This window comes from Sander vitreus, chromosome 15 (genome assembly GCF_031162955.1).
Source record: "Sander vitreus isolate 19-12246 chromosome 15, sanVit1, whole genome shotgun sequence".
Taxonomy (NCBI): domain Eukaryota; kingdom Metazoa; phylum Chordata; class Actinopteri; order Perciformes; family Percidae; genus Sander; species Sander vitreus.
In genome coordinates this window covers 4,259,181-4,321,048 of record NC_135869.1, presented here as the reverse complement: position 1 = coordinate 4,321,048, position 61,868 = coordinate 4,259,181, and the positions used below count along the sequence as shown (strand labels likewise).

Here is a 61,868-nt window from a genome sequence, read left to right as displayed (position 1 = left end):
TCTAGGAGGAGTTAGAAAAAGTAGGTCTACGATAAATTGCGATTTTTCGCACATAAAAGTCTAGGCGGAAATGGGCCTGGCCTATATCAGGAGATTCAGGGAACGCGCGGATATGTGTATTTTTAATGTTTAATGTAATGTAAACCATTTTTTTCTGCTATAGCGCCACCTAGTGGTGGAAGTGTCTGCATTTTTGTGTCCGAGGTCTGTGCAGGGTTCTGGACCAGGCCTGAAAACGGTACCCCCCCACCATGTACGGTTAAGGCTGTAGTATGAGTTTTACGCAGAGAAAAATAATAATCCTTAGGAAAGCAATAGGGTTCCACAGCCCTGCTGTGCGAACGTCGTAGCTTTGCTACCGGCAAAGCGAGACTAACCTGGGTATAACCCTGGTTGAGCCATCGGTGTGAAAGGGGTATTTGATATGATGTTACTTTGAGATGGGTTTTTTTGGCAGCATGATAATGACCTGTAGCCATGAATAGCTTAGTTTGTTCTTCCCTATAAAATGGGTACAGCCACAATTCTTTACATATTTTACTTTTTTTCTCTGGATCGCAGCCTTGCACAGCACCTTTCCTCCGATGCATGTTTTATGACCTTACCACCACCCCAATCGTTCCAACAGGACTACATCTGTATTATCTAGACTGCTGATTGCTTTGCCAAACTCTCCTCTGCAGTATCCTATCCAGGGTTTTACAGTATGGCCTTTGACCTATGAACTATAAACTATATATAAACTATAAACTATATATAGTAGGGGTGCACGATTCAAAATCGATTCTCGATTAAAAAACGATTCACAGTATGTAAATGTAGTTACTTTTCCCTTGTGATTGCATTAGACGTACAATAAAAATAAATAAAAGTAATAATAATTCTATGAATCGATTTTGAATCGGTAGAGCTTGAATCGCGATTCAAATGAGAATCACACCCCTAATATATAGGAATTCCTTTTTTATGAATTAGAGCAATAGCAATATAATATAATATAATAATAGTTGGATAAGTTGGGTTGGTATTGGTGAGTCATGGAAACAATACAGTGAAAAATAATGCTGTATCACTCGGGGCTAAACCAGTTGGGACCAGAAATGTGTCTACGTGTCAGGGGATTTAGTCGCGCCCTGAATGAAACATGGCTAGAATATCTGGTGAAAAGTTGTAAAACTGTAGTGTATCTTAAAACTTAAAGTAAAACCCAATCACACTCCAAAAAGCATGGGTGCATGGGTGTAAGCCAATACAAAACATATGGTAACTGAGAGTAGTAATAACCAACAAACAATGCCACAGCAAACGAGTTGACTTAGCAATATGAAAGGTGTGTTCCTGATCCTGACACACTGTGTGTTTATTTCCAGGGCAGAGTTACCATAGTACAGCTCAAACAGCTGCTTGGGGATTTTTTTAGCAGTTTAACAGGAGGACGTTCCAAAGCCAGAGATGTGTCCTGTTAAAGTATGAAAGCATGAGGTGATTTTGATTTCAGGTTTAGCACTGCATGCGGGACAAAGAAGCAGCTACAAGGTTGGTGTGATCCCATCCCTAATGATAACACATTTAACATGAAACATACAGAAAGTAATACTGTATAGTAACAAAGGCAACATTGTGTCATATTAAAGTCACATTTAAATAACTTTAAATACAATCTGTTTTTATAGAAATAATTCTTGGCTTGGTGCTATATAATATTCTTGGCTTGGTGCTGAGATATATATATATGAGTAGTTAAAATGTGCCTGCGCATATACTGTGATATATACGGTAGCACCCAAAACGTGTGTCACTGCTCACTTGTTACTTGCATCGGGAGTTCAGAGTCAAGAAGACTAAATGATAAACTGCCTCCTTTGTTATCATTTTACAGTGTCCATACTTGCATACCATTAGAGAAAGCTCATTCTATCCGCCCATTCTATCCGCACTATCAGCCATGCTGTGGTTTAATGCTCATTGTTCGATTGGTGTATCATTGCGCCACCATAAGGTCCTGCGACGTTAGATCAGAAGCAGCTAAAGTAGGCCTATCTGTCTTCTTGTCAGAGCAGCATGCGTTCATTTTTCACAAAAGACAGTAAAGCGAGTAACAAACTCATTTCAATTTCAGTAATTGTAATTGCGTTATAGTAAAATATTTCGTTACATACTCGTTACCGCTAAAAGTAGTGGAATTACAGTAACGCGTTACTGCCAACACTGGTCCCGACCCACAGCTTTAAAAAGTGACGCCAAGAGTCCCATCCACGTCTTAATATGACGCCAAAGGGCTAGACGCCAGTCCCGAGAGCATCAAAAAGTGACGCCAAGAGTCGCAACCAAGCACGTCTAAATATGACGCCAAAGGCACCTGACCAAGGGTCACGTTTTGACGCGATGGGAGTGAGACTGTGCTGCAATGTCAGTAAAACCGGCATTGAAAACCTCGTGATGATTCTGTAAAGTTCAGATGACTCCACAACATGATAAATCTGAATAACCATAACAGAAGTGGTTTCGGAAGAAATCTATGGATCAACTGCAAACAGCGAGAGGATCACAACGGGTGAATGTCTAAAGCAGGCTGGGCTTGTTCATGGGATTTTGACCTAAGTGGAGTGCAATGAGACATGTCCACTTTGTTTACTGCCCTGAGAAGTCAGGAAGGAATGAAACGGACGTTTACTTTAGTGTTTGCAAGACTGACCCACTTGAACTTGAGAACAATTTTTAATCTAAATTTCAAAAAGCATGGCTGCTATCAGCCAGTCAGCATGGCCATCTATCATAATGTATCGTTAGATATCCCCCCAATCCAGATACAAATATAGATTAAAGAGGATCAAACTGTTTTTTTATTGTTTAAAATAAATGTAGAAGATAATAGATTTACTCTGGTGTGTCTACTCTAGGTGTCCTTGAATGTGTCCAAAGGGGTCCTGACTACGGAGAATCTAGGTGAAGGTGAGATTTCGATATCAGAACTAACTTCACATTACGTTGTTGTAGTTCTCGAATTGATATGACTAAGTCTGATTTGTTTAAGCAAATGAGCTAATAATATCTGACAATAGTTTTACATTGTGCTGTATTTCTTTGTGGTCATATCAGCCAGGTTAAAAAATGAGAACAAATGCATCATTCCCTAACTGTGCATTGACTGGGGCACCTGGGTAACTCACCTGGTAGAGTATGTGCTTCATGTACAGAGGCTCAGTCCTCGCCGCAGCGGCCGTGTGTTCAGTTCCAACCTGCGGCCCTTTGCTGCATGTCATTTCCCCCCCCCCCTCCCGTTTCATGACTAAGCTGTCCTATCAAAGGCCTAAAATGCCCCAAACCCCCCCAACAACTGTGCATTGACTGTCAGTAATTAAGCCATACCAGTGTGGAGCAGTTTGCCTGTTTTCAGTCCATTTATTACTAGGGGTGGGACAAAAATGGATACAAATGTGAATACGAAAACCTTTATTGTCCACAGATGATTGTTTTAATGTAAGTCATCAACTGGGGAAGTTTCATGGAGATATGTTTGTTAATATTTCCCCTATTCACCTGCAGTGTCTCCCCTTAACATGGGCTGCAATGGGAAATTGGCATCACCAATTTTCATCATTTCATTTTTCATTACTTTCCACCACTTGGATTTCTTAGGACTTTTATGTTCTAGAGGAGACTTTTATGAGACTAGATCAGTTGAAAGAGTTTCTGTTGCAATTTGGGTGGGGTCATGTTGCATAATGCCTGTACTATTAGCCCAGTGTCACATATTGTAGTTGAAAACAGAAACAGGCTCAACGCTGATAATGCTGAAGCTTTTTTTCTGCCTGCCTACCTGCCTCTCACTCAGTCCTCACCGACAGCACTCACATATGATAACATATCATTTCAGTTACAGTTGTATGTTGTGTGGCATTGAAATCCACTGAATGTGTCAGAAAGTGAGAACCATCTGATTAAAATATAACACGTTTTCAAAGTTATTGTTAGAACTGTAATGGTATTAAATCTGTATGTAGTACCTGTACTTACATCTGGGTATCGGTGCATCCCTTTTAAAGTATAAAGCTACTTGATGATTTCAACAAACTGAATTGAATTAATATAGCAGTTATCAACCAATCAAAGTACCACAGTAATTATTATACAGTTGCACACTTAGTTACAGTTACAAAATCCTATACAGTTAACTTTTTCTTCATTTTTTTGGGGCTTTTCCCTTTATTTGAAAATGACAGTGGATAGACAGGAAAGGTGGGAGAGAGATGGGGTACGACACGCAGCAAAGGGCCGTAGGTTGGACTCGAACCCGGGCCGCTGGAGAGGACTCAGCCTACATCGGGCACACGCTCTTACTGGGTGAGCTAGAGGTCGCCCCACAGTTAACTTTTTTTTACAGGTGGTGGTGGGACCAGACTTATTATGGAGTCTAGCAGCCTGGTGATCCTCAACGACGCGCTGGCTAAAGTGATCTACACCAGCACTGTCTACCATATACACACTGGAGACCTCGGTATGCATCTAAGAAATAGGAACTGAGCTAGAAAACCGAATCTTGATGTGAAATGGCTGTCGTTGCAGAAATGAAATGCACAAAATACACAAGATACAGTACATGTAATCAAAAAGAATTAGTGCAGTTGCCAATGTGTTGTACAGGCATTTATGTGCATACATGTGTGTTTCTGTGTGTGTTTAGTAGATTTCGTGAAATAAGTTACTGTGGTTCACTGGCAGCATAGTTTAAACCCACTGTGTTTCCTAAATGTCATAAATAACTAGTACGTTAGGAGTAAGACACTGCTTAGCTGTCCTTTTCTGTACCTAGCATGCTTCCAGTTTGAAAACCACGAAGCTGTGTTTCCCATTACCATCAAACAGCCTCAGCTGCCAGTGCTGCACGACATGGGGACAGGTAGGAGTGCACTCAACATGGAGTCTGGTGGATAAAAATTAAGTTAACATTTAATTATTATCAATAGCAGGAAAGTGCTGCTTCTATGCTCTGTGGGTTGAGCCAATGAAGCATTAATCATTATGATGTCACAGCATTATTTTCATGAGATAAACGACTAGTCAAATTTAAAATCACTCCTGCAACCTGCATTCTATCTAATTTCCAGCAGGGGGCGACTGCTCTGTTAGCATAAGGAAGTCTGTTTCCATAGAAGTCTATGAGAAAATGACCCTACTTATCACTTGACTTATTACCTCAGTAAACATTCTCGTAATGGTTCATGGCCTCATTCGCTACTTTCAAGTCTTCTTCGATAAAGCATGGAGTTCATTTAGTAAATGACGGTTCCATTTGTTTTAAAATTGACGATAAAGCAGGGGATGCTTTAGGGGCGGGGCTACCAGCTGACCTGTCAATCAGGACAGAGACTTAGCTATGCTAACCATGGCACTGTGTACATTAAAATAGACCTGAACTTGTTTTTGCGTGTTGCCCGTGTTTTCGTCTTAAACTATGACCCTCCTACTGTGTGTTTTCACTTAATCATAGTTAATTGGAACATCTTGGTCGCCTAAAAATGCCTGGTTCTGCCAACCAACCAAGCTAGCTAGCTAGTGCTAACATTAGCTGGTGACCTAAGGGAAAGTTTGCTGTTTTTCTGTGTACTGCCGTACATGCAGATGAATGGCTCCAATACCCGGAGGTCCACTGGATGACTTCATAAGGGTTGAAAATCTACAACTTACCCTCTTTAGCATTTAGCTTAGCGCAGCACTATTGCAACCATAAACAACACTGGCCATCACTAAAATATCCCCAGTTCCACCCGGTCGTCAAAAAATCGTCATGTCTGTTTTAAAAACAAAATAAGAAGGCGACAGTGGCCAAATTGCCAAACTTGAGGCTTCAAAATGAACGCCACGGTGCTACTTCCACTATTTTTACAGTCTGTGGTAAACAGCTTTGGACTTTTTTTTTATAGTGTATCTGCACATGAATATTTGATTTGTGAATCGAGGATTTTTTTTTCTTCATAATTATCAAACAACACTGATCTAGTGCTAGCTTTTTGACTAGCTTTTTTTTTTGCTAATCTCATGTTAAAAAGACGATGCCCTACTATCAAATGAATTACTTTTTGCAAGTTAGACAGTGTGCGGGAGTTTCTTTGCAACTTTTGACCTGCTTGTCCCCCTCCGACGCACCTCTCTCACGTTGTAGTATTCTTCTGTAAAAAGAGTTATAAAACGCTGATAGAAGGCAGCTAGCAAGTTCATGTACTCTAATCATAATGTCTTTGTGTCTTTTCTTGAACTAACTCTTTGCCTACTTCTGTCTGTCAGATATCAGCTCTCATGTCACCATCGCCACAAAGACATTTCTGCGCTACCCACAACTCAAGGTGTTGTTGAGTAGCATCCGACGTTTCTATAGCAACATAGAAGTCATCATTGCAGATGACAGCTTTGAACCAGAGCACATTACTGGAGAACACATCCGGCAGTACTTAATGCCTCCGGCACAGGTACACACACACACACACACACACACACACACACACACACACACACACACACACACACACACACACACACACACACACACACACTGCCTTGCTTCTTATTTTAAATGACCAGATCAGCTTTTCATAATGTACACAGACAGTTGCAGAGCATCTCGTGTTGTAAAGTTTTATGATGAAACTGCCCTCCTGACTCTTCCTGAAGGCTCATACTCTGACCATGTTAATGCCTTACCTGCTTTTATTGAATGGTGTGATGAGATCTTAATGTGTTAAAAAACCGTGGAGGTAGTCAGTGATTTTCGGCGGATTAAGGACACACCAAAAGCGAGCATTAAAAATAATGAAAATGTTGAATTTGTTGACTACTACCAGTACCTTGACTCTTAGCTGAAGTTTTTTATGTAAACAAGTCATCTGATTGTCAAGCGGGGGTCAACAAAGAAGAATTCATTTAATGCGGAAGCCTGACTCTTTGATACTCTGTGATACTATTTTATTTTATCAATCTTTTTTTTGAAAGGCTTCTAATATTTTCTTTCATTTGCTGGTTTAGTGGGTTGTCTGTGAAGGACAAGAACGGCCTCAACAGCATAGTAAAGGTTTGCTCCAAGATTATCCCCACTCCTGTTTGCATTAGAAGTAGAGCCGCTTGCAGAACTAACAGTTTCTGAGAAACTCTAACCACAATTAGAGCTGCTGTTGTTATTTTATTGAAAGTTTCAGTTTTTTACGATTGCTATGACAATTCTTTCAGTACTTTTAACAACTTTCCTAAACTCTTAACACAGTTAGTACAACATCCGTCTGTGTAGGCTATACATTTAACACATTTCTTGTTGCTTTGACACAAAATGCATACAGTTAACACAAATTTAAAATGCTTGAACTTCTTTTACACACAAGCTCCACCGAGACCAAAACAATGGATCTTTACCGACCAATTTGCAAATGCTTTCACACTGTATGTCAGAACAGATAACACCACCACATTCTTAACCTAACTTATAGGCTAAAGTCACAGTGAACAGCTGATCATATTGTAAATTGAAACACAAATATATCCCCTGGATTTTATTCCATTGGTACTGAGAAACAGCTGATTAAAGCTATGCAAATAGATCAATCACAGCTGATTGACATCTAGGAAACACACTCAGGTGTTGAGGTTCTTTCAATCGCATGATCATATGGTAGTACAGTAAAAGAGGGCCTTTTTGAACAATATACTGTAGATGAACACAGAAAATTAGAAAAATGCCTTCACGAGGGAGAGGAAGAGGAGTACCAGGACAATTCTGTCTCTGTCTCCTTTTTTTCCGAAACCGTACGTTCTATAAAGCTACTCTGAGATGGGTCATTACTGTAATTTTTTTTTGTATTGAATTTATGCAGCAAAAGAAACAAAATGGTAGAGCAGGCGCGCATATACTTGGAGGTTTATGCCTCGACGCAGAGGTCAAGGGTTCGAATCCGACCTGTGACAATTTCTTCCCCCTTTCTCAACTAGCTGTCTTGTCAAATAAAGGTGGAAAAGCCCAAATAAAAAATATATGCATGCATATGCAGGCTTTAAGAGAAACTGCAGTGCAAAACACAATCTATGATCAATACAATCACTGTTGTCTATTGCATAAGGGCAGACCTGACACATTAATGCAGTTTCTGTAATTCCATGGGATGTTAGTGTTTTGTATGACATTGTTCCATGATTGACTAAATGTTCCTGTTGGGAGAGAACATGTGTTAGTGTTTTGGAAGAATTATTTGATTTTTGAGACATGATCGCATTGTTTTGGTAGACACAATGTATTGTATTAGTGTATTATTGTATTTTGAAAATTTGTGTTGGATTTCAGTTTACAATGCGTGATTTTTGAGCATGAAATTTTGCCAATTGTGTGTTGTGGGTGTGTTGGTGCGTTAAGAGTTTAGGAAAGTTGTTAAAAGTATTGAAAGAATTGTCATAGCCATCGTGAAAAAATGTATTTCATAGTATCTGTTAATGCTCTGCATTGTATTGTACTTGTCACCTGAAATGAACATTACATTTAAAGATTTTAAAAGATTCCAAAGATGAACGTTGTTTGTTCTTCCTCAGGGCTGGTTTGCTGGCAGGAATCTGGCCGTCTCCCAGGTAACCACCAAGTACTTCCTGTGGGTGGACGATGACTTTTTGTCCACGGGGAACACAAAGGTAGAGAAGCTGGTGGAGGTGATGGAGGCGGTCCCAGAACTGGACGTGGTAAGAATGAGAGTGATGTCTGAGTGGTCAGCTTGTGTTGATGATTTTCATGTAAAAATGTTTTAAGTGCATTGTTATTTCTGTAGTGAGGTGTGCACACAGGGCCAGCCCCGTACTTTCAGGGGCCGTGAGCAAGATTTGGTTTGGCGTGTTGCCACTTCACCTGGCACTGAACTAAATTATGTATTGTCAGTATTAGTTTAAGTACTCAAAATGTACAAATAAGCATGTAAAGACTAAAGTGAGACCTGTTAGCAGCAACATTGTCTTCACTCGGAATCACAAAAGGGTTTATTGGGTCACAAACAAGGAATTTGCCTTGGTGGTTGGTGCATACATAAACAAACAAACAAACAAACAAACATATTGAACATTAGTATGAAATAAACTGAAGGCTTGCGTCATGTGGAGGCATTGACAGTGTTGTTATCATTACTTAGAATTCCTCATGGTGGAGACGGAAACTACACACTATAGCTTTAACATAAGAAAAAAAAGAAGCTAAATGGATTTTTGCTTGTGCCCAGGAGAAGATGATCTCCAAAAGCCACCCCAGCACATTATTCTTTTGAGATGCCGTCCAGAGGGTGGGATTTGACCCTAAGCTCCAAAGGGTAGCGCACTCAGGTAGGTCTAGTCCCAGACAGTTTGGAGTCCAAGTGGCAGTTAGTCCACACACTTTCAGTTTTAGTGGGCATGATACAAGCAGGTGTTAAAGGCCAAATGTCTGTTTCTGACTCTAGAGTTCTTTATGGATGGCCTGGGCTCGTTGCTGGTCGCCACGTGTGACCATGTGTCCATTGACCATCAGCCCAAAACAGGCAACAACAAGGACAATGCTCACTACTCCCGTTTTAGAAACCCTGGAAACAGTGACGTGGAGTTCAAACTGCAGCTTCACGTTTTCAAAAACCACCTAAAGTGTGTCAGATATGGATACATGACTACAAGAGGACATTGGGTTACATATTTCAGACTGATCTCATGAAGTGGCGTATGTTTGACAAGCCAATTTGTGTGCTTATCAAGACGCATACTCGCTTTTTAGCGTGTTTATCAACGCCGTTTGGCCTCCATTGACTTACCTTGCGATTGCATTTGAATTGACGCGGTAGCTAGTAGTATGAAAGGGTGAAAATGGAGCATTGGTAAAACACAGGACTTTTTACCCAGGAGAGCGGGGATCGCGTCCCACGTGTGATGTTTCCTTTCCACATTTGTTGTTTTCCTAATCCCAACCCACCCCCCAACTGTAGCCTCGCGATAACACCTAGCCTCACAATAACACACCATGTTGCTTTAGAAAGTGCCACGTGGCGTGTATGTTTACGCTGTGACGTTGCAGACTGCCGTCCGCTGTATAGAGCGTAGACATACATGTGGATAGGTCAAAATGTGTACAGATAACACGCCACTTGGCTTTAGGAAAGTGGCATGTAAGTCATGATATCACGTTGCATATTTCCCTGCAGTTATGTAAATAAATGCTTTGTTTGATCCGTTCTGATTAAAACCAGATCTTAACTTAGGGCACTATTTTAACAGCGTGAAGCGCCTGGCGCAGGTGCGTGTAGAGCGTGTGTAAATCCACTTTTGTTAGTCAAACGGCGGAAAAAAGGGTCCGTGCACCAGGTGCATGGTTCAAAAGGGTTGTACTTAGTTGTCTTACTTAATCATAGGTGTGTTTTGGCCGTAACAATCAGAGTGCCGTCTCCCATTCCCTTTAAAAGCCAGGCACGTTTGTACCTTGGAGCATTGCTATTGTGATGGAGGATTTGCCAAGCAGGAAGGAGAGATTTTCAGGAGAAGAAACTGACCTGCTCGTGCGTGAAGTGAAAGCGCGCGAGCAGATGATATACTATTTCACATTGTATTATTTTTGTGTGTGTGTGTGTGTGTGTGTGTGTGTGTGTGTGTGTGTGTGTGTGTGTGTGTGGCAGGCATAGTGTGCGCGCTGTGCATAAGTCCGGATTTCCACTGAATGCAGACCGGCTCCGCTGCGGAACGGCTGCGTGCTCTGCCATCCGTCAATACCCACTAGGTCCGGATTTGTTGCGGCCATGACTGACAGCTGAAGTCACGAGGACCTGCTAGATCTCGCAAATTCACGTAGAATAGAACCACAAAACCAACAACAGTTTGTGTCCATCCAGAGGAGTAGAAGGGAACCAACTCTGTGCTGTGTTTTCAAGGTGTAGTGCAGGGAAATATGATCCGCTGTGAGCACAGTGTATTTTATTTTGAAAATTAACCGGATTTTTATTTTGTTTCTGTGCTCGACTTCCTGTCCCGCACTATCTGCCGTGTGCTGAATTGCTACCGGAGCTCTCCGGCGTCAGTCAAAAATAGAAGCTCCGGATCCGGAGGGCTGCGGATCGCCGGAGCTGGGGCGGAGTCGGAACGCAGCCGTTCTGCAGTCAGTGGAAATACACACTCTGACTTTAATGGAAACCTAATGACTCCGCCGCCATTCCGGAGCGGATCTGCAGCCGTTACGCATCCAGTGGAAATTGGATGTTCGCCTAGGCGCATTTTACTAATGTGCTGTTAAAATAACAATGAAATGCTGCGCTATTGACTTCAGACCAGGTTTTTGTTGGTCAATGGCGCGATCACATCCCGCTGCCTCAAGATAGCAATACGCCAAGAATGCACCTGAACACACCTCCCTGTAAGACCAGCACGCCCATGGGCGCACAGATGAGCGCAGGTGCATTTGCTATTTTAACAACGTGGGCGCTGGACGGGAAATTGACAACTGCGTCGGTCTTAAACTGGCAAAGACGTCGGGCTTTGCACTACGCCAGGTGCAAGATAGGGCCTAAAGTCTCCCTCTGTATGAATCTCCTTACAATGTTGCCCCCTCTGGGATAGGGAGAGACTCTTTTAATACCAATAAACCAGAGAAATACTGCTCACAGTTAAATGCAGGGCCTGTATGATATGGAGTTTTATTCCTGTCTTTATTCAAGAGTGCTTTATTTCAATTTGAGAGCATTTCTCATTGATTTTACCTTCAGATTTTGTAATACTTTCCCTCAAAACGTTGCTCTCACACTCAAAAAGTCACTGCTCGCGCTTGGACTTGCTCTGCTTCTGCTCAGACTTTCTGCTTGGACTCAGATATGTGGTTGCTTGGACAGATTTCCTGCTCTCAGCTTTTGCCCTTCTCCTCGCACTCTGGCTGCTTCTGTGCACTTGCAAATCTTCTCCTCTCGGATTTCTCCTGCGCTCTCGGATTAGTTTTTGTTTTGTTCACCAACCAATAGAATGCCAGGTGTAGTGTTGACCAATGAAATGATCCCTGCCCCGTGGAGGGTGCGTTCCCGTTACGTTAAAGAGTCCCCTGTGGGCGGCTACTCTGTAACCGAGTTTATTTACCCCCCGCCGTCCAATCCTTTATGATAAGTAGCTACATATGACAACAGTGTGCACAGAATGGTCAACGCACTTCCACCTGCATCCACCAGGAAACGGGAGAAAGGTTTGACGTGGGACATATCGAGTTACGTCCACAACTACGAGGGTGAGTAACATATAAATTAAGCACATAGCATATGGCGCTAGCATATAGCCTAGCTTAATGTCCGTAAACAAATGTTGGACAGTATGAGTGTATTTAATGACCCCACTTTGTATTTTTTTTTTTCTCGTTTGGTTAACCACGTTCCTGTGGATTTGGCTAATTTCAGACATGCTAGAGCCAATAGTAAAACCTAAACCGTAACATAACTAATAGAACAAAAGAAACTGGATTGTTTGCGTTTTTGCATCACTGTTGTCTGGGGTGAAGTTAGTTTAGTCGGTTTTCGCGGGCGTTACCTTCAACAGAGCTCATTTAGGCAGACGTTTCACATTAAACTAATTTCACCCCGGCTCACTGTTATGTGTTTTTCAGATATTGCTCTAAATACTTATAACATTTAGTATGAAATCGGTCTGTATTAAAAAGTACAATTTCACTAGTATAATACACCACTATTTAAAATGGCAGTTATTTATTTTGTACCGTGATGAAATCAATGCAAAGTAAACTGTACAGAAAATAACTATTTTATTTCTGTTTCTCTTCTTCCATGTGGGACGGCAGTACCCCCTGTTGAGCTAAAACACAGCTGCACTGTGTGCTTGGACCAGTGCTGTACAGCCACTGTGTTGTTCCAGTCAGCACATGACTCCCTCACCTGTGTGCAAAGGGCAGGCAGCAGTGGCACGAACCAAGATCTTTGACAAGTCTGATAATAATGTAATTCTTTATACTACAACTACACACACACTCAAGTTACATACACTTATCATTTCTTTATCTTGCATAAATTCACAGGGTGTACAACCAGGCCCGGGAGAGAGAATCACTGATGTCCACAAAACGAAAGCAGAGAAGGTAAGGTAAGAGATTAGTAATTGGAAGAGCCACATATTGCATGTTGTTTATGGTCTCATTTATGTTATTTATTGATTATTATATTGTGCACTTATATTGTAGGTGGTGGGCGTTTTCATCGCGGTTTGAGCGGAAGTGATAACATTATATGGTGAGCCTGGGAGCGAACACTTTCTGTTGACCGCCGCACGTATTTCGACTCACAAAGTAACTTTACATTTGGTAACTGCAGTACTAGTTGTATTTTACGTGTGGAGGAATAAATCATTGCGATACAATCTCGAGCGTGTCACAGTGTGTCCGTGCATCTCTGTGTTCAGTCCCTCGCGGCAGCACTTTGTTGAACCGCTTACAGCCGCAACAGTTATGATGTTAAAAGAAACTATGTACACCTAATAGCTTATGTGTTGATGTCTATGAATTTGTCTTAAATAGGGAGCACACTATACAAAGACAACAGTGGAGAGTTGCTGGAGATCTGCAAGGACTTCACCCCTGTTTCTGCACCATCACCTGCATAATCCAAGTGACAAAAGAGAGAACAGACCATTGTTTCCTCTGCTTACATGAATAGGTGCCTGTAATGTCTGCCGACATATACAATCATTCAATAAATGTTGATAAGAATCACTGATATTTCTTAAATCATTGTCGTTTTTTCAGAGCAATATGATACATATCATTAAAGCCATGTTCATATTTGTTTTTACAAACTAAATCCCTGATCAAGACAAATAGGTTTTTCATGCCCTGTAACCTTTATAAAAACAAAAGTACAATTAAATTTACCAGAGCTGAGACTTGCAGGTTGTTAAATGGCTTTAATTACCTTGTCAAAACAATGATTAATTCATAACAAACTGCACAATATTTAACACAAAACCTAAAAGGCGTATGGTTCATACTCCTGTGAAGCAGTACACTTTGCCTGTAGGATTTACTGTAGCAGGAACATTGATATTGGCAAACAGATGACCCAGATACAGGTGACCTTCAACTACCCGGATGTCTGTCACAGTAACTTGAAATTGAATTTTGAGAACTAAATATGAATTGTGAGAACTGAATGTGAAGTTATATAGAGAGTTGAATTTTCAGCGAGGATCACATTTTATTGGACTTCAGTTCCAAACGGCTAAATTCAATTTCAAATTATACTATTCAGATTCAGTTTTTCAATGCGGTGATTCAAGTTTAGCAATTCAAATATAAATGATCCAAATTCAGTTTCTGGTGGCACATATTTCAGCCCGTATGCTGCGTCTATCATGGCATACTGTTGTGTAGGGCTGATCGATGTGGGGGGGGGACTAATTGTGATTTTTCTGCCAGATATTGCGGTCACGAATCGAGTTGCGTTTTCGTTTTAGTTACATATTGCACCTTCTACGCTCATGTTAAATAAAGTAAATGAAAAATCCACTGAAAAGAGGACATTTCTGTAAACAATCTGTGATATGTAACATTATTCCAGCATTTATCTTGTGAAAGAACAGTAAATATAATAAAAGAGGAATAAAAAAATGTTAAATCAAATGTTACACCAAACATTCGACTAAATACTACACATTTGATTAATCGCGGTCTTCACGATTAGCTACTCACGTTCTTTCCATTCTTGATATTGATTTGAAAACGATGAATCGTTCAGCCCTACTGTTGTGTACCAGCCTGTAACTCCTACCAAAGACCAGAAAATTGTGGTGGCTCGTCTTTCCATCGGTTTCCGAGAAATGCGGACACTCGCCTCCAGTGGATCGCCGAGATAAAGAGAGACGTTGGACCGTATTCTCAGGTAGACTATTAGCAACGGGCTATCTAAGCTAGCAACTACATTAGCTAACACAACGTAGCTTACTGTGATAATAACATCCGCGCAACTTGTCACTGGAACATACTGTACATTTTTTGTCTGCAAACCAAATGAATAATTTGTTCATACTATAGCCTAGTCCATAAAACATGACATATTTTCTTGTTTGCAAGGGTGGGGAGGGGCCCATAAAGAGTGCCTAAGTAGCCTACAGGTTCTGGAATTTGGTGCTATGCTCCTGCTTGTTTGTATATCAGTGCTTTATGGGGATTTCCATATTGTGTCACCTTTTGATAAATGTTCAAGCACAGTTTGTGTGGTGCAGAGAAAATGTCATCACTTAAATACCATTATAGGCTACATATTGGGTTTTAAGGAAATCAGAGCAGCCAATGTCAACAACACAAGGCTTAACTTGGCCCGAAAATAACTCAATAAATCAATAGTCTCAGCCAGATGTCCCCTCACTTGGCTCTGAGCCAAGAAGCAAAACCATATCTGATATTTCATTTAAATATGACTGTGAATTTGAATTTTTTTATTCAAATGAATCCCAATTGATAGAACAATGACATCCAGTCGCTTCTTGTAAAGTTTAAGACAGCAATTAACAACAAAAAGTATATATTTTTCTTCACAAAAGCCATATCGCTACTGTCAGCCCAGTCCAGGCTACTGAAATATGAATACAATAACAGCTTTCAGTTTTACAGACAACATATGAGTAGGACGATACAATACAGCCACAGGAGACCATGCTGAGCTAAAAATGAGCTAGGAGGAGTAGCCTAGGATATCATTTTTAGAATCATTTGAATAGCCTAACGTTATACAATTAGTATTCACACTCCGATACAGTAGGTGGCGGTATCGGTAGGCTCTTTTCTTCTTTTTTAAGAAGAAGAATCATTCAGGTTCATGCAACTTCAAGCAGCTGATTGATTATCCAAACAAGTCATGGCGGAGCTAGGCGCAGAAGGATCCGCAAAACCTCTGCTGACCGCGGCGGAGAAACAACTCCTCCGCCGACGACGGGAGCTCGACTACTGGAAGCAAAACGCATCGCGGATCCGCAGCCGGAACCTGCTGACCGGCCTGGCTATCGGAACGTTTGTGGTCGGCTTGTGTATCCTTCGCTGCACTTTCTGGTCAGATAGATAGCATATAAGCTAACTAATTGACGTAACACAAAATATATGAACTGTGTCCTTCATTCAGCGGCTCAAATGATATTAGAAAAATGTTAAAATAATTTCTCTTAGCTGTACTTAAACTACGTCATGTTATGTCTAACGTTACTGGATGGTCAAGGGAGTTGAGAAAGCATTGGTATTTCATGCTAACTGTAACTCACTCAAAAGATATAACGTTTGTGACGTACATGTATTATAGTAGTATGTATTAATACTGAAAAGCACCCGTTACTCGCCGAAGCAAAGAAAAGGAAATGGAGAATAAAGTCCTCTCAAAAACAACAAAGTTAAATGAGTTCATTCTATAACAGGGCAGATTTGTGAAGTTTTCATCAAACACCAGGAATGTAACTTTTCTCAGCTTGCCCTGTATATTGGAACAAAATGAAATCTATAATCAATTATTTTTCTGTAGTTATTTTTGGAATTGAGTCAATTAAATGTTTAATGTGGTCCAATCTAAACGTCAAATTCACGTCTTTGCATTATAACTTTTTGTCACCAGAGGGTGCCGGAGTATAGCCCCTGCCCATAATAATATACAGAGAATAATAAACCCTTATGCTGTGTAAAATCTTGTAAAAACCAAGCACCTTGTAGAACTGTGATTTGAATATTGATTCAAAAACAGCATTGCTTTGCTCTTACTTTTTTTTTACTTTAATATGAACAGCTGAAATTGAAAGGGTGACGTGATATCTGCCAAAGCAGTTTGATTTTGAAGGATGGTTTTACTCAATATATTTTTCTTACTGTCAACAAATCCCATGAAATGACCGACACATAAAACAACTGAAAGGAAATAATTTCCAACATTTTTTACCCCGAAGAAATTAAACATTGAATTGAGTATAAAAGGCAGCACTAAAAAAAAAAAAAAAAAAAAAAGAGTGACAGTTACATTTTAAAGTGTAGTTTTGTACTTTCTCTCAACTAACTCAAAAAAATCTCTCGAGTGTCCTTATCGATATGTCGCAGCCTTTCCCGATGTCCTTATCGCGCCAGTAGATATTGCGATGATAAACATACTGTATATTGTGAAGCCCTAGTTGCTATCAGCCAGCTGCATCCTCAGCTACCGAAATATTTTTTGGTGAAATGTCCTCTGCGTATTGCATCTGCGTCCACATGTCCAGCTCAGGCACCGATATCATTCAAGCCCTGTGGCAGTTTGTTTAAGAATATTAATACACATTTTAATTTTTTGGCTCTCCAGAAAAAAAAAATCAAGATACTGTACATGCAACCTGATCTCACAGAATTCCGTGAAATGAACACAGCCCCTTAACTCAAAATCTGTGGCAGTTTCACGGAATTGCAAAAGAATCCGTGATGGGCCCACGGAAGAATTCCGTGAAATGAACACGGATTGCCGAAAATTCCGTGATGGGCCTACGGAAGAATTCCGTGAAATGAACACGGATCGCCGAAAATTCTGTGATGGGCCCACGGAAGAATTCCGTAAAATAAACACGGCCCCTTAAGTTAAGGAAAAAGTCATGGGTGGGCTTACGGTTCCGTGACCTGCGAGAAGAACGGGACGGTTGGGTTTAGGAAAAGAAGAAAGCGACTTTAGGAAATGTGACATGCGGGACACGAACCCCGGTCTCCTGGGTAAAAGTCCTGTGTTTGACCCATCCACCACCCCAACCAACCTCCTTACGCGGAATTTCGGCCTTACATACTACTCGCTACCGAAGTCACTCTTAATGCTACGTCATGTTCTCATTGACTTTACATTGGCTTTGTTTTCCGTGGTGGCCACATGGAATTTTCACACATTCCGTGCCACCACCACGTAATGCGCTGTTAACAGTTCGTGATCATTTCACGGAATTCTGTGAGACCAGGCTGGTACATGGCTGTTTTCAAAGTGTTATCGTGCTTTCCTTTGACCTACACTTGTCCAGTCAGCTACACCATCCTGTCCGTCAAACAGGAGAGAATCATGGACGAGCTGGATGAAGAAGCCAAGGTCCACATCATCAGAGGGCCGCGGACCGGCGCCAACTCCTGATGGCACCGACAATGAACTGTCCTGGACTTACCGTAGAGTAGATGCATAGACTGTATGGTGACATCGCACTGGCATGTGATGAGGCATGTCTGCTGAGCTTCTCACACTAAAGACACATTTCCATTTAATTTCAACTTGATTTTTGTTGTTGTTGGGGGATTTCCATTTGGAGAAAGCTGTGGATAGTGGGGCCGGGACAATATGCGTTTGTCCCGATTCCATTCTTTCACGATACATGGGTGCAGATTTGATTTGTATTGCAATTTTCATGTATTGCGATTTCAATAGTATTGAGTGTTGCGGTTTTCTTTTCCTTCTTTAACAAAAAGAAAAGTTGAATAATACACCTCTAGAGACAACATATCATGACACATAATCGTTTTCTAAGAAGAATGCACGTCACATGTCAGTCAGTTTGACATTTATTTTATTTATAAAGAAAAACATAACATGGATTCTCTGCATTTTCCTCTTTCCGTCAGTTTCGCTGGAAACAGATAAGATGTAGTCGGCGTCAGCGGTACCGTATAAACAGAAAATACTTAGGTGAATCATTAGTAAAAAAAATTAATATTGATTGTGGGGAAAATTAATTTTAAAAATCGTCACAAAAACAATCACGAGATATATGATTTTCTATTCCCCCCGACCACCCCTAGTGGATAGTATCTGGTACCACCTCAGTTGACGTTCCAAGCGAGCAGACAGTGTGAAACACTGCAGAACGTTGATTGGTCAAAGAGACACGGGACATCCTCCACAACCCCGCCATTTTTAAATAGCCAAGCTAACGTCAATAGCGACCACAATTTCTTGAGTAACTCGGCCCAGATTTTTAAATATTTTTAATAAATGGCAGCCTGCAAAACACGCCGGGGTCAATTGACGAAGTGCAGACGTTCCTCTGTTTGGTTTCCGATGAAAGGATCCAGGATCTCAAAGAAAACAAAATTTGAGAAAAACACCTGGTACCAAAAGTGAGTCGGGTCGAGCTGAACCATGCTGTAGAATCGAGGCATTACATACAACCTGCCACTCCAGTGTATATATAAGGAAATTACAAATGTTTTCATTGCTTCTTTTCTGTTTGGAAATACACATACATAAAAAAAATCTATTGTCGAAATTATTGCTCTGAACTATTTTCTGGATTAATATAAACCTAGTTTGAGTAAAGCGTTGCCTCGACATATTGCGGAAGGTCCATCATTTCCTAATAAATTCACTTTAACTTAAAAAATATGTACAATGGCACTAATTATAGCGAAAATAGAGACATTGTTGATTTGGTCCATTTCCAATGAATTCATTCAAATGAACTGCTAGGGTAGCCTTTAAAGTCATTTAGGTAGTGCACAGCAGATCTGCAGAACATGCACACGTGTGAAATGTGTCTACAGGCAAGCATTTCATATATAATGGCAATACAGTTTGTTACTGAAAAGAACTTTGCACCAAACATTTACAATTTACAAATCTTGCAATTCAATGGCATCTCTCATGTCAGCAGTACAGTACAGTATGTACCTGGTACAACAGCCTCTTACAAATATACAGTACATGGCTCAATTCTTGATTGAACAAATTGATACCTAATCCATTAAGCAACTCTTGTGTTGTCTTCCTTTTTGTTTTCCTGAGTCAACATTTTTTTTACCACGTTTTTGAAGCTTTTTTCGACATTTTTGTCACTTTTTCCGACGTTTTGTCACTTTTCAGGAGTTCTTTGTCGATTTTTTTAATTTATTTATTATTTTTTTTCCTGCGCTTTTCAATATTTTGATTGTTTTTTCCGACTTTTTTGTCACTTTTTTTCAACGTTCTTTTATCAATTCTTTTCTTCAAATGAAAATGAAAATTGAATAAAACACCTACATTCAATGAAAGTAGTGAACCATCCATGTTATTTTTTTTTTTTATTTGGTTGAAAGAAACCCACATTTCTGATATAGAAACTTTTTGAAATAAATGTGTCAAATTTGACCCGAGGACAACAGGAGGGTTAAATCATATCTGGTCTTCAGATTAATTCTCACCAATGGTCTCTGTGGTGGAAATAACAGCGAAACCTTTTCAAACATTTGAAGTGTTACTACTTTTTGGCAGAGTATATGTGTGGTGTGATGGAAGGAAGACTAATTGTTAAAATTAGAAATAAATATTATTGTGAGAAAAACAAAAGTATCTACTCGTTCATCTATATGTTCTAATTGACTGGAATTGCGGCACACTGATAATGGAATCGAATGAATCTGCATATTTATGAATGCTGACAGAAGGAATCCCAAATGTATTTAGTAATTTTTTTATGTATGAATGACTAGCCAACAGCTGTGATGCCAGCTTGGTTTGAGCAGATAGTCCCTGTCAAACATTGTATTTTTGTACTTCTGCTGCATTCCAGTCAAAGTTGGAGGTCGGGATTTACCAATTTAAAATGTCCAAAATCCGACCTACAAACATTCCAGGTGTGCAACGCCAAACAAATAAAAAAACATGGCGGACCGCAACAAACTGATGTTTCATTGTCAAGTGCAACGCCACAACATTACACTAATAAACTCTCAGCAGCGCAGCCAACCTTACAGAGGCTTTATAAACCATAGATAGAAATGAAACAGAGGAGGAAAAATGGAAGATAAAAAAAAAAATAAAATATATTACACCAATATACATTTTATTTTACGGCACGTTTACTTGTAAATGTATCCAAATATTCCAAAAATATTATTTTACTTAAATACAGGCAAATATACTTTACATTGGCTTTTGTCATTCTCTTTTAGTTGGAAGTTTAACATTTACAAAATGCACTTTCATGGGTGTGATCAAGCAACTCCTCCTTAATGAAGCTGGGGTTGATGGATTGGATGGATTGGATGGACGTAAAACATTAAACTGCATTTATAGAGTAAGTAGTCTAGTCAAGGTGAGTGTATGATTGAAAAGACATTTGTTAATCAAATACAAGTACACACATTTGAATGTGTGAGTGTGTTAGAACCAACATTCAAACCTGTGTTGTGGGCACGTATATCTGGTACATTTTAGTTTAAAAACTCAATTCCAGTCACTCAATAGTTCGAGAATAATAAAATGGAATACAATTGTTAATATGTTGTAAATAATAACCAGTGCTTATCCGCACACTCCGCTTCAGAGAGCCCATTCCAATAAACATAATTTCACACACCTGTGCCAATTGGTGAACACATTTAATGCAAAATTAGTGAGTACAGAGGATATCATGAACAAAAAAAATGCAAAGCTCAATAAGTTATATTTTTCATTTGTAATAGTGGTGTGAGTTCTTGTTTTTGCCTAGCCTGGTCCTACCAGACTCTGGTACAGTTCATTTGTACAGAGAGTCTGGCCTCTCTCCATTGACAAGTGTTAACTTCCTTGAAGGCGGGTACTCTGTTGAAGTTTAAAACTATTGGATCTGCCATAACCAATCGCTAATGTTTGGTCGTGACGTCGGCTTAGCATCGCTAGCGTTCGCCTTAGCTAACTCCTTCACCGCTAACGGAGCGAGCTGGAAAATCAAACTTTTCCCGAACCCCGTGGGGTGGAGGGCCACCAACAAAACTCAACAAATATTGTCCTTGCTCGGGCTTTAACTTCTGGATATTCGGCAGCGTCGCCAAAACGGACCGAATGGCTTCGCTCGCATCTTTCTCCGCCACCATCACGGAACTCACCTAAGGTTATCGAACCTCAACGTCATCGTTCCTCAACTCCCTCTGTTCGCTGATTGGACCGGTACAGATCTGACCGGAGAAAACCCGCGAATATATCGCAAACCCAGACGGAGTACTGAAGGGAAATGAAAATTGAACGGAAGTACGTAGGAGGGCGGAGCCAGGCTAATTTTTGCCCAGTGCTTGTTCAAAGGCTCAGCCTGGCCTAGCATACTGCAGAATAAAACAATCTGAAAAAAAACTGTTTCATACTGCATACTACTGATGAACACAGTATACAGTAGCTACTGCATACTGCTTACTGTAGTCATCTGCAGTGTGTAGTAGGCGATTTCGAAAATGGACAATGTAATAGGGAATATTTTAAAATGGGTAATTTCTTTCGTTCTGGTGAACTTCATGCACCAATTTCTGCCTTTTTCTGCATCCGTTTATGATGGAAATGTCTTAATTTATGTAAAGGAAAACACAGGTGACAATTAAAAATATACAGTATATATAATGGGATATTAATGCAGTAAGGCTGTCAGGCATTGCGTATACCTTTTTAAGTATTTATTCTCCTGTAGATCAACTTTTCTCATTTAATGCTATACCTGATGAGTCAACCAACATTTAGGCATTATTTACTCTTCCCTTTCTTTTGTCAATTTGTTCTTTAAATGTGCAAACGATATCGATATTGGTTATGGCAGATCCAATAGTTTTAAACCTCAACAGAGTACCCGCCTTCAAGGAACTTAACACTTGTCAATGGAGAGTGGCCAGACTCTCTGTACAAATGAAATGTACCAGAGTCTGGTAGGACCAGGCTAATGCTTTACATCGTTTGGTTGGTAAAATTCTCTGCAATTCAATCATTAAGTTCATTTTATTTAAATCATAAGCACCAACGCATTATTGATGATCTTAGTGCTCATGCTATTGAAAAAAAAAGGACAAAATGATGACGCTTCCCTACCTGTAGGCTGTCCTAAACGCTCAATCCCCGTCCATTCCTGGTTTATTTATATTCCTCTAGTCCGTAAGTGTCCACAGATAAGAGAAAAGGATAACAAGGGTTTTTCAAAAGAATTAATCCAGGTTATGAATATTGTCCTGTAGAGTCCATGCTAATTGTCTGCTAACTGTCCGCTAACTTCAATTGCCGATCTCGTTCCGTCTGAAATAATATATTTCTCCATGCCCTGCACCGTGTTGCTGGGTATGTTTGTTTTCTTCAGGTTGCTGCCTACACAATGAAACTATCCCCACCTTTTTCTGTTTAGTCTTCAAAAATATTAAAATAGAACAAATATTTAAAGAAAAAAATCTACCTTTCCTATAGTCTGCTGTGCATTACGTTGTTGCTCTGCTGACATGGTAGTATCTCGTTTAGACCGTCTGACAATCACAGAGCCCTGTTTCGGATTCTGATCTTTGGATTAGACGAAGTTTAGAGAAGTGGCTGTACGCCGCTCTTCATCAGAATTGGAAAACTACGGCAGAAATACATGGAGCATGGACGCAGCATGACACGTCAAAGCAGAGCGCGTCCAAGCCGCATTACATCAGTGTCATATTTTGTACAGAATAATGCCCACTGGTTGAAGTTAACGTAACGTTAGCCAAGTTAGCTTACCAAGTCATCTGGTATGTCATTAGAACGAAACCACCTCGTGAGCCTCAGACAGGACACGGCCATTGGTTTGTGGTGTTGCTTTATTTCTGTAATTGGTTGAATTTAGTGTCAAATACAGTTGGAGTATTAATAGACCTAGCGTCACTGTAGGAACAAAAGAAAATACACTTTTTCATACTTGTATTTTGTGTTGCTACTAGAACGGACATGTTCAACAGGAATGTAATCCCAAATTGGGGAGAAATTAACATCGGGCTCCTAAAGGGCTTTTCAGACAGGGAGCGACACTTCGCTTGCATAGTCGCATGAATGCACAGGGTCTACTACGCTCTTCACGTGAAGGACAACGCTCCGCGATTAAACTGCAGGCGATCAATGCTCGGTAACCATGGGGATTTCTGTGCAGTACTGTATCCCTGCCGTACAACTGAATGAGATCACCTGACTGTGGTATCATATATCCCTAATCACAGGTCGATTTATAACAAACAATGACAATACTAGTCTTTCCTTACCACGGACTGTTATTGTTAATAGCTAAAGTTAGCTAAATTAGCATAGTCATAATTACTGACGTTACCCGATAAATCCAGTCTTGTGCTGTTGCTCTGACAAGCAAAAGCCCGGCTGTCAATGTCCTGATAACTGTTAAGAAAATTGTTTTATATTTTAGGGAACTCAGAAACAGAAAAATCAGCCTCTTGTTCATTGATTTGCACGGTGCGTCGCTTGCGTAGGGAAAAGTTCAACACAATACAGCTCTTGCGGCAGGCGGGCGTGTGACGAACCTGGGATTCATGGCAGGATCAGGATCAAAAAATAATTTGTCTCTTCCCGTTCACTACCATACTTTTTTTCCCCCGAATTAATGTCGAATGAGGTCCACCGGGAAGGGGAGGGACTTTGCCTCTCTATATAGAAAACCGGCTCGGTATGACATCATACAGAGCCGAGAGTAGTTAAAACTGTTGAAACCGGAGCATTCAGAACAGTGGGAAATCTGAGGTTTTGGCTCACAGGGATTTATATCATATAAAATACATTAACCTCATTATTTGAAGTTTTGTCCATGTTCACTATGAACATCAGACCTGTAAAAATTATAGATATGACAGAAAATACAGAAAAGCATAATAGGTTTCCTTTAATGAAAATGTTACAGTAACATCTAACTACAACAATGACTTCATTATATATTTGAACTTATTTGGAGAATAGGCAACTTTGATGACTGGGGTGGAGAATTAAATCAAATAAGATAAAAAAGATTAGACTAACAAATTATAGTTTCCATGGCCTCTGCTTAACCTTCCCCCCCTCTCTCAGTGTGTGTGTGTGTGTGTGTTGCTGTGATTACTCAAGCAGAGTCAGGTGTGTCGGTACTGAGTGGAGCTTCACCAGCTGACTCCCATTCTACAATCAAGCGTTCCTTTCTCCTTGTTTGCAGATGATGGAACCGTTTGGAGAAAAAAAAGGGCAGAAACACGTAACAGAGAAATTACAAGAGGCGTTAAATAAAATAATGGACTGGGGAAGGTAACTAGCTGGGGGTGAAAAGTGGGGATTTAAAATCTCAGTGGATAAATCAAAACATGTAATATACATACATGCATGCATATATATATATATATCCATCCATCCATCCATCCATCTTCATCCGCTTATCCGGGGTCGGGTCGCGGGGGTAGCAGCTCCAGCAGGGGACCCCAAACTTCCCTTTCCCGGGCCACATTAACCAGCTCCGACTGGGGGATCCCGAGGCGTTCCCAGGCCAGGTTAGAGATATAATCCCTCCACCTAGTCCTGGGTCTCCCCCGAGGCCTCCTCCCAGCTGGACGTGCCTGGAACACCTCCCTAGGGAGGCACCCAGGGGGCATCCTTACCAGATGCCCGAACCACCTCAACTGGCTCCTTTCGACGCAAAGGAGCAGCGGCTCTACTCCGAGCTCCTCACGGATAACTGAGCTTCTCACCCTATCTCTAAGGGAGATGCCAGCTACCCTCCTGAGGAAACCCATTTCGGCCGCTTGTACCCTGGATCTTGTTCTTTCGGTCATGACCCAGCCTTCATGACCATAGGTGAGGGTAGGAACAAAAACTGACCGGTAGATTGAGAGCTTTGCCTTCTGGCTCAGCTCTCTTTTCGTCACAACTAATAAGATATGAAAATTGTTAAAAATGTCCCGTTGTTGGTTGTTGCTCTGTCTGCAAGTTCCGAGTTGGCAGTGGGCGGGACTTATAAGTTCGACCAATCAAGTACACCTAGGAAAAGGGAAAAGACCCTGCTCTGAAGTAGGAGCTAAAAAAGTACACTACTGCGGCCAGAGGAACTTAAAAATCCCCAAATTTTCGGAACGCGACAGTTCTAATAACTGTAAAAATCCCTCCGGTTGGAAAGCCCCTGTTGAGGGAAATTCTTTTGTTTTCCTCTCGATCTGCTCATGTTGTCGGTGGAAATGAATATTAATCAGGGGCGTTTTACTGACTATTTATAAGTAGTCTTGCATTGCCGGACCTTCCTCCACAGCGCTGCACAGGAGGGTCTGGCTAGTCCACAGAGCATTCTGGGATGGGAGAAAAACCAATCACAATCGTCTGGGCGGTGTTAAACACCGAGCGGAGCCACGGTTCCGTTGCTAAATAGCCTCGGGAAGGAACTTGTTTTGGTGGAACGTGTGTACGTTCAAAAGTTGTTTTAGTCGTGCAACAGAAAACTCAGATTGGACAGATAGTCTAGCTAGCTGTCTGGATTTACCCTGCAGAGATCTGAGGAGCAGTTAACCACAGTCCTCAGAAATCCACCGGAGGTTAGAACGCGGACAGGTAACGGACATCCGGCCAAAATGAGGGACATCCGGCGGAATTTCCGGCGGCAACGGAACAATCCCGGAAGAGGAACGTCGTGGATATAGACTAATTTATAGGCAACTATGGGCGTGAGATGAAGCAGCAAAAGCTACGCCACATTTAGAGTCGATTGTGATTTATAAAGGGAAACTGGCGTAGGAGGTGCGTGCACATGGTTTTATAAATATATATAATATTAGCATATAAATCATATAAATTTGCATATAAATCAGCAAATCTGCTGTTGTAGAAATGAGGACCCAGGTATTCCATTGGTTTCCAAGTGTGCTGTATAACAACAAATACCATGATGTAAGGCCTACAAGGACTAAAGACCAAACACCAGGATATGCTAAGCTCTGCTTTGCATGGATGCTGGAACGGGACTCAGCTGGGAGTCAGGAAGAGACCGAGACAGAGAGGATGTCGTGCAACCTTGTGAATGTCATGGGTGGCAGGATTTCTCTTCAAATCAGCTAGGTTTTGCACATCGCTCCGACTGGTCAAGTCAGAATCTATCTGGGCTGTGATTGGTGCAGTCAGTCTGTGAAATGAGTATTTAATGGACTCGACTGTGAAACATCAGTACCCGGAAAACCCAGAGATTCAAAGCTGGCTTCCCTGCTGCCATCGTCTGAGGTGAGTGCTGCTGTAGAAACCGAAAATATACTCAAAAGCAACCCTTTTGAAAGGGAATGTTGTAGTGACTCATTATAATCCAAAGACCTCATTATTAACAGTTTAATAGGGAATATGTCTTTGGTACAAAGTAGTTCAAGTTAAATGAGCTTCTGTCAAGTAAAAAGAATTATAAAAAGTCCATCTTTACAAGCCAGCCCCATCAGTTGATTAACATTTTGTTGTTGCATATTTCATCTAACGAAATGTTAAAAATAAAAATAAATCCGCGTGGTATGTGACTGCAGGTTTATGGAATCCTTCCTGTGGATAACATGATGAGGAAAATCTGCATTCTAGTGGCCCTGTTGCTGCTCTTTCCTGCTCCTGGGGTGTCAAACCTGAGACCTAGCAACTTCATACAAATGAATTACATTTCCTTGTCGCCCTGGAAACAGGCACAGGCCTTCTGCAGAAGTCAGAACTTAGACCTGGTCACCATCAACAGTGAAAAAGAGAATCAGAGCTTTTTATATGGCCAGGGATGGATCGGTCTGAACCGAGAGAATTCAACCTCTAAGTGGAAATGGTCCAGAAGAGGCGAGATAGCCGACTTCACCAACTGGAATATCGGTAAGCAGGGCTAGAACGTAATAGGGGTGGGGAGTACGGTGTTCATTTTAGGACATCCTCAGATCTCAGACTCAGGTGTCAGACTCAAACGAAACGGCCTCAGAGTCGGAAAAACCTCTCTCATCCTCAGAAATAAAGTCGTCAGAAAAACCTCTGTCAGCCTCAGAAAAAACCTTTTCAGAAAGCAAGTTGTCAGAGGTAACGTTGCCCAGATGAGGGAGCTGTTGACTAGCTCTCTGAATTAGCTAAAGTAGCTAGCAGCTTTTACAGTGAATACACGGCAGTGAAGGAAAGAAATCCAAACTTCATATCAATATTTTGTAAAGCTTACTGAGGTCATATGATCCAACAACTTTTTTTTGTTTGTACATTCAGATATGGAAAACATGTATTGTTTAATATTGGAAACCAGCTCCAAAAAGCTTGGCTTCTTTTTCAAAAACGTTGACTTTGAAATTTGGTTCAAATAATTATTAAATGTATCGCATAATACTCTGAATAAAACTTTCTATCATATTGAGTGAATCCAAACAATACATTTTCCCAAAGTAATGTGAATTACTGAGGAGGGTAAATATGAACAGCAATAAAATGTGACAATAAATGTACCAGTGTTTCATTTAGTTCTCCACTAAAAGTACAGCTGATATCAATGTCTTTTTTCATTTTCTGCAGGTAATGGTTAGTTGGGTAAAATCTGTGGAACATTTTGAAAGAGATCTCTTTAACTTTGTTGGTTAAAAAAAAACTTGTGTGGCAACACAAGCCAAACCTTTTCCCAACAAGTCTCTTCAACATATCAAGACCAGGACGATAAAGCAGCGGGTGTACTCTTAACGTCTTGTTGAAAGAAGACGTGACGAGTTGCCTTATTCTTTATTTATTTTTATTTATTTTGGTCTTGCCAATATACCAAGAAACTTTGGAGCAGATTGTCACATTGTATTACTGTTCATATTTACCCTCCTCAGTAATTCACATTACTTTGGGAAAATGTATTGTTTGGATTCACTCAATATGATAGAAAGTTTTATTCAGAGTGTTATGCGATACATTTAATAATTATTTGAACCAAATTTTATTTACACAAGTCAACGTTTTTGAAAAAGAAGCCAAGCTTTTTGGAGCTGGTTTCCAATATTAAACAATACATGTTTTCCATATCTGAACGTACAAACAAAAAAAATTGTTGGATCATATGACCTCAGTAAGCTTTACAAAATTTTTGTTATGTTTTGTTTTTCCTTTAGTAACCCCCTGGCTCGTTTATGAACATAGACTGTTGTTTTCTGCTATATATCCACTCCTTTCAATAAAGCTTGATTAAAAAAAAGAAAGGAAAAAATCACGAACTTCCGTGTATTCACTGTAAAAGCTGCTAGCTACTTTAGCTAATTCAGAGAGCTAGTCAACAGCTCCCTTATCCCTTATAACAGCTAACGTTACCTCTGACAACTTGCTTTCTGAAAAAGGTTTTTTCTGAGGCTGACAGAGGTTTTTCTGACCACTTTATTTCTGAGGATGACAGAGGTTTTTCCGACTCTGAGGCCGTTTCGTTTGAGTCTGACACCTGAGTCTGAGATCTGAGGATGTCCTAAAATGAACACCGTAGGGGAGTAAAATCGAAAATCCTATGTATCGTGATTTTTTTGGGTCATGATTTCAGAACCGATTCTTTTTTTCTTAGAATCGTGATTTTTTTTTCTTCTTCTTTTTCAAACCAATGATTGACCTAAATCTTTCCCGTTTATACGGTACCGCCGTCGGCGACTACATCGTCTCCGTTTCCAGCTAAACGGAGCGAAAGCAGAAAATGCAGAAAATCCATCTGATGTTCTTTGTCACAACTGAAATAAATGTCAGACTGACTGACATGTGATGTGCATCCTTCTTAGAAATGCCTCATGATCTGTTGTCTCTAGAAGTGTATTATACAACTTTTGTTTTTGTTAAAGAAGGAAAAGAAAATCGCAACACTCGATACTATTGAATCGCAATGATTGAAAATCGCGATACAAATCCAAATGGCAGCCATGTATCGTGAAAGAATCGAATCGGGGCAAAAGTAGATCGTCCCAGCCCTTGTTATCAGGCTTTTAGAACAGTAACTAAAAAAATGATTTTAGAAATAATGTCTGATCATTTTCACACAATGGTAATATTTGTGGATTTATATTTATTTATTTGATATACATACCATGATTCAGTACAGGACACATTTTCATGTTGGCACTTGCTTTTGGTACTTGATATCCAAAAACAATGTTCATCACTCGACTCAGCACTATATATGACCACATTAAATCATGTATGCACTTGTGGTGTTTAATGGCTAAATCAATTGTAGCAACTTATATTGAGGGAACGGTTTTGCAATCATTTTCTTAGTCGGGGGGGGGGAAATGTAAAAATGTACATTCTGACTGTTTTTGTTCTGACTAGTACTACTATATTTGTAATGGGAATCCAGTCACTTGCCCCTACTGTACCTACTCTTACTATTCTTGCAGATGAACCAAAAGATGGTAAGAACTGTGCTTTTAAGTACAGGGGTGTACAACAATGGGAGAGCGATCGTTGTGAAAACCTCCACAGTGTGATGTGTGACAACGAGACGCTGGTTCTGGTGAAGGAGAACAAGACGTGGGAGCAGGCATTAAAGCACTGCAGGACTCTGGAGGCGGTGGACTCAAGTAAGCCAGCCACTGTTTACCAGAACTACCGCTATGACCTGGCCACCCTGCTCACTTCAGATGACCACGTCTACGCACGAGAGAAGGCACAAGATGCTACCACTAATGAGGTAGGGCGCTTATCTAGATATGTCCTTCACCGAAAAACGCTCCCAGATGTCGTTTGTACAAGCAAAGAATTTCGACCTATATTTACGTTTCTAGTGACAGCGCCCTCTAGTGGTAATTATGACGGGAGCAAAGCAGGAAGTAATGCGATGAACTAAAGAGCGCCAAAATGTCCACATAATGAGGTAGGTTGGGGTGGCGGATGGTTCAAACAAACACAGGACTGGGTTTGAGTCTTGATTGAAAGTAAAAGTAAAAGGCGATTATTATTTTTTTTTAACTTGGCGAAAGTCATGTTCCGCATCACGTGCATAACAATCAGGAAGTGAAGTAAGGTTTGATTTGAACCCAAACCACAATCTTTTTCTAATCTTAACTAGCAAGTTTTGCTGTCTAAACATAACCAAACGGCAGCCGTGGCAAGTTTTATTTTAACTTTACGAACTTCACGTTCAGCGTCACGTGTAACCCAAAGTGAAGTAACGTCTGATTTAAACCCAAACCCATGGCCGCGGGAACTAGGGGTGCGGAGGGTGCTGCAGCACCCCCTAGCGAAAGGACAAACTACTACAACCATAATAAAAAAAAAAATATATATATATATATATACTTTTAATAAATTGATAATTAATATAAATCTAATTCCTTTCATTACAAATTAAATGTAATACATTTTAAAATCTGGTAAGTAAGAGATAAACACATAATTTGATTAGAATGAGTCTGCTGATTTTGCCAAGAGCAAGGCGTGCTGTGCGCCTCTGACACTCATTCATGAGTGAAGATAGTTGTGGAAACTTTCCCAGCTGGTCAACAGTACAGAAGTTAGCTAACCATGGCACAAAAGCGCATTTTGGATTTCTTTATAAATCAACCACAGGCTAAAAAGCCTAAAAGACTGGAGGCAGAAAACTCAGCAACTGTAACCGAAAGAAGTAGCAGCGGCACCCTCTACACCTGTCACTGCCACAGCGTCCCTGCTAGCAACAGACGACAAGGGAGCTAATCTTGTAAGCCAAGCTAGCAGCAGCAGGGCAGCCGCAGACTGGCTTGCTTCATTTTGATTTGATATAATTCAGTGATGTGTTTTATACCCTTGTGTTTTGTGGCTCCGTTTTTGAGCTTGTAGTAGGCATATTCTGTACCATTGTCGTAGCTGTGTGCCTATATTGTGCGTTAACTGTGCTTATTTTGTTCTGCCTTTGGACTTTATTCTTGTTTGTTTTGTTTTTTTCTCGCTTTTGGAGCGTGTACCTTGTTGTATTACCGAAGCCTTAGTAATGTTTTGACACCACGAAGTGCCTTCGTTTTAATAAATAGAGATATTTTGTCTTCATCTTGACAGTATGGGTATGAAAGAAATTTCGTTTGGTTGAATAGTGATAACGGGATTATTTTCCGGTGTTTCGGGATCAGTAGCCTATGGCTGGCTAATTATTGTCTTAGATAGGCTATTTATAATGAATTGAATATCTATACAGTTCAATAAATGTGATGGATGCAGTTTGGTGTGTGGTGGTTGACTTTGGCTGAAAACTTCACTCTGGAAAATTTGTCAGCACCCCCAATTCAAAATATGTTCCCGCGGCTCTGCCCCAAACCACAACCTTTTCTTAACTAAGTTATTTTGGTGCCTAAACATAACCAAACTGCGACCATTTCACAACGTCAAAGACGTGTTTAAATTTGCGACATTTACGTCTAAGACCGCGCCCAACGTTCTCTGGTTTAAATATACGGTAGTATTCTCGCTACCACTAGGGGCGCTATTATATTAAAACGCTCCTGTGGGTCGCATTAGGGGGTAGGGAACAAACGACCCATATCATTGTATGGTTTGGAGGACCTGTTGTGCATTTGTGTTATTGAGCAACTCCTCCTCTGTGTTTGCATCCCTCTGCTAACTGTTGCTAGGTGTGGACGGGCCTGCGTTACCTGGCTGGCCAGTGGCTGTGGGTGGGAGGAGAACAAGTGCAGTACCAGAATATTAAAAGTTGCCAGACTCCAACAAGCTGTGGCATCCTGGTGGAGAACGGCACCACACAGTTTGAGACAATGGACTGCATGTGGAAAAGGAACTTCATCTGTTACAAGAAGCGTTGAACATAACTTCTCCAATGAATGTTATTCTTTAAGAAAGTCTACTTCTTCCTTCCCAGTTTTAATTCTGTGATTACTGTAAGTTTTCACAACAACATCATCTTTTATTAGGGGCAAAAGGTCAGGGTTAGGGTTTCAGAAATCATGTCATCAGTAAAAAAAATAAAAAATAATAATAATTAAGAATGTATACATTTACATACAGTTAGAATGGGGCATATATTTATATTCTGTTTTATTCTCCCCATGAGTTTGCTGGGTTTACCTTTTGTACTGCACGTGGAACAAAAACATTACAGCTGTAAATTAATAAATAAAATCCAAAATGAAATACATTTGGAAAGTCATGCTGTGACATTATATTTCAATTTATTTTATAATTTGAAATGTAAGTATAGTTTCATAAATATTCCATAAGCACATGTAATCATTTTGTTAGTAAGCATTATGTACCTAAATCATAATTGGTCCAACATGATCAACCTTCCCTTTGTGTCAGAGCTGTGTGACTTTAGGGCATGTGGAACCATATGGTAATGTTCCAACATGGCCGCCAGGGGATGCTATGATGCTTCAGCAAATCATCCATCAGTGGGATGAGACACACTTTACTTGGTTCAGACTGCCAACTCCTCCATGGAGATTTCATCCCCTGCAGTTTAGAGACACTACTTTTCTGTTTGCCTGCAGGGAATAAAATCCTCTCAGATCACTGCAGAACACAATGGACTTAACCTTTAACCACCATGTGTTATTTACTCTGAGGAGAGAACATGTGTGCTTGTATACAATGCAGGGGTGGGTTTCAAAACCTTTGAATGGGGCCAGACTGGGGCTCAGTTTGGAGAAGGGGCCTCATCTGGTAAATGAGTAAAAATGTGTTCAGACTTACATTCAACAAATTATCATTTAACAAAGTTTTAAACTTTCTTTCGTCATTTGTCTTTGCAGTCATTTTGCTTCTTTTTGTAGTCGTTTTACAGTATTTCTCTTTGTAGTAGTTTTGTTTGTCTTTGTAATTGCTTTATTTCTCTCTAATTTTAACGTCTCTTTTAGTCATTTTGCATCTCTTTGTAGTCCTTTTATGTCTCATTGTAGTCGTTTTCTTTCTCTTTGTGATCATTTGTGTCTCCTTATGGTCATTTTTTCGTCTCTTTGTAGTCATTTTGTTATTCTTTGTAGTCGTTTTGCATCCCTCTGTGATATTTTTGTTTCTATTTGTAGTCATTTTGTGTCTCTTGTGGTCGTTTTGTTTCTCTTTTTACTCATTTTGCGTCTCTTTGTAGTCATTTTGTGTCTTTGTGTATAGTCATTTTGTGTCTCTCTGTAGTCATTTTGTTTCTCTTTGTAGTCATTTTGTGTCTCTTTTGTAGTCATTTTGTTTCTCTTCGTAGTCATTTTGTGTCTCTTTGTAGTCATTTTGTGTCTTTTTGTAGTCATTTTGTCTCTTTGTAGTTGTTTGATTGACTTTCCAACAACACATTTTAATACAGAGGTTTTGATACTAATAAGCCAACTACCTATTACCTTCTGACTCTGGTTGGGGCCTGTAGGACTTGTGGCCATCCTTCTGGTCCTGACTCTGCCTGAATCTGGGAATTTTCCACAAATCTCTGGAGATAAGCGTGCTTTTCTACCACATCTGAGCCCTATATCCGCAATAGTATTACCTGGAGACCTCTAAATAAGTCCTAAATATTGCATTGGCTTAACTAAAGATGTTATTTCAGCGTCTTAGATAGCAAGGTCTTATAAATGAAGACATGGGTATAACAATGCCTTCTAGATGCCAACGATGACCATTCAACCTTTTCATACAACTCAGTGGTAAGTGTGATGGCTATCTTGTATAATGACTCGAATGGCACCGTATGGTGGATTGTATAGTATTTTCTGTGTTTTCAAAGGAGAAACAAAGCTCTGTTTCGATTTAAGAATCCATTTTGAATTCTGAGCAAGACATTGAACTTGAGTTTTGTGGGCCAATCTTTTGTCTAACTAAATTCCTAAGTATTTATAATGCTGTACTGTATCACTAAGATCTCCATAGAGCATGGATAGGATTAATGGTCCCACTCTTGTGAAGTGCAAGTGGAGAAAAGAGTAAAATACATGATCCTGAAAAGCAACTAAGAAACTGTGTGTGTGTGTGTGTGTGTGTGTGTGTGTGTGTGTGTGTGTGTGTGTGTGTGTGCGCACGCGCATTTGCCTACTTTGGTTTTGATGTAGAATAAAGCTAGAAAGACATAGTTAAGAGTTAAAACTCAGCCATGTGCGGAAAACCACGATACTGAAAGTAGACTTCCCTGTGGGTGTGATTACTGCAACATAGAATTACATGAGACTGGTCTGGTGTTGGATGGCTTTAGATGGCTGAGGTCAACAACACATCCAGTTAAAACATTGCCGAGCTTCAGCCAAGTGACCTGATTGGTCAGAGTGTGACCCACGCCATGCTGGGAGCTCCCATAATGCAAGGCTAGTTTGCCAACTCTGCTGCTTTCTGCTTCACGGCTGGAGAAAACAGTACACGTGGAAAACCAATGGGTGTATGTATAATGATCCACTAGAGGGAGCTGTACAATGAGAGTGACTGAGAGAGATCCAGCTGCAAGACCCATCTTTAAAGATACACCCACTCAGAGACATGCCCACTTGACATGGAATGTAACTAACTGCATTTACTTAAGTATGGTACTTAAGTACAAATTTGAGGTACTTATACCTGTACTTGTGCCACTTTCTACTTCTACTCTACTTCTACACTGCTACATTTCAGAGGGAATTATTGTATTTTTTACTCCACTGCATTAAAGGTCTAGTGCATAACTTTATGAATGTCCGTTACATTCAAGCCATTGCCAAATGAGTTGCTACAAAGCTAATTAAGACTGTCAGCTCCACACAACTCTCTCTGGATTTTTCAGTATGGCTATGTTCAGAAGACTGTGGCGTCCGGTGACTTTCGCACGCAGAAGCTCGAGTGAAGATAATTACCTCTTCTGAAGAGTCCATGTTTTTCTGTCCTCCTTGGCTAAAACAAACTGCGTGGAGGAGGGTTGGGAAGGAGGGGGGGGAGGCTTGTCATGTGGATGCAACAACAGTTTTGTTGTCATTACTTTTGAATTCCTCATGGGGGAGACAGAAACTACGCACTATAGCTTTAATCTGACAGCTTTAGTTACTTCACAAATTAGGCTTTTGCACACAGTTTATCAAATCTGATGTTTTATTATAAATGAAACTAGCCAACAGTATAACGGCCTACAAGTCCAGCTGAAATGATTAGACCATTAAAACACACAACAGTTTGGATCGTTTCCAGTTTCTAAAATGGGAGGATTTTTCTGCATTGATTACTTTTACTTTTAATACGTAACGTACATTTTCCTGATGATACTTACAGACTTATACTTAAGAAACATCTTCAATGCAGGACTTTAACTTGTGACAGAGTATTTTCTACAGTGTGGTATTAGTACTTTTACTTAAGTAAAGGATCTGAATACTTCTTCCGCCACTGCCAAACACACAATAGAAATCCCAGCCATGAAACATATCACAACACAAATGGCTTGTAATAATTAAAGAATAAAAGAAATTATTTTGTAAGAAACTAACATTCATGCATGTACAAAGCAAGAATAAAAAATAAAGACAAAGAAACTATGCCAATAAAAAGCAAGGAGAACAATTTTCTTTTTAAACCTCCTGTTGAAAAATGTTGCTCTGGTGATTTGCCCCACAAATATGGATGAGTGTAACTTCATGAAGCTCCAAAAAGGAACAGGAAGCAAACCAGTTCCAGATGATCTGGTCTGGGGAATTACATAGCTTACAAACCTCAGACCCATTAATAATGCTAAATTGTTTATCATTCTTGCAAAAAAATACTGTATACTGTATATGTTCATTCATGACCAATGATCAGGCTTCATGTAAGGAAGACATCAATATAGGACTTGGCTAGAATTCATTACGGAGATATCATTTTGACTTCTTTTTTTTATAATGTTGTTAGAGCAAAACATAGAGGCCTTGACATTCATGCTTTTTTAAACAATATGTATGTGAAAAAGTAAATAATACTACAAAAGGGTAAAATATATTTGTCAGGGCAGGGTGTCCTGGTAGCGTAGTCTTTAAGACGTGTTATTCCAGCTGTCTCCCCTTGATGCCTGTCCACATTCACTATCAGTGAAGGCTAAAATGGCTAAAACATGTAGGTCACTAGAGGGGGATGCCCGATCTCCTCTCCTCTATATTTGCTAGTTATGAAAGTCATAACCAGTCAGATAAAGAATGCCGATTTTATGCGGACCTTGTTAAAGGGCAATGTAGCACCGCACTTCCATACAAGGCCAATTACAGCCTTAAAAGTTATCAACAGTGTTGTACTGTAACAAAGTACAAATACTTCGCTACTATACTTAAAGTGATGGTTCGGAGTAATTTCACCCTAGGCTGCTTTGCACCTTGACCTCGAGCCAAACAACCCCCCATAAGCTTTTTTCCCTTGTAACGTTGGTCGAGTTAGCGTTATCAGCTGGTTAGCTTAGTGCAGGCGCTAATGGATCCACGTTTGTATCTCGTAAATTACCCCACTAATAATGCCCGGAATGATACCAAACTTCTACAGTAGTACAAATAGTTTCTGTACTTATAAAACGAGGCATTAGAAAGTTTGTAACTACACCAGAAGTATATTTAAATAACACTTGCCTGATGGAAGCTCCTCTCGGCTGCTACCGTGCGAGATCCCGCAAGATCACACACAGAGCACAACTTCCTTGTGTGCGTTTTTTCCTGTGTTCCTGTTTCCCTTGGATTTTGACTACTGCCTGGTTTTGGATTTCCCTTTGTGTGTCACTTCTGGGACACTGTCACCTGTAAGTTTTATTAGGATTCTAATAAAACCATTCAACTTTACTCACCTGAGTCGTGCATTTGTGGGTCCATCTCCTGGTGTGCTTGTCAGCGTGTACATGTTCCGTAAATTAGTGTCAAATAGAATAACTGGTGTTATTCCCACAACGATTTGTAAAGAACTGAACAAAAACAGGGACCTCAGCTGAGAGACACTGGAGTGAGCCGGCCTTTTCGGGGCGCGGGCAAGAAGTAGCGGGGTGAGTCACAAACGCAGCACAACCACTCTCAGACGTAGGGAAGAGTCACACTCACCCGAATAAAGAGCAGATGAAGCCACCGTGTCTTGAGAAGCTTGCGGTTTATTGTTGACTGTAGGCTTAACGTAGGCTCACTGTATTCCGGACACTTCCGACGCATCACGGTATTCCGCACGCTTGGCTTTTTTCCCCTGCAAATTCAATAAATAAATACTTAATTTTATGGGCAATATATACATACATATGTCATCCTTGTCTCCTCTTCCGACTCTGACCAACCTCCAGTTTCCAGAGCCAACCGTTGAGGAGAAATCAACGTGAGTTTACAAAGTGCGCCCATGAGCGTTCAGAAAATGGCGAGGGGAGGGTTTTCGCCCAGGACGACACGCAGAAGGGAAAGACTCTAAGATCGCAAAGTACTGGTTCAAATGACAGAAGCGTTCTTAAGGCCTCATCGAATATTTATGAGTTAGTTTTTGCAAATATTTAAACTTTTTAAAGGGATACACACATTTACAAAGGCATTTTGTCCGACGTGAAATTCCCGGCCTTCCGGAATACCGTGAGCCCTCTCGGTAATCCGGACACCGTGTCTACGGACAGTTTTTTCAAGATTTCTTCTGAATGATTTGCCCAAAATGTGCGAAGTGTCCGGAATACAGTGAGTCTACGTTACTTTAGTTATTATTCATCACGTAAACGAGTGTTAAAAACCATTATATATATGTTTTTTGTTGCTTTGTATGTAAAAGTTGTGAAATTCTCTTTACTTACTTTCTTCTTTCGACTATGTATGCAAGGTGAGCCAAAAATAATTTAAGGTTCACATGTTAAGATGTTAAGATCACACGCCTGATGTCAGCCTTTGCCCCTCCGCTTACACTCTGTGTGCCGCCGTTCACAAACTCTGTTAGCTTCGGGAAACGGCAACAACCTCCGAGCTAGCAAGCTACACGCTGAAAATGGCAGGTTTTGAAGAAAATTTGGATCATGCAACAAGTCAGGTCTCCTTGGTTCTTTTGGTAAATGATGTAAAGATTTACAAAGAATGTGTTTACGACATTTCCTTTCTAACTGGGACGTTTTGGGACCTATTGGTGGGATTGCTGTGGACAAAAAACACACAGCAATACACTGGTAAGAGCCAATGAGGTTTAATCATGTATCCAGCTAATTTAAATAGCTCACGTTACTGTATTGCGTGAACAGTTCACTTCTTTTGATATTGTGTGGCGTCTTATTCTCTAAACTGCGACCAATGTTACCCCTGTGTGAAATGCTCCTGTGGGCCAAATGAACAAAGGACCTATGCGGTATGTATGTTTTCAAGGACTTGTCGCTTAAGTCGTATGCTTTTATTGTGATGTGGGCACTTGAACTGAACTGTTCTCTGTGTTTAGAATGATCTATTTCTATTATTAATTTGTGTGTCTGGATGTCCTGCACAAATGTTGACATGTATGTAATCCTATATCCACAGCAGCGTGCCTGTCCAGGCTTGTCTCTATGTGTTTGTATAGGCAGAGTTCAAACCAGTGTAACTTAATTAACTCTGCCGCCAGGGTCCTCCCACAACCAAGACGTGGCAGCACATCACCCCAACCCTCATCCACCTTCACTGGCTCCCAATTAAGTCCTGCATCATATATGAAATCCTCCTTCTCACCTACAAATCCCTTCATGCCCTGGCCCCACAGTACCTCTCCGACCTCCTCCATCCATACATCCCATCCCGAAACCTGCGGTCCTCAGACGCTGGCCTGCTCACCATTTCCCACACCGGTCTCTGTACCTTCGGGGACAGAGCCTTTAGTGTTGCAGCCCCATCCCTCTGGAACAGCCTCCCTGCAGATATCCGAAATGCTACATCCCTGGACATATTTAAAAAAAACAGTAATTCTGTAAAGTGTCCTTGGGTTTCATGAAAGGCGCTATATAAATACAAGTTGTTGTTGTTATTAATAATAATAATGGGCCTACAGGTGTATGTATGTGTGTGTGTGTGTGTGTGTGTGTGTGTGTGTGTTAAAGCTTGGGTGGTCATAGAGAGTTGTAGCGTTATACAATAATTGTAACTCCCTCCTGAAGTGAATGAAGCCAGGACAGAAAGGACAAGAAAAAAGAAACACCTTCAGGAAGAAAAGAAGCTCGACGAAAGAGAGGAAAGAAGGGAAAGAGGGGGAACTTGAGGTATGTTGGAGGCAGGCACAGACAGGCTGACTGAGAGAGGCAGGACATAGAGGAAACTAGAGGGAGAGAGAAATGCCTCACTACAAAAAATACAGAAATATGACTCATTCATTATAGCAGTGGGTATTATGTAATGGCACAATGAACATTGACAACTATGCAGTAGCACAAGTAAAGACAATAGAACAATGAATAATGAATTATAACAGTAGCAGTGGCCTTTGAGCAGGACAACTGCAGCAGCTGCAACCACGATCCACGTGCCACCACAATCCAGGGAAATCTGCAGGCCGAGAAAGCCTTCAGGGGAAGAAGTTAAGTTAGTTAGCATGCATTAATGGGACATGAATGCACACATATGGAAAGAGAGAGAGGAGGAGAAAGGCGCTCAGACTCCATTTACATTGCTACGTTTTGGTTTAAAAACGAATATCTTTTGCTATGTTTACACCTCGCATTCACACTGCTCTGGCTTTTCCGAGCCCCTACACCGGAGAAATTTGAAAACACTCCTGACCCGGTTTTGGTTTGGAATCTGCGGGGTTGTGTTGCAGCCTGAACGGCCAGAAACGGAGACCTTTGGCAACACCGACACTGATGCCACAACGTGACATCATGACTTCGCGTAAACATACACGCCGCTTTCTAAAGCCAAGTAGCGTGTTATCTGTACGCATTTTGAGCTATCCGTGTGTATGTCTACGCCGTATACAGCACGTTGCATTTTGAGCAGCTATCCGCGTGTATGTCTACGCCGTATACAGCAGACTGATCTCAATAAATGGCGTATGTATGACATGCCAATTCGTATGCCATTTTGGCGTGTTATCAAGGCGCAGACATAATCGCTTTTCGGATGGTTGGGTTTAGGAAAACGATAACGGGGTTGGGTTTAGGAAATGTGACACGCGAGACCAATCCCCGGTCTCCTGGGTGAAAGTCCTGTGTTGTTTGATCCATCCACCACCCCAACCAACCTCCCTATGCAGATTTTCGGGCTTTCATACTACTCGCTACGGCGTGAATTGACACGCAATCACAAGGTAATGTAAGTCAATGGAGGCCAAACGGCGTTGATAAACACGCTAAAATGCGTTTATGCGTCTTGATAACACGCCAAAATGGCATATAAATTGGCGTGTCATACATACTCCACTTCTTGAGTTCAGTCTGGACGCCAACGTTTTGCCGCCTGATTGGTTCTTATATATCACAACGTTTTTACTGAACTTACAGTGCACAGTATAAATGAGTACACCCATGCTAAATTTGACTAAAAAGAGGAATACAAAATCATCTTTTGGAAATTGAACTTAATGCCTTAATTAAAAAATGAGGTATAATCCAACCTTTAAGGACACCAATTTTCTTTGTGAATGAATAATGTATCGTAAATAAATAAATGTTCTTCCTTAAAATACAGAGGGCATAAGTAAGTACACCCCTATGTTAAATCCCCATAGAGGCAGGCAGATGTTTATTTTTAAAGGCCAGTTATTTCATGGATCCAGGATACTATGATCCTGATAAAGTTCCCTTGGCCTTTGGAATTAAAATAGCCCCACATCATTATCGTGGCTTCCTTTTTATAGCGAAGCATAATAGTCAGGGTTTCCAAACCTTTTTAAATATCACACTCAAAGTCTGACATCAACATAGAGGCAAACAGAAACTTCACTCCAATGTAGGAAAACATTTCTTGCAAGTAGCGAGTAACGAAGATGTTTGGGGGAAATGTATCAGAGTAAAAGTATACATTTTATTTAGGAAAAGTAGTGGTGGGAAAGGGAAAGTTTCCTCCCCTGTCTCTGCTTTGCCCGCCCAGAGAATTTGGCCCGCCCATGAGAAAGAGAGACATCATGGCTTTCAAACGAGCAAAGTGGCAGTTGGTCAAGGCCACACCCCCACCCTCCACCTTGCCCCCCTCTCCTCCTCAATAGCTACAGACACAGAAATGGCACGTCCTAAGGAAAGCTCATGGTGGGACTGGCTCTAGTGGCTGTAATTCTACACCAAGGCTGAATTTCAGGAAAGAGACTTCAGATACAGTATTAGGGGACCACTAAGGTCTATATAAAAGAGACTTCAGATACAGTATTAGGGGACCACTAAGATCTATATAAAAGAGACTTCAGATACAGTATTAGGGTACCACTGAGATCTATATAAAAGATACTTCAGATACAGTATTAGGGGACCACTGAGGTCTATATAAAAGAGACTTCAGATACAGTATTAGGGGACCACTAAGTCTATATAAAAGAGACTTCAGATACAGTATTAGGGGACCACTAAGGTCTATATAAAAGAGACTTCAGATACAGTATTAGGGGACCACTAAGGTCTATATAAAAGAGACTTCAGATACAGTATTAGGGGACCACTAAGGTCTATATAAAAGAGACTTCAGATACAGTATTAGGGGACCACTAAGGCCTATATAAAAGAGACTTCAGATACAGTATTAGGGGACCACTAAGGTCTATATAAAAGAGACTTCAGATACAGTATTAGGGGACCACTGAGGCCTATTATCAAATCATCCAAAAAGCAGCATGTCATAGGACCTTTAAGTACAGTATTTGTACTTTGTTACATTACAACACTGGTGTCATCATTGATTTTTGATTATTGACAACCTCTGCAGTTTGTTGAATGCCCTGTTTAAAATAAGAGTGTGAAACTGGTCGTACTACGGACATTTATTTAACCTCTAACATACTGTAACGCTGGTATAACATGTTACATTGTTTAGGCAGACACATGCAGTACATTTACTAGTGTACTGTATAGTAACTAGTACTTAAGTATGTCCATGTCATGCCACTTTATAAGTACATTGTGCTACTAATACATACTTTTACTTTAGTAACATTTTAAATGCAGGACTTCTATTGCTACTTTTCTGAATACCTCTCCCACCACTGATTTTGTGATCTGGTAGGAATGATGACTCAACCTTTCCAGTTGGATGATGGGCTGGCTGTACAGTTTTCAGCAGCTTAGAAATCAGAATGCTGCTTGACTATATCTATAGCTGTTTGCCTGTGTATTTGTTTAGTGTTTAGATGTTGGCTTAAAGCCTTTTTCTGCTGCCTTCACACATGAAAACAAACACACACACACACACACACACACACACACACACACACGGTCTAATAAAGTACACAACAATAGAAACACATTAAATTCTTGTGATGCCATTTGGCTGCCTCCCTTCATCCCACATTCCAGGGGAGTCCTCGCTTGGGGTGAAAAGACACACCCTGTGAGAAAGGAAGAGGGAGGGAGGGAGGGGGTGTGTACGTCAGCCTCCACTCTGGTTCGGTACAGACTAATATACTGTACAGGCTTTTTTTTGTCTGTTTGCATTGAACTGTTTTTAAGGAGGTGGAGAGGTGATGGTGCTGGTGGATACATTGAATATTTTAGATTATTCAGTTTGCTACACACATTGAAGCGTAGGCATATAGTCCATGGATGTATAATAAGACCTGGATGCAGTGTTCGAGGCAGAGCCCCGGGCCGTTTATTCATACTGTTTGAGACGCTGAGATTTGCTCGGTGGTGCATAGAGCCAAAAAAAGTTCAACTTCCGCGTGTTAAATTACCCGGATGATCGGCGCTGCTTCCGCATTATGGGGCCCGTAGAGCAGACGAGCCGGATACATCCGATTTGTCGCTCCGCTAGTCTCGCATTGCCAGACCTAAGCGCCGGACGCAGGTACGGTTCCTCTGCAAAATAGCCTCGGGAAGTAACTTGTTTTCATTTAATTTCATTTATTATACAGGAAAATTTAAGAGCAACAATTAAGTTACAATAAACGTGCCTGACTCCGTTTAAAAACTGGTTTACAGCAGGTTTTGGTGGTACATGTGCACGTAGGGAGGCGAGCTCTGGAATTAAAATGGCTGTCGGGTGTGTGATGAAATTTGTACTCCAAAAACAAAAAGAAACATTATTTGATTGCCGGTTCTAGCTCATAGGATGTTTCCCGAATCGACCGGAGTTTAGAGTGCCAACACAAAGAAAGCAGAAGGTAATGGGACATCCGGCTGAAAATGAGGGACATCTGGCGAGACCTCCGGCACCGGAACTATCCCGTAAATGAAACGTTGTCGATATAGACTATCGCTCCGCTAACTGGAATGGGGATTCAATAATTTAACAGTGGGGCTCTTCGGACCGAATGGATCAAATTGGGAGTGATTTTGCGGGGGTCGGATGCTCAAAAAAATGTATCCACTGATTTACAGATATCTCTTTCCCCATCTAAGTCTATAGGGAAAAGTCTTTTTGGGCCATAGGGCATCCTTTAACGGACACAGAAGTTGCAAATCCACCGTTTGGACGCTATGTGAGATTGTCTTCAAAGCTTTTTTTTTTTTTCTCTAATAAACTCAGTGTACCCTTAACTGTCCAGCAATATCACACTTACATTCGTCTGGTGACCATCTTCAAATGAATGATAACGTTGCTCTGTGTCCGCTGCATGTGTAGATAGACAACTGCTTGTTGCGCTGCCCCGAGTTGCCAAAAAATAATGAATGAAGCTTTGAGAGGAAAGCTATATATGGTGACTTTTATTTTTCAAGTCCTGCAGCGTCAGTAGCGCTGAAATGACTTTGTGAGAGTTTACATGTAGTTGCAGTGAAGACTTTAAGGAAAGACGCACCAAAACCAGCTTGCGTTCATTTTCTGGTATGACCTGATGGTGAATCTGATTTTTCCATTTCAAGGAGACAGAGGGAGGAGGTGTGTGTGTGTGTGTGTGTGTGTGTGTGTGTTCTCTCTCTCTGCTGGTCTGGACAGTCTCTCAGGGTTGAATTCAGAGGGGGCGGGGCCATCGACCGGAGTGGGGAGCTCTGACTAAAAAAAGTTTCTCTGCCATTGATGTGGATCAGCGAGCAACATCAGCAGACCAGATGTGCATGCGTGTGAAGCTCTGGGTGAGGTGGGTGGAGCCAAAGGCAGGGCAGGTCCTCCCTGATTGGCTGTCTGTGGATGACAACATGGGTGATGTGTTCGGAGCAGAAGATATATCGCTTTCTGCTTTCCTTTACTTTCTTTTTTTTCTCTTTCCTTCCTGTCAGACACACACACACACACACACACACACACACACACACACACACACACACACACACGTTTTAACACAAACTATCATGCTGTGTTCTGTGTGTTGGTCTTGGTCTGAGGGTGAAGTGAAAAAAGTGAACTCTGCTTGATGCACACACAAAAAAAATATATAATTATATTTGTCATTAGTGTCACAAATAGATACAGTATATTACAGTTAAAACACATAAGCAACAAATGCACTGCGTTAGGGTTGACTGCAGACCATAGCAGAGCACAACAGTGAAGTGAACCCTGCATGTCGTTACATTTTAATGTCAGCTTGATATGCAAGTCGGTGAAATCAGTGCATGAGTGCAGGTTTAATTCAGTTTCTTTTCTCGGGGAGCCCAAATAGTGGGTAATTGCGAACGTGTGTGATAATATGCTACTATAGTAGGTTTGGGTCTTAGTGCCACAGACAGGGCCGGATTAATCCCTGGAGCAATGAAATAATTTGTATCTAACTATAAATCAATGAAGCTCTGTGCGTGTGTGTGTGTGTGTCTCCCGCATGCGCAGTACAGCAGTGGGGACGAGGAGTTGCTACACCCCTAGACGGCTCATTAATCTGTGGCTCACCAAATGTGCTTGTGTGGCCCCGTTACCTGTGCAAACGGCTGCCATCCGCCCTGCAGCGCTGTCTTTTGGTTTTGCACCTTCAACACCACCACAGCACACGTGACACATCCACGCACTGCTTTCACTGCTGATCGGCCCGCCCCAATGTTTGTTTTGTGTTAACCTTAGTTTGAAAATGGTTAGTTTTTTAAGTAAATCTCGCCTGTAGTCCCTCCTCGTCACATCTCCTGAGCCAATCTGTGATAATGACTTCTGTTTGATGAGGGTATGACCTGGTGTGTGTGTCTGTGTGTGTGCGTGCGTGTACGCGTGTGTGTGTGTGTGAGACAGACAGCATCTTGGAGTGTTTTGTTCTGCCTCCTTTTGACTTCCGTCAGGAAACAGGACACCTCCTTCCTTTTTCTTTAACCCCGCCCTTCCTCTTGAAAACCACGCCCCCCCCCCCTCCCCTCCCTGCTTGCTCCACCGTTCTACCCTCAGCAGACCCTCCCCCCCCCCAAGAAACACCCCAAATCTGCTTGTGTTTTGTTTCCCCACATACGGTGATTGCTCACGTTAACCGAGTAACCCAGTGATGTTGTCCACCCGTTTCCTGTTCCACCACCGGTAAACCAGTCCACCCAGTAACACCAGTAGTAGCAGCACCAGTAGAGCAGCTTCTCGGAGCGGCTGCAGGGATCCAGGGTCTGTGTGTGTGAATGGGAGTTCTGGTTGTAGGAGTGCAGTCACCCAATGTGACCACCAGGAGGCGCCAGGCCAATTCTGTCTGTCAGAGTAGAGCTGCTGTGATCACAGGTACTGGTAAAAGTTCAACTAGAGACAGTACTATTACCATTGCTTTCCATTGTTACAGTCACGGACACACATGTAACCTCTCAAAAGTAAGAGAAGACGTGATCAAAACGTAATTAAAGAGAGGTTTTTAGGATCTATAGGTAAGTGTTAGGCAATAGCAGTATGAAACAAAGTACATTTGCCCAAGTACTGTACTTTTACAAATTTGAGGTACGTGTACTTTATTTGAGTCTTTTCTTTTCATGCCACTACTTTTACTTCACTACATTTCAGAGGCAAACATTGTACTTTTTACTCCACTGCATTAATCTGACAGCTTTAGTTACTTTACAGATTAAGATTTTTGCCATAGCTTCAGCATTGATTTGGGAGAAAGAGGATAACCCTATGAGGATTATGAAGGGAGAGACAATAAGGGAGGAAAAAGGACGTTGGAGAAAATTGTTCAGATTGTATGCTGATGCTTTTCTGTGTGACCCCAAGAGAGACATGTGTATTGCATCACAATAAAGCAGTGGGAAAGAATGAGCGAGCTCTGGTAGTCTTGATGTTTGTATTTTATGTATCCTAATTTTATCAATAAAGTCAAACTGAACATACAGTGGCACTCATAAGTTTATGAACCCATGCTAAAGACTAAAAAGAGGAATAAAAAAAAATCATCTTTTGGAAATTGATCTTAATGCCTTAATTAAAAAAATGAGGAAAAATCCAACCTTTAAGGACACCAATTTTCTTTGTGAATGAATAATGTATCGTAAATAAATAAATGTTCTTCCTTAAAATACAGGGGGCATAAGTAAGTACACCCCTATGTTAAATTCCCATAGAGGCAGGCAGATGTTTATTTTTAAAGGCCAGTTATTTCATGGATCCAGGATACTATGATCCTGATAAAGTTCCCTTGGCCTTTGGAATTAAAATAGCCCCCCCACATCATCACATCCCCTTCACCATACCTAGAGATTGGCATGGTTTTATTTCAGTTAGCCTAATAGCTGGTTTGATTTGCATTGAGAGATGATCTTATGGAAAGTACCCCATGCCAATCTCTAGGTATGGTGAAGGGGATGTGATGATGTGGGGGGGCTATTTTAATTCCAAAGGCCAAGGGAACTTTATCAGGATCATAGTATCCTGGATCCATGAAATAACTGGCCTTTAAAAATAAAAGTCTGCCTGCCTCTATGGGAATTTAACATAGGGGTGTACTTACTTGTGCCCCCTGTATTTTAAGGAAGAACATTTATTTATTTACGATACATTATTCATTCACAAAGAAAATTGGTGTCCTTAAAGATTGGATTTTTCCTCATTTTTTTAATTAAGGCATTAAGATCAATTTGCAAAAGATGATTTCTTTATTCCTCCTTTTAGTCAACTTTAGCATGGGTGTCCTAATTTTTTCACATGACTGTATATACTTTTATTTAAGTGACACTTTCAATGCAGGACTTTTACTTGTAACAGAGTATTTTTTTTACAGTGTGGTATTAGTACTTTTACGGAAGTAAAGGATCTTCCACCACTGGTGTTGGGGAAATGAAAGGCCTCCACTGACCGTACTACTGTAAGTGTTGATCACTGCAAAGTTATGTCATTTAGATTTTTGGTCAATAGAGCCAAAACAACAAGATTAGTGCAAAATCGGTACATGCAACTCTTTGTTTGTGTTTCACAGACACAGGTTCCAGACATTTGAATCACTGCCCATAACTTAGATTTTTCTTCAGCCATTCAAATAGGTCTGATGTTGTGCCTTGACGGCAGTTGAACAAAACTACTGGGCCAATCAGAGCTTTGCAGGCAGGATAAAGAATGTGGACATCACACTCTCGTGCCAGCGCATCAAGTTTGGATGAAATCGAAGCATCTGTACAGGTTGTTGTATGTCAACTTGCAGAAATAGCAAGGCCCCTGGAAACGTGGTTTAAAAACCTCAGGCATTTCTTTGTAACCTCATAACCTTAAGTGTGTGTGTGACTAATTGTGCAACAATCTTGTGAGTTCATCAATCTTGCCATCTAACTCTCGCCAAGAAAGCAAACGTCAAACTATTCATTTAAGAACAATGGTGCTATCACCTAACCTGTCCCTGTCGATCCATAAATGGCAAAAATTCAACCAACAAATCAGACATCAGTTTGATATTTATATTTGACTGCTGTATTACATTTGGTGGGGCTGAGATGTAACGCCTTTTTCCCTGTCATATCTGCCCACAGCATGGTTAAAGGCCCCATATGATGCTCATTTTGAGGTTCATACTTGTATTTCGGGTTTCTGCTAGAACATGCTTACATGCTTTGACGTTATTTTTCTCATACTGTCTGTCTGAATGTACCTGTATTCACCCTCTGTCTGAAATGCTCCGTTTGGGTTCCTGTCTCTTACAGTTTTTTTCCAACTGCTTACACACGTTTTCAAAACTATGTCTCCTTTTTTCAAAACTCGACACACAATTCCCAAAACTGCACACACAAAATGCAAAATGCCTCACATCTCCTTCAAAATGAAACACTGCATTCAAAATACCATAAACACATCTCAAAATGAAGCATTTGCATCAAACACTTTTTTCATAATAGTACATTTTTGGATATACCACATACACACTGTTGTTCTAAATCTAAAGCTCTTTTGTCTTTCATAGGCTTATATCTACATTTACAATGTTCTAGAGAGAAAGTAATCAGCTGAGAGGGGTTGAAAAGTGGAAACAACAATGCAATGTTAAAGTAAAACTGAAAATATTTATTGGACAAAACATCACGTTTGTAAGAGTAGCACAGTGTTGTATACAGTAGCATGAAACAAGAAAACAAAAGTACAAACACATGTAGACCAAAGGTATCATTTTTAGAATTAAGTGTGTGTGTGTGAGAGAGTGTGTTGTGTGTGTTTGTGCGTGCTTGTGTGTCGGGGCGGGGGGGAGGGAATTGTATGCACAAAGTCTGATTGATTTGTAATGCTGAAATATTCATTAGATAGTTGCATGCAGTATGGACGCCATTGTAAAGCTACTCAAGATTGGCTTCTCTCATGGTCAATCCTCGGTTGATCACATGATGAATAAGTGTGGCCCTGATCTCATCAGAGATGGCTCTCCTTCTTCCTCTTCCTCCCTCCTCCTCCTCCTCGTTGCTGTCCCCTGTCTCTCCCTCCTACTCCCCTTGCTCTCTGTCTATTGTTGGCATCCATTGTTCAAAACAGGTAATACCTTTGACCTCTGTATCGGCCTATACTAAAGCAGTGATTGGTTAGTGTTCAGTTGTGACATAATGTGTTTGCAAATGTGAGGAGTGTGTGTGTGTGTGTGTGTGTGTGTGTGTGTGTGTGTGTGTGTGTGTGCCCTGGTAAATAGGTGTAGCATTTTGATTGGTTGTGTTTAGAAAAGGAAAGCAAGTCACTTCCTGTTAGATTTGTGTGTCTTAGGTAGAGAATTGTGTGTAATGTTTTGAAAAAAGTGTTTTATGCGATAGAAAACTGAGTGAAAGGCTGAGAAATAGCTCATGGTTTTGGAGATTTGCGGTGTAGTTTTGCACTTTGAGTGAGAGGTTTCAAAAATCGTGTGACATGAAAAGATTTTGTGTGTAAGCAGTAGAAAAAAACTGGAAGTATGGCTAAGATTAGGAGACCAAAACACTTGGCTGAGGTTCAGTAAGAGTTAAAACCTCACACACCCTTTTACCACCCAGACCCCAACACCACACTACATAAACACACTGCACAATGGTTGAATATGACTTTTTGTCCAATATGGGAAAGGTAATGGGAAAAGTCAAATATACAAAGAGGAAACACTTTCCAAATGCAGAAAACACACCCTACATTCAACTATTATAGGAAGGGAAAGTGCATGTCAGAGAAGATTACAGTGTCCTAAAAGAGGCCCAGGTCCGTCAGAACTTTCCTAACATTACAACAATGAACTTTATGGGCCTTGGTTATTGTGACCACGCACCATTTCTGTTGGAAGGAAAATCTGTGATAGGGAAGAATAAACAGAGAAGATTAGAAGGACAGCCATAGATAAGACAGAGAAAGCAACAGAGAGGAAACCAGGCCACAAAACTGTTACAGTGTGTAGGCAGTGATGAGTAATACAGTGTGTGTGTGTGTGTGTGTGTGTGTGTGTGTGTGTGTGTGTGTGTGTGTGTCTTCTTCTGCAGATCTCATCAGCTAACTCCAATTCCAGCAGCTCCAATGTCTTAGTGCCACAGCAACCAATAGTGTGCAATCTACCAACCACGGAATTGACCAATCACGGCCTGTCAGTTTGGCTGTGATTGGTCGATATCTGAGCTCCACCCAGCAGTGGCTGCAGCAGGGGCCCAGGCCGTCATCTGCTGCAGCTCCTAGGCTTCTTTTCTGAGGATTTTCCTCTCAAAACGTCTAGCTGTTTCCATTGCAAACGAACCTCTTTAATATAATCTTCATGAAGATATTATGGTTTTTATCCAATCCCACAGGCTTAAAACCATGAACAACCATATACAAAAATAAAAGGATGTCAGGTAGAATTTTTCAGTCCAAAAATCAGCATGCAGGGTTCCCCCCAGCCAGCACCAAAGGAAAATCACGAGCGGCAACACCTAACAATACATCAATAAAAACGTTTTCACAATACAGTGGTGCATTAAAATGTACCAGAATGCAGCAAATGAAGTCTTTTTCACGCTCAAAATTTCCCGAGAGAGAGGACCCCCAGACCCACCACTTAACAAGTGTCCCCCCTAAAGGCCCATTCTGAGCCAGGAGCCATCCTAGTACATCTATGTCAAACATTAAAGACTGAGTTCAGGACTTTTCTAAACATGCTGGGCTTCTTTGCCAGCTGCTGAATGTGTGTGTGCAAGTCAACATACTGGACTGTCTACCAGAGAGGAAGTACAATGATTAAGCATCAAGGCAGCTTAGATGATTACCATCCCAGCAAAGTCTAGTAGTTTTGATGGTATAAACCAAGAACACTAATTTTAAGTAAAATGTATTAAACTGGCTGATAACAACCACAACAACCTTTCACTAAATAACACAGGGTATCATCAGTATTGGGCAAGATACTTGAAAACCATAATCAATTACTCATTAAAAAAGTATTCCCTTATTTTACTAATTAACAGCAAAATAATGTAGTTACAGTACTCATTACTTCCATTACTCAACACAGCTCTGTGCCAGCAGAGGTCACATCTGTATTGTGTAGAAATAGAAAGAAAACGAGACATTGTGATTTAACAACTGTGGAGTAAAGTCTGGCTACACCACAGATACATTATGCCATAGGAGAAATAAATGATCTAGGTTGTTTGCATTTCTTTAAACCAATCACATCGTCCTGAGGTCCTGACGCAGCGACGGTGACTCTGCAAAATAGCCTCTGGAAGGAACTTGTTTTGGTGGAACATTTGCACCCTGCAAAAGAAAACGCCACACACAATATTAAATGAAGTTAACTGTTCACACAATACAGTAACGTGAGCTATTTAAATTAGCTGATACATGGTAAAATCTCATTGGCTCTTACCCGTATATCTCCTTGTGTACTTCGTCCTCAGCGAATGTCCGCCAATCGCTTCCAAAACGTCCCAGTTAGAGAGGAAATGCCCTAAACATATTCTTTGTAAATCTTTACAATCATTCCCCGAAAGAACCAAGCAGGCCTGTCTTGTTGTGCGATTCAAATTTACTTCAAAACATTTTCAGCGTGTAGCATGCTAGCTCAAAGTTCTTTTGCCGTAGCAAAGGAATTTTGAGAAGGGCTAGCTTAACATTAGCTGCTGAAAATCAAAGTATGAAAAGCAGAAACAATGAAGAGACAGATCAGAACGGTGACTTTGTGAAGTCTTGTCATCAAAATGAAATATTATATATAATAAATAGTAAAATAACAACGTGACCTCTTTTCACTTCAATTATTGTACAGATTAAACAAATGAGATGTCAATTAGTGAGCGTTAGGGTTTCTAAGTTGCCAACCTAAGCTAACCAGTTGCTGGCTGTAGCTTCATACGGTACAGATGAGTACGGTGGCCCTGAAGGACAAAACGCATAACATTTGGAAAGTCTAAGAGAGCCGCACATTTTTTTTCCCAATCAAGGTAGCATAGGGCTAAACTGGAAGTTAGCTGGCTTAGACAAGAAGTCTCTTGTGATTGGTTAGATCATCGAATCTACCTCCCCCATGATCGGTTAGAGTGAAGGCAATGTCAGACTGAAGATGTGAAGAACGGAACAGTGTAACTAGTTCACAACTCTGTCTGATATCAGGCAAGTTCAGCACACATTTCTAAAACACAATGTAAAATCCGGTGAATTGACTTTAAATCGTTTTATTTTTGCAGCTATATTTTAAAATTGGGATGATGATGATTGTGAAGCCTTTTGGTTGTTGACTGATGCTCCAGTCTTGTGTCCAGTTTCTCTTTCAGTACTTATTTCCTATTTTCTGCAACAGACCCATGCACTTACGTTGTAGGTTGTTAATGCTCTTTCACATATGCTGTCGCCAATGTACAGAACTGGATTGGTGGGAGGAGTGAAGCCGTGTTCAGGTTAATGTTAGCAATATGCTGCTACACCATTCATTTCAATAGAGGCACCGCATTGACACTCTGGTAAAACAAATACAGGATCGTCTGGCAAAAACAGAACCAGGCTCAAAGTTTGACCCAATAAAGCAACAACGTGCTGCAACACAGTGCTGTTTTAAAGGAGTATTACAGTCTGAACATCTGCTAACCTGCAACGCAGCGTAACTGAGACAAACACACATTGTGTCAGATAATTGCAGCATGATATGATTTTTCGAAGCCAAACTCTAATAAACGTGGAAGCAGGGTTGGCTTTTGAACGCCAGCTCTTTGGCTAAAGTGGAAAAGACAGCTTCCTGACAAGGAGAAAAACAAAGCGCCGCACCATGAACAAGGCACAAAGAGGCGGCTATAAACTTTTGTAACGTAAAGCCCCCAGAAATCCAAATTAAAACACCACCATAAAACTTCAAAAACGTGCAGGTCCAATCCAAGCAGTACCTCCTCTTAGTCCCTACAGCCTGTTCATCCATAACCCCCCTGCTAACGTGGCTAAGTGCTAACAGAAAACAGCAGTGGGTTTAGAGGTGTGCAGGAGTGGGAGGGGGTTAGTTAATAGGCTTTCAAAGCAGCTAATATGGAAAGAAGGACTATTTAAAAATTGCTCAGAGGGAGAGAAAGAGGGACATGAAAAGAGGAGAAGAAAGGAGAGGAAGAGGTGACCTGTGGCCCCCCCGATGTCATACTGGAAACCACCAGAGGGGGGCCATTTTAAAACGGCTACATAAAGACATTTAGGAGTTTAGGGGGTGCCAGCGTGGCAACCAGGTAAGATGCTGATCTTTCAGCTTGATGTGTGTGTGTGTGTGTGTGTGTGTGTGTGTGTGTGTGTGTGTGTGTGTGTGTGTGTGTGTGTGAGTGTGTGTTGGCCCAGGTACTACTGAGCTGCATTCAAAGATGGCTGTCTTCTGACTGTGGCATGGTCTGATGTTGGAGTTTTGAAAATAAGGTTTCTTTGCCACCTACCTCGTTTGGTCCATTTAAAGCGACCTCCTGGATTATTCGTGGACAACATTTGGAAAGTCTAAGAGATCCACACAATTTGATCCCAATCAAGATTATTCAATCTCCCTCCCCCATCATCGTCTCTCTTCTTCACTCCCTGTCTGTCAGCTGCTCATTGGTCGCCTTCTTCTAAAATATTAGAAACACTAAAGCAGAACCAGAAAACCCAAGACGTCATAAATGTGGTGTTGCTCCGTTATTTCTGAGACAAGAAGTGTCGGCGAGTTTCGGCTATTCTGGCCAATAAACAAGCGACCGTCTCAACCGCGTCACGTGTGTTTACAGTGTTTGGTGCGTTTGACAAAGCGTGAACGCAAACCGAACCAAATGAAAAATGCAACAATGTTACAACTTCACCCCCGAATCAGTCCACCGAACTATACTTGTAAAAGAACCCTAAGAAAAAAAACCCTGGATATCTCTATTTATTCTGACGATGTCACGGCCCTCAGGCCTTCTTCAAATCAACAATCTGGCCTGAGGTCCGAAACGGATAAATAGAAATATGCATGTGGAGCCAGAGTGTGCGATACTTCTCTCCTATTTTCAAGTCTACCTCCAGTGATAGGCACCTCACCACAACCCTTGGTGTGCGTTATTTTTCAATCTTATATACTGATGTTGGAGTTGTAGAAGCTGAACTGGTGTCTACAGAGCCTCGACAGCCAATCTGACGCTGATGTTGTTTCGATCTACTTTTCATCGATGTTGTAGCCATTGCATCTAAGATTTGACGCAGAACTCTCCCTGAACATGGAGTTACATTAGCATTAACTTGGGATTGTATTTATTGACCCCCCCGGCGATATTATTTCCAATACTCACCCTGCATGCAACTCTGTTTTGGTCTCCTCCTCCTCCTCCTCCTCCTCCTCCTCCTCTAGATTTGGGTGATTATTCTCTGTGTTAATCACTACGAGTGATCCCTTTCACATTACACATTACTCATTTGATCTCTAGTAAATATTGAGTAGTGCACTTCTAAAGTTAGGAGAAAGTTGGGGTCATATTTTCAGAGCTTTGGCTGTCGTTTAAGTTGATACAATTGCACTCAAAGTAATTTCAAAGTTCTGAGATTACAGCAACATCACTATAACATAGTCCGGGCCGGCAAGAAACGACTGTCGAGTGTCAGCAGAGGAAATAAAGAGTTTGATAACATAGGAAAGAAATGAAGAACAAGAAGGGAAGAAGTGGACATGAGGATGGGAGGAAGAATATAAGGTTAATAGAAGTAGTTAGAAGCACATTTAGGGGAGTTAATGTGATGCTGGGGTCTTTTTCTCTCTCTCTCTCTCTCGCTGACTTTACACAAACACACAGTAACAGCCCAATAAGAGGTTCTGGTTTCTAAGGAAGCAGTAAACGCATCAGGCATCCCACCATGCTCACTGCTTCTCCTCCTTGATCTTTTTGCTGTGTAAAAAACCTGCTGCCGCGAGCGACACCAGGCACACACACACACACACACACACACACACACACACACACACACACACACACACCGAGCATGTACACTGCAGTAGTACTCAGTTCCAGTGTATTTTAATGGATGTTTAGTGCTAACGTTAACAGAACGGCAGCCGTAGCTGTGATATAAAGAAAAACGATATCTTCTTAAATTGCTGTGTATCATCTATTTGTGATGTTCAGCGCAACTCACATATCCCAGAATGCCTTGCATCAACAAGCTGTATAGAAAGCCAATGACCCGACTTCAGTCTTTTAGCGTTTTTTGTTGTTGTTGTTGAGCAAAACTCCTACAGCACTTTGATTTGAACCCTTTGTCATTTAAAATCCCTAAGATGTTCATGAAATAAAATCACATTTTGATACTACGTATGGTCGGCCTTTTTTGTGCGATATCCATTCAATGTATTTACATTCAACAGTAATCACCTCTTAAGATATGTTTTGTTTTCATTTGTCGCCTTTTGACATTTTTGTCTCTTTTATCGAATTTTTTTTAGACATTTGTTTCGATGTTTTTAGACACCTTCTATAAATACATTCATACATGTACTGGGACCTCCCGAGATAGTTACAGATCCCCCCCCACGCCTACTGCTGCAATATCTCGAAAGAGCGTCGAGATTGTTTGTGTCAGTTGAAAGAAAATATCAGTAGAAAACTGCACATTAAAACGTAACTGTCATTCTTTTTTTAGTGCTTCCTTTTGTGTTCAGTTCAATGTTCAATTTGTTCAATGAAAGAATGTCGGAAAGGATTTCCTTTCATTTGTTTCAAATCCGACAAGCAATTTCTTGGATGTAAGCCGAATACTCAAAGCAGCAGAGATGCAGAACTGCGTACACTTCAAATATCTGTTTATTTATCACAAGTAATATCATTATCCAACAGATATTGAACAACGCTATTGCATATTTTCCTCATATCATGCAGCCCTAATGTCATGTAGTATGGGACTGGCCACATACCCACAGGCTAAAGAAACTACACGTCAAACTACAGTATAACATGCAGCCAGGAATGAAAAGAACATAGCTTGACAGCTGTTTTTGAACCAAGTTACAGTGTTTTAGCGAAGTTTTAGAAGAGCACCAGTGGTAGTAATGTTAATAGTAGTATAACGAGCGGCTGCGTAAACACACACAGCGTCCCTTCTCTCTTCACGCTGCCTCTAAATGAAAAGGTTGGAGGCTTTTAAACGCCCCATCACACCTGCTGCCAAACACAAAGGTATGTTAAGAGCTGAGCAAAGGTGGCGTGGAAAAGAAGGAAGCTATGTGCTGAGGGACGCTGTGAGTTTTATTCCTCAATGAAGGGCAGCAGCGGTGGAAGAAGTATCCCCTGCATTGAAAAGGCTACTTAAGGAAACGTTTCTAAGTATCGTTAGGAAAATGTGCTCAAAAAGCAAAAGTACTCAATGCAGAAAAATCTGATTAGATTAGACTTTATTGATCCCAAATTGGGAAATTGCAGTGCTACAGCAGCAACATAGCAGACACACAGCACACATACAGAACATACAGGACACAAAAAAATAGGATAGAATACAAGAACAAATATTCAAAAATTATTGTTATTATAGGATTGTTTTTTTTGCAGCTTCGAATGAATGCCACACATCTCTGCCATTTCTTTAGATTTCAGAGGGGAAAAAAAACCAGATATTGTCATCGGACTGTACATCTGAGGAAGAGTAAAGAGAAGGATATGGGCTATGAAAGAGAGACGGAAAGTAGGAAAGAAAGAGAGCAGTGGTCAGTTCACAGACACAGGCATTGTAATCTACACACACACACACACACACACACACACACACACACACACACACACACACACACACAGGCAAACACACAACTGTTCACCATCTCTCAACCTTAGGAGCATTAGTTCACACACACACACACACACACACACACACACACACACACGCACACGCGTACACATTGGGAGTCTCTAATTTGTTGTGTATTTATAGCAGTCTGAGTGGCCTGGACGCCACGGTGGATGGAGGAAAATGTTGAGGCGTGATTACACACTACTATTCCCAGCCCTCCCTCTCCCTTCCTCTAACTACTGTAGCACACCAAAGCTTTACTGTTGGAGCTTTTATTCTGAAAGAACTATAAGAAACTGCAAAAATAGGGGCAAATGAGCAATACTCCAATACTAGCATTCTGGGGGTTTTCAGTCTCCTCTTCCAACTCTGCAGTTCTCCTTATCATTCATTCCCAAATACATCAGATTTAAACATTGGAGAATGTAAAGAACGGGATTACTTTGTCTAAGCCACACAGTACAAAAGCAGTAATGCACAAAGGTTTAGTTGCTAGTCTAGTTCCTGGATTTAGTTCCATAGTTTCTGGAACATTTTGATTGAAAAGTACTCTTAGGCTACATTTTCATTGCTACGTTTTGGTTTAAAAACGAATATCTTTTGCTATGTTTACGCCTCTCATTCCCCCTGCTCTGGCTTTTCAGAGCCTCCAAACCGGAGACATTTGGAAACACTTGTGACCCAGTTTTGGTTTGGAATCTGCGGGGTTGTGTTGCAGTCTCACACGAAGACCTTTGGCAACACCGAAACTGACGCCAATGTTTTGCTGCCTGATTGGGTCATGACGTCTGGTTCTCTGAGACTTAGCTACTAACTTTACCATGGCAACTTCCAGCATACAATGCTGCCTCCTGTTTACCCCGGCACGGGCATGCCCAGTATACAAGAATGTTGATGAGATATGCAGTTTGAGCGTTTTAGTTTAAACGCAGATCAGTCCTTCTACTGGAGCTAAAAACACACGGAGTGTGTGCCGAGTTCGCTTTTGGCTCAAAGCTACGGTGGCCGAAAGGGACCAACGCACTGCAACTTAAGAAAACACACGCAAATAGACAAAACGCAAGCAAATTAAGATACATCTTCATTAATTTGACAACACATGTGCAGCATTTAGCAAAGATGCTGCAAATACACACAACACAACCAAATACAAAAACGAGCAGCAAATACAGAAACAATGCCAAATGAAAAGCACACAAACCCCGAAAACAAATGCAACAGAAAAACGCTGCATCTAGTTTACACAACAGAAGCTAATTTTTTCATTAGATTTTTAATAAGTGTTCTACTTTTCAGTAACATAACTAGTCTTAGCTAGCAAGCACTTGTAGAAGTCAGTGCTCTTTTATATTATTGTGAAAGATCAAACGTAAAAATTAATATGCACCTTTATATGTTGCCTCTGCTACTCTTTTCTTCCCGTATCCAAAACAAACCTCTCATCTGCTCTCTCTCTCTCTCTCTCTCTGTCTCTGTCTCTGTCTCTCTCTCTCTCTCTCTCGCTGTCTCTGTCTCTGTCTCTCCGCGGGGTCAAAGATCAAGCTGTTCCCTCCCCGAGCCCTGGAGAACTTCCGTTGTGTAATCTGGATGCAGCGTTTTTCTGTTGCATTTGTTTTCGGGGTTTGTGTGCTTTTCATTTGGCATCGTTTCTGTATTTGCTGCGTGTTGTCATATTTGGCTGTGTTGTGTGTATTTGCAGTGCGTTTGCTAAATGCTGCGCATGTGTTGTCAAATCAATGAAGATCTTTTCTTAATTTGCTTGTGTTTTGTCTATTTGCGTGTTTTTTTGTTTTTTTTTTAGTTGCAGTGCGTTCGCCCCTTTCAGCCACCGTACAAACTCTGCTTAAAAACCAAAACGTATCAATGTAAATGTAGCCCTAGGGACAGAGTGAGGAGTTTGGACATCCAGAGGGAGCTCCGAGTCGTACTGCTGCTCCTTCATGTTGAAAGGAGCCGATTCAGGTGGTGGGGGGCATATAATTAGGATGCTTTCCTGTCCAACTGAGAGGAGACCATGGGGCAGAGCCAGAACATGCTGGAGGGCTTGCAGACCCCATTCTGCCTGCTAACATCTGGTATATGAGAATCACATCGAGGGCCAGACATACTGTAGAGTATTGACATGCTTTATTTCCAAATATATATATATATATATATGTTTATTTATTTATTTATTATTTTTTATTTTTTTGACTGTATTATTGCATCTTCTACCATACAGTTTGGTCGACATAAAGCCCTAAAAAATAGTCAGGAAATAAACTTCTTTAGTGTTCATAGGATTTAGCAAATCAAGCAAAAACAATGATTACATTTTTAAAAGTATGCCACCACACAGCCGACTCACTGTTTCACAGGCTTGAATATATGCAAACTCTCTGGTTGTGTGGGAATTTATGAGAATCAAATTTGGCAAATCTGCCAAATTCTGCTTTGCAACAGCTTCCTTTTTTTATTGGTTTGGTGCACAAGTAGGCGGGCTAATATTTCGTGTGATCCTAAATTGATATGCGGTTCGGATCAAACTTTGCGATGGGCAGGGCTCGGCCCGCGGGCCCTGAGTTTGACACATGTGCCCCAAGGAGAGAGGAAGCACTTACAGGGAGAAGGATATCTGCTACCACTGTGACATGGCCCTGTGTAAGCAGCAGATACTGGATGGATGGAAGGTTGTAATGATACAGTGAGTCCAATGTAACAAATACAACAAAGTCAAATTTCAGTTCCACACATTGTTCCAAATTCAGGTGGATTGGAGATTAGGGTTTGGAGGAAAGGTGCAGTATTCCCTGTGTGTGCCTGTGTGTTTGTGTTCACCTTGTGACATCTCTGCATCTGTACAGCCCGTTCTCATTCCCAACTCGTCAAATACCGACGCTTGGTCACTGGCTCTCAGCGTCAGTATACCGACGCAAAACTCACCCTTTAGCGTCTGTATGGAACGCACCGGGCTGGAGAGCGGGGTTTGTGTCCGGTTATTGTCCCGCATGTCACTTAAACATATATTTTTAACCCCCACCCACGCTCTTTTCCTAACCCAAACCCGGACCTAACCCAAACTAACTGCATGTTGAAAAATGACGCCAAACGAAAGAGGATGGGACAAACAAACAACACAGGACTTTCACCCAGGAGAGCGTGGTTTGTGTCCCATTGTTGTCTTGCGTGTCACATTAAACATACATTTTTCAACCCCACCCTCGATAAGTGAGACCAAGGGGTCCTGACCAGGCGCGTTGACGCCAAAGAGGTACCGAGAGCGTAAAATATTGCCTTGGATGTGGCATTACATTGGAATTAGTTGACTGATTCGTCTGCCAGATTGAAATTCACAATGCAGCTAGTCTCACATTGCCAGACCTTCCTCCACAGCGGTGCGGAGGAGGGTCTGGCTAGTCCACACAGCATTCCGGGATGGGAGAACGTGCTCTGGTTTATTGGCATTTCTTTAAACCAATCACATCGTCTTGGGCGTCGCTTTGCGCCAGATGGCGCAACGGCGCCGCTGCTAAATAGCCTCTGGAAGGAACTTGTTTTGGTGGAACATGTGTACGTTGAAAAGTTGTTTTAGTCGTGCAACAGAAAACTCAGATTGGACAGATAGTCTAGCTAGCTGTCTGGATTTACCCTGCAGAGAGCTGAGAAGCAACCGGAGTTTAGAACGCCAACACAAAGGAAGTGGAAGGTGACGGAAATCTGGCCTAAAAAGAGTGACATCCGGCGGAATTTCCGGTGGCACCGGAGCAATCCCGGAAATTAACACACCCTTGATATAGACTACGATGGAATGAACAAAACTAGCTTCCGCTTTCCTCACCTTTAATGCCTGTGTGTGATGATGCCTCCACACACACACACACACACACACACACACACACACACACACACACACACACACACACACACACACACACACACAACACACACACACACACGCACACACACTCCGTTTCCAGTAGGCAAACCTCTAATCATAAGAAAATAACAGGGGTGTGATCATAAAACCTCACATATTTCTCCCTTCTGCTTCCATAATGTCACATATTACAGACCAAATGGCATCATGGGAAACACCTGCTTCAGAGCACACAGGTGGTGCGGTGAGAGAGAGACAGAGAGGACGGGGGGGAGAGATTTAGAGGGTTCTTTTAGGGGATGTGGAGAAACATGTCATTTGAAGTGTTTTAACAGGACAGGTGATGCCTATAGATGAGGAATGTGTTTGAAAGAGTATAATTATTTTTTGTCCAAGGCATACAGGTTCCAGCAGATTGTCTCGGTGGTCAACTTAGCTGTCGAGAGTTGAGAGCGTTTAGACACAAAAAAAAATCATTAACATTTTAGCACTTAATGGTGGTTGGATCTCTGCTACTGCTTTACCAAATAAACATGTTAGTTTAGTTTCATCTGATTTACCCATAGTCCAGCAGCTCCACTCTCAACCTTTTCTGTTTTAAGGCCTGTGCTAATTGACTTCTTATAGTTCATGTTGTGAAATGGTAATAGGTAGACTGTTTTGTATTACCAGAGAGAGAGAGAGAGAGGGAGAGGGAGAGGAGAGGGAGAGGGAGAGAGAGAGGGAGAGGGAGAGGGAGAGAGAGAGGGAGAGGGAGAGGGAGAGAGAGAGGACAGAATTGGGACTGCAGAACTTCAGGCAAAGTAAATAAAGGAAGCAAGAAGGGAGAGAAGGACAAAAGGAAATATGCGAAGTCAT

The 61,868-nt window shown here is 41.1% G+C and overlaps 2 protein-coding genes and 1 long non-coding RNA gene across 5 annotated transcripts; all 3 read left to right on the top strand.

Moving 5' to 3' along the window:
• Nucleotides 1-4,388: 4,388 nt before the first annotated feature.
• On the top strand, nt 4,389-9,697 carry LOC144529966 (beta-1,4 N-acetylgalactosaminyltransferase 2-like). The gene is made up of 7 exons (XM_078269336.1): nt 4,389-4,498; nt 4,814-4,900; nt 6,286-6,467; nt 8,566-8,709; nt 8,812-8,836; nt 9,283-9,336; nt 9,453-9,697. The coding sequence occupies exons 1-7, from the start codon at nt 4,408-4,410 to the stop codon at nt 9,695-9,697; spliced, it is 828 nt and encodes a 275-aa protein (XP_078125462.1). The 5' UTR covers nt 4,389-4,407.
• Nucleotides 9,698-11,791: 2,094 nt separating this feature from the next.
• Nucleotides 11,792-13,696, top strand: LOC144530624 (uncharacterized). Of its 3 annotated transcripts, XR_013503134.1 has the most exons (5): nt 11,792-12,235; nt 12,800-12,942; nt 13,034-13,093; nt 13,196-13,244; nt 13,529-13,696. It is a non-coding gene; the product is annotated as an uncharacterized LOC144530624 (long non-coding RNA). The 3 variants fall into 3 exon arrangements; XR_013503135.1 differs by lacking the exon at nt 13,196-13,244; XR_013503133.1 differs by having other exon boundaries at nt 12,800-13,093.
• Nucleotides 13,697-15,809: 2,113 nt separating this feature from the next.
• coa3b (cytochrome C oxidase assembly factor 3b) lies at nt 15,810-20,297 on the top strand. Its single transcript, XM_078269746.1, has 2 exons — nt 15,810-16,032; nt 18,010-20,297. Exons 1-2 carry the CDS (start codon nt 15,864-15,866, stop codon nt 18,114-18,116), a joined length of 276 nt encoding a protein of 91 aa, XP_078125872.1. The 5' UTR covers nt 15,810-15,863; the 3' UTR covers nt 18,117-20,297.
• The last annotated feature ends 41,571 nt before the right edge of the window (nt 20,298-61,868 follow it).

Excerpts from the sequence above, each read along its gene's own strand:
- LOC144529966 (XM_078269336.1), top strand. The coding sequence starts at position 4,408 with ATGGAGTCTAGCAGCCTGGTGATCCTCAACGACGCGCTGGCTAAAGTG. Across the intron at positions 4,499-4,813 it reads TATACACACTGGAGACCTCG|CATGCTTCCAGTTTGAAAAC; the intron begins GTATGCATCTAA and ends TTCTGTACCTAG. Across the intron at positions 9,337-9,452 it reads CCAAAGGGTAGCGCACTCAG|AGTTCTTTATGGATGGCCTG; the intron begins GTAGGTCTAGTC and ends TTCTGACTCTAG.
- coa3b (XM_078269746.1), top strand. The coding sequence starts at position 15,864 with ATGGCGGAGCTAGGCGCAGAAGGATCCGCAAAACCTCTGCTGACCGCG. Across the intron at positions 16,033-18,009 it reads AACGTTTGTGGTCGGCTTGT|TCAGCTACACCATCCTGTCC; the intron begins GTATCCTTCGCT and ends ACACTTGTCCAG.